Source organism: Helianthus annuus, chromosome 9 (assembly GCF_002127325.2).
Source record: "Helianthus annuus cultivar XRQ/B chromosome 9, HanXRQr2.0-SUNRISE, whole genome shotgun sequence".
NCBI classification, from domain to species: Eukaryota; Viridiplantae; Streptophyta; class Magnoliopsida; order Asterales; family Asteraceae; genus Helianthus; species Helianthus annuus.
This window is the reverse complement of record NC_035441.2, coordinates 188,602,262-188,672,845: the sequence shown is the minus strand read 5'-3', so window position 1 is coordinate 188,672,845 and position 70,584 is coordinate 188,602,262. Positions and strand designations below refer to the sequence as shown.

Sequence of the window (70,584 nt, the reverse complement as noted above, 5' to 3'; positions counted from 1 at the left end):
TAAAATTAGTGAGAATCTTACTGAATTAAAAAAAATAGTAAAAGTTAAAGAGAATTTATCAAAAAAAATCCATTAGAATAAAATTCTCGATACGTCACTGCTTTTCATGATCTTATATAGTGTAACTCAGCCTAAACTACACAAAGATAACGTCGTTGAATGATTTCTATGTTAGAAATACGTTATCTTAAAATATGATTTCTGCCAAGGTTACCCTACTACCTTGATCACAAGAATATAATCAGTGGCAGACCCAGTAATATTTTCATGGGAATGCGGAAAATTTTTAAAGATTTTAGACCATAGGTATATAAAAAAAATTGTTGCATATGGGGTCAGTTCGGGTCGGGTCATGTAAAAAAAAGTACGTCAAGCTAAAATTTATATAATCATCAAAAACACGTCAAACGTCGTTATAAACATATTTAAAATGTTGCCGTGCGGGTTTTCATTTTTTGAAATCTTTCCAAAACATCATCTAGAGCTACTTTTCAATTTATAGATCTATCCAAACATATAAATCGATTTATAAGTTCATAAAACAATATTAAAGTAGTAAACATATGAATCGCTTCATAAGTTATGGCTCCATAATTTTCATTTTTCTTTTCAAGACCTACTAATTGTCGATTACTTATGTCTTTTAAGTTATAACAACTAAAAACTCATCTAATCAACAAAATCACCCTATTAAAGTCTAGAACAACCAAAAAACATCAAAATACATAAAATTTCAAACATTATATAATGTACATCAACGATAAGATTTGTTTACTACGTACCATTGTTTGGGGATATAATCTTTTATCATGACATTACGAAAAACTTATTATTGGTTATTACACCTCATGATGTAACACCCCAAAAATGTTTAATGTGAAAATAAGTAAAAATAAATAAAGAACTTAACGTAGTTAATGAAACATGGCAAAATGGTAGTTAAGTTATGAAAAAGCTCAAATTTAAACACACTTTCAAAGTGGTAGGGTTCAATGTGTAAAATTGTGAAATAAATAAGAAATAAAAAATGAATTGTGGGTGAAGTGTGGGTGTGCGACGCTGGGAACGATCAGGAAGGGTAAACCCCTTTTTCTTCTCTAGTTCCTCAAATCTCTAACAAATTGAAGGTGTTTCTGGGCATAAATCGAATGCATGTGACCAAATTTTCAACCATCTAAGGGTTTCCTACATAGGGTAAGTCAGATTATGCGATTTGATGCACTTTCATGAACTAGGGTTTAATCAATTCGTGAAAATTGTAGAAATCGAGCCTGTGTATGAATTAGAAACATCATTAGAGGATGTTTTATGCTTGGAATTCTTTTGTAATGATGGTTTGAAGGAAAACCCATTTGTTCTAATAGTATGATGGTTTTGAAGTTAAATAAATTGAGTAGTTTTGATTGATGAATGTTTATGTATTAGGATATTGATGAATTGTTATGATTGTAGAATGACTAAGATATGTGAATTTAGTTGATTAAAAGAGTTGTGAATTTTGCTAGTGAAATCGTGCATGGGATACATGTACATAAGGCTTAAAATGTTGTTGCACACCATGTGTTCGTTAAAATGCCTCAATGAAGAACTATGTGATTTTGAATGTATTGAAAGTATTGAATTTGCATAGGGAAAATGTAGTATTTGATACATTGCAAAATATGAAATGGAATGTAATTGATGCGTGAATGTGATTATTATGTAGTGAATGAAATAATCTAAATAAGAATGCAATATGTGTAGTAGTGAAAGAAGAAGGAGCTAATTCCGGTTCGCAACAAAAGGCTCAAGAACGAGGTAAGTTCGATTTACTTACAAGTTTATGTAATGTTAATAGTTGTTCAATTATCATTACAAATCCATGTTTATTGCTAGTCTTAAAACCCATTAGTTTCTAGTTGAATTTATAGAAGGTATGTTATTATGCATACTAACTCCTATTAGTAAATTATTGTTCATGCCAAAACCATATTTGATATTTGTGTTAGTTCAATAGCAAATGGTTAAATCCGTTTGAATGATTTACATGAACCGTAGAATTGTAAATGAATATATGTTATGACCGGTTCTTTATGGGATAACCGGGTAATGAGAAAGTAAGCCTAAAAGGAAAAGAATTCGTTCGTTGTAAACGAACCGAAGGAAAGTTTGATGATGAATGATATTATCTGTTATTAACGGATAATTTACGAATGAAAGGAATTTAACTCGATCCGTTATTCACGGGTTAGAGTATATGTAAATGTTATGTAAGAATGAAAGTGTCCGTCCCAGCGGGACAAGTATGGCTTGATATATTTCAAGTTTTGAAGTTGTATGCTTTGACCCGTTTCATGGGGTGAGATAATGCGTGTATAAGATGAATGCATGAATGAGATTAAAGTTGTAATATTAGTTTAGAAGTGATGTAGCTAACGAGTTTTAAACTTGATGTTTGATGTAGGTAAATCCTTGACTTCATAGCTTGGCGACTCGGAACGAACACACTCGATATCACGCCCATCTAGCGCTTCCGAAGATGTCACATTAGTATGGTCTTAGTTTTGGTCATATGTATTTTAACATATGTAATCTTTTTGGTGTCCTTGTGAATTGGGTAAAAAATTGGTTAGTAAGTAGCTATTGTATTAAAACAACTTAAACATGTTGGTTTTGCTTTAGTTTATGAAAATGGGTCTTTTAAGTTAAGTGTCTTATTGTTAAGCAGGAAATTGTCTATGTTACGAATGGGTCATGCCCAATTTTTGTAAAAATTCATATGTTTTTATAGTCTTTTTAAAAAGGGCAAGGATTAGGGCGTTATACATGACCCCACTTGAAAATATTGTCGTCGACCACTAATTATTATGTTAACATTGTCACTCTACAATGTTGATTGCATGTACAAAATGTCACCAACGAACATTACATTAGGAATGATTTTTCTCTTTGTCGTTAAATGCCTAAGAGGTCTGTTAGAAAGCACACAAAATTAATAGAAAACATGGAGAACGTTAGTTAATGTTGGATGTTTTAAGATGACAAGATCAATCTTGATCATACTTGGTTAATAATATACGGATTAACTATGTATGTTTTAAGCGCCTGAACAAGTAATTGATCATCTTGAAAGATTACGTCGGTAATTCCTTTGGGGCATAACACCGGAAAGAGGTAAAATGACTTTGGTTGCGTGGGATAATGTTATGACGCCAAAAGAATTAGGAGGTGTGGGTGTAGGGTCACTAAATGATGCGAATTTAGCAATGCTTGCTAAGTGGTGGTGGAGGTTCAAGACGGATCCAGGTAGTTTATGGCGGAAGGTTGTTTGGAGGATACATAATAGTGAAAGATCGTGGAATCCGATACCTGTAAAGATGACAATAGCCGGGCCGTGGAAACAAATATTTAAAGTAGCAAAGGATATGGTAAAACATGGTGTAGTTTTTTCGGACTGTTTTCGGGCCATTCCCGGAGTGGGAGACTCGATTTCGTTTTGGAAAGATAAATGGCTAGGAGGTGAGGCGCTGAATAGTCGCTTCCTAGGACTGTTCGAGTTGGAAAGAGTCAAAAACGTAGCGGTTACGGATCGTGTAAAGGTGCTAAACGGAGCGGTGGTCATCAATTTTTCATGGGTACGACAACTAATGTCAACAGCGGAGGTGAATGAGGTACAAAGTCTTACTAATGAACTGTTTGCGGCTGCTAAGGGATACGGTATTGATCAGTGGAGATGGGAACTTGACGTAACGGGTATGTTTTCGGTTAAAAGTCTTAAGGTTACTCTTCAAAATGCAAAATTTTCAAACTTGGGGAATAACTTTGTTTGGAACAACTGGATTCCAATAAAAATAATTTTTTTTGGCATGGAGAATATCACTGGATAGATTACCAACGCTCGTTGCGTTGGCACATAGAAATGTTCATTTCGGCCAGATTGGATGCAGAATATGTGATCAGCACGAGGAGGATGCGGACCATTTGTTTGTCAGTTGCGAGGTTGCACAGTGTGTTTGGAATTCTGTATCTCACTGGTGCAAAATTTCAAGCATTTATGCCTTTAGTGCGAAGGATTTGTTGGAGTGGCATAAACATGTTCGGGGAAATGCAAAGTGGAGGAAGCTAGTATATGCTATTATGCAAGTATCGCTATGGGTTATTTGGCGAAGTAGAAACGAGTTGGCTTTTAATGCTAAACAAATAAACCGGGAGCAAATGGTGAATGAAATCAAACATTTAAGCTTCTTATGGGTCGGTAGTCCGTCGTCGTTAAAAGAAATATCATGGGAGGAGTGGTGTAATTTTGATGTATTGAGTAAGTGTCTGTAGGTTGTTTGTGTTAAATTGGTGTATGTAATTGGGGTGGGCTAACCAATTGTTGGCCCTTTGATAAATGAATAAATTTTGTTGGCCGTTAAAAAAAAAAAAAAAAGATATGTATGTGACTGATGATTGGTCTCATGTTATAAACTATTGTTTTGTTGATGGATGATTTGCACTTGTCAATGGTGGTGGTGTTGTACTTCGTCACCCTATAGCTTTGAGAGATTCTTCACATTCTAGGTAATCAAATGCTATATTTGTTAGATAATTCAATGAAAATTGATATATGCATTTCGCCCCCTAATTATTACCTAGAGTGCCTATAGTTTAAAGTAATGTGTGGTTCGTCTGACACTCTGACCCTCAAAGAAAAGCAGATTTAAAGAAACTAGAAACAAACACTATACTTGCTGTTAGTGGTGCACAAAAAACCCGAACCCGGACCTAGACCCGAAAAAAACCCGGAACCGGGTATTATAAAACCCGGGTTTTTTTATACCCAAACCCGAACCCGACCCTACCCGTAGGGTAGGGACCGGGTATGCATATTTGATCTAAAACCCGAACCCGGAACCGGTTTTTTTATACCCGGTTTATACCCGAAACCCGGTTTTATAAATACCCGAACCCGGAACCGGGTTTTATAAATACCCGGAACCGGTTTTAAAAAAAACCCGATTTTGATGTAATCTTGTTTAATTATGTATGCATTAAGACTTCTAGTTCTTATAATTTAACAAAATTATGTATGCACTTTGATGTAATCTTGTTTAATTATTAGGTTTCTAATGATATTTGTCACCGCTACTTAATTATTTAGTATATTTTATTACAAGTGGAAACAAATATGCCAATATATGTTGGCCCTTCTATTTTCTTTGTTTGTTTAATATCATTATTAGTTTTTGTATTTAATAAATTGTGCCTCTGTTTATAAAGTTCAAGAATAACCACATGAAGAACTATAAATTGTGCCTCTATTTATAAATTGTGCCTCTGTTTATCAATAGATTTGATGTCTATATGTGAGAGTTATGTTTGATACATTTTATAAGCATAGTTTCGGTCGGGTTTTTTTAATACCCGGTGCGGGTTTTTTCCCAACCCGATGCATACCCGAACCCTACCCGATTAATACCCGAACCGGACCCGAACCCGGAAACAGGGTATTATAATACCCGGGTTTTATAAAACCCGACCCGAACCCTACCCGAACCCGAGTATATAGGGTATACATTTTTGGTAGAAAACCCGGACCCAGACCCGACCCGGTTTTTAAAAAAACCCGATTTTGTAAAACCTGATCCTACCTGAACCCGATCCTACCTGAAACCCGGTTTTTAAAAAACCCCGATTTGTGCACCACTACTTGCTGTGTATGCCTTATCAAAATATGTTTGCAACTTGATATTTACATCTTGTGAACTCATAGTAATCACATCTCGTCTTTTTTTTCTTCTTTCTCCCGAGTTCTTCCTTTTTCCACAAAAATAAATTCCTTACACCTGATGATTGCGTGCGTAATGATTTTTTGTCGGTTAACCAAAACAAGGTTTAAGGCACTTGTAGAGCATATTAGGTAGCGTTCGTTTCATGGAATGGAATGGAATTAGGAAGTTTTTCTTTGTAAAATTGATCTTGGTTGGGGGAGGGAGAAATTTGAAATCCCATAAATTTCTTTAATCAATGAAATTTGTGACTATTTCAACATTCCATTCCATTCCTTCATTAGAGTGAAGGATTTCTAAGGAATGTTGAAATAGTCACAAATTTCATTGATTAAGGATTTCAAATTCCTCCCTCCCCCAACCAAGATCAATTTTACAAAGAAAAACTTCCTAATTCCATTCCATTCCATTTCAAGAAACGAACGCTACCTTAGTGATACATAAGCTCTGATGATAATGTGATAGTATATGCAATCAGATGCCAAAACACATCAAGAAAATTGAGATCATCAGATGCCAAAACATGTTTAGATTTGAAGTTCATAATCAAGTACCAAAAACAGAAAAAAGACTTTCAGTCTGCCATACATAAACCATAAACAGTATCTCAAAAGTCAAAAGATGAAAACCCATTTGGAATCAACATTCAACAACGCTAACAAAATCTTGAAATCATCGTTTAATTGAAAATCGCCAACAAGAACTCATCTCCTTCATCGGTGAAACTTAACGATACTGTAACAATAAAAACCATCCAAATAAAAAGAATTAGTCCAAACAAATAAAAACTGGAATGCAAATAACTAAAATAATCAAACACAAAACAAAACCTTGATGAAACCAATCTCCTTTGCATTGCTGTGAAAGCACTGCCTGCAGCACATAAGCCCATACTTCCTGATCAGCCCATGTGAGTTACCACATACCCGGCTGCCACAGCAAAATCCCAAGTCAAAACTCAAAATCAAATCATATAAAACTATTTCCCTAAAGGTAATAGATGGATCCATTTATAACATCTATTGGCACATAACAATACAGATTGTTAGCAGCAAAATCAAACACATATCAATGTAAAAATATTAGTTCTGTACGAATTTGTTTCAAACCTTAATCAAACTCATAGAAATAATTCCAGAAAAAAAAAAAAAAACTAATGCCAAATATCAAACAAACAAACCATATCGAATCCTATACATTTTGTACATTTCTATATAGCTTTATACCGAGATAAATTTGGCAATCGAGCATACAACTTCAACAGTTCAACCCTATCTCGTACTAATAAAAACTTTACATAGGTTGTGCTAACAGCTGTTGCTTAATTGCAATCAGATCTACGAGGGTTTAAAGTAGTATTAGACCACGTACAGTACAGGTTTATAAATCCAAACAACGCAAAAAATCATAAGCATATACTAACAGTTGTGCAAGCTGATATATGAACAAAATATGCGATATAAAACAGAATACACAAAGCGAATAAAAGAGTGAATTGAAAAAGGATGTGTCAACTAACCAGGTACGAGAACCAGGGCCGTAGGTTTTGGGGTGGGAGTTCCAGATGTTTGAGTGACCCATTCTTCGCTGCGTATGGAGGCGATGAGCTCTGAAACTCGATAAAATCAAAACCCTAGATTTTGCACGGTGAGAGTACCTAATGCCCTTAAGGAGTGAGTTTTATATTCTTTTTAGCCCAACCGAAGGCCCGTTTATTATACAACACTTCAATGCTAAATAGGCCCACAGCCCTATCTAAATAGTTGGATCCATACAAAAGTCCGTAAGTTAGACCCGATCCAAGAAGCATAGGACTTTCTAGTGGTGCACAAATCGGGTTTTTTGAAAAATTGGGTATGATCGGGTTCTACAAAATCGGGTTTTGAGAATACCTGGGTCGGGTCTGGGTCCGGGTTTTATACCAAAAATGTATACCCTATATACCCGGGTTCGGGTTGGGTTTTCTAAAACCCAGGTATTATAATACCCGATTTTCGGGTTCAGGTATGCATCTGGTATGCATCGAGTTGGGAAAAAACCCACACCGGGTATTGAAAAACCTGACCGGGTACACAACACATCAGTGGGCCTAACCTCACTTTGTTATCGGCCCAAACTCCAAATTAATGTATCAGTAAAGTAAATAAGCATTTGTTTGGTCAATGGAGATGTTATCTCATCACGGATTGTAAGGCATGTGCAGGCCCCTTTTGTCGCTATTTCTAATTAGTGAACCATTTCGGGTATTTATAAAACCTGGTTCCGGGTATTTCAAAAAACCGGTTTCGGGTTATCAAAAAACCGGGTTTTGGGTAGAAAACATGTATTAAAAAACCCGGTTCCAGGTTCGGGTTTTATATCAGACATGTATACCCGATCCCTACCCTATGGGCAGGGTCTGGTTCGGGTATAAAAAACTCGGGTTTTTTTTCGGGTCCGGTTCCGGGTTCGGGTTTTTTGTGCACCACTAGGACTTTCGTTTTACACTTTACAAACTTCTTTCTTCATTTTTAGGTCACGAAACACATGTCTAAGTACAAAAAATGATTGTAAAAATCCCAACTAGGCGTCAGTCGATCACAATTGATCCTGATTAATTTCGATTAATCAATAGTCCCCACTCCACCGACCGACTAGCGACTGACGATTACTACAACCATGGAAAAATGAATGTGAACTTTTACTAAGGCTAGGATACTATTCCATCAAATTACCAAATATGTCGATTAATGCAAACAAACTGGTATGTTTTTACTATTCACAAATATCCAATTTTGATATACCAAATTAATGGAATGTGGAATGTCATCGGCCTAGACCTTGTGGTCTTGGATCACGTACAATATATTGGCAATGAGTCATATCGTGCTTGCAACATTATTTTCCTCTAAAGCTCACGCTACAAGGAGAGTCGAGCACTCAGTTATTGATTCACACACGTCTCCTTTCGAAAGTAGGCCTCTGAAAGTTGTGCAGCCCGAACCTCTTCTCTATTACAATGTTTGGGCTAGGAGCCCCGTGAATTATTATACGTGTTCTAATGCCTTACCAAAGGAGTCGATTATAGTGTTCTATAATGGTAGCTTCGGTTTTCGCTAAAAGCAACATCTCTATCTCCATGGGTAGAGGTAAGGTGTGCCTATATCCCACCCTTCCCAGACTTTACCAATAGTTTCGCTATTTGTGGGATTTACTAGGCATGGTTGTTGTTATAATGGTAGCTTTGGAGATAGTAATATGACTCTCGAGCCGTAACTTCGAAGATGGTTGTGAGGTGGACATGGATTGTCGGAGCCGTCTTTGGTGAACTTGTTGGCAAATGTATTTCTAAAAGGTGGTTAAATATGTTTCTGAGTTCAATTGTGATGTTACCCGCTTACCCCTTGATCTAAGTGAAAGTATGTGTAACTGTAAATCTTATATAAGCCGTGATTTAAAAATCTAGAAAGTAAAAGATTGCCTTTTGTTATAACAAACTATAACTTTGTTCATGTAAAAAAGCCCTAGATAGGTTGATTTAAGTCTATACGCAGCGTAGGTAAACACCAAGCCTATAATAAAATGTGGTCAAATATAGATAAGGGAAACACGGTGTAGGAAACATCAAACATGGATGATCACAGGCAAAGTCTTGGAGCGTGTATGCCAAAATCACACCAACTCCAAGGTATATCTTACCATCCGTTCATATTTACCAAAAAGGGCAGAAAACCAAATAAGTCGGTCTTATTTTCTTTCTAACATAACTTCATCAAACACCCATTCACTCTTCGTTTTTACGATTTATCAACGTTTCTTGATTGATTCTTCCGGTCACCCATCCACCATCCTTTTCTCAGGTAGGTTCCTTCTTTCTTTCTTTCCCAACTGGGGTTTTAGGGTTTTTGTTTTCTAGATAGATAACAATTATCATGATCATGCTTATTGTATTCTCGTTTCATGAATTTCAATCTATCCATCTACTTTCTTTGATACATGGTTATTCATATGCTTGATTGTCGAGTAATACTTCCCAAAATAATACTTTATGTAAAGGGGGTTCATTCATTACTTATCAACTTAAAAAAATAATTACTTGTTAGTGACATTAAGACATCCGTTTCTTGTAGTGAAAGTCATCTCATTTCTTTGTTTACAATATTAGTTTATGCAAATTTATAAATAAATATGAGATTAACTATCTTCCAAGAAAATGATTGAAGGCTTATTTATACTCAGGGGCTTTTTACTTTTTAGTTTAGAGAATTATATATATTTTTTTTGTATTTCTGCAACAGATATTGTGTTTGTAATATCATGGCAACAGCAACTATGGCGACCGCAGCGGGTGCTGCTGCTCTGTTGTATTATACTTTAAATAAGAAACTGCAAACAGATGTTACAGCTGCAGATGGTGAAGAAAACGATAATCTTGTGCAAAATCATGGTCCTTTGGGAGTTGAACGAGTTTCGAGTAGGTTAATTCAGGCTCCCGCGACATGGTTGGAAACTATATCAACGTTGTCGGAGACTCTTCGCTTTACGTATTCAGAAACTTTGGGGAAGTGGCCTATTGGAGACTTGGCTTTTGGAATTAGTTATTTGTTAAAACGGCAGGTTAGTTAAACCATTTGACCTTCGCTCCTTTTTCATACAGACTGGTTGTTCAGCACGTTCTTTATCTATAATGTTTATATCATGCTCTGCAGGGGAATTTGCATGTTAGTAGTGTGTTTGGGAGTAAAGAGAGCCTGCAGCTTGCGGGACCCGAAATAGTTTCTGAGCTTAGGTATCTGTTGGACTTGCTGACTCTTTGCTGGCATTTTTCTAAAAAGACGTTTCCTGTATTTTTAGAAGAAACCGGTTTTTCAACTGAAGACGTTCTTATTCAGGAACCTAAAGCTGGAGTAAGTTGTTTCTGCATATACCAAAACACGTGTTTTCCGTTTGTAAATTTCTTTACTACTCTTTTTTTAGTGGTTATACTTCTTCTTTACATTATTTCGAAAAGTTTAAAACAAAGTTAATGGATTTAATCACACCGGTAAAACTGTATCATCATCATACTCAGTAAATCCCACCAATAGCAAAGCTAAGGTAGGGTCTGAGGAGGGTAGATGTAGACAGCACCTCTACCCCGTAGGAATAGAGAGGCTGCTTCCAGTGAGGCCCCCGGCTCGACCGGTAAAACCATTGGCGAAGCTTGAAAATTTTTGCGGGGGGGTCGAAAACGTATATACCCAAAAATTTCTATAGAATCGGGGGGTCGAAAACATATATACCAAAATTTTTTCATACGAAAACTACATACATAACACTACTGGCCGAAAAGTTCGGGGGGTCGGGCGCCCCTCCCGGCCCCTTCAAAGCATCGCCCCTGGAAAACTGTATATATATCTAATTTGAAACAACCAACTTGCAAAGTTTTAGCGCTTTAGTCCCTTAACCTTTTTTTGCGGTGGTTATTTCCCTTGAACTTCTTAATTGCAGATTGTATTATGAACAAATTTGAAATTTTAGTGAAGTGAATCTGTTTCTTGTTGCAGATATTGAAACCAGCTTTTACAATATTAGTGAACCACAAGACAAAAACCTTTCTTTTATTGATTCGTGGAACCCATAGCATAAAGGACACTCTAACTGCTGCAACTGGAGCAGTTGTACCATTTCACCATACGGTTGTTCATGAGGGTGGAGTTAGTGATGTAATTCTAGGTTATGCTCACTGTGGAATGGTTGCAGCTGCCCGATGGATTGCCAAGCTGGCAACTCCAGTTCTTCTAAAAGCATTGCAAAATCATCCTGATTATAAGCTACAGGTATCGACTATCGAGCATAACCTGATTTTGCTACTTTTCCATTATTTTTCTGATGTACACCACATATTTAGTTAAGAAGAATTAATATCTGATGCAGATAGTTGGACACTCTTTGGGTGGTGGAACTGCTGCGCTTTTAACTTATGTGTTGCGGGAGCAGAAAGAATTATCTTCAACTACTTGTGTTACATTTGCTCCAGGTTTATAATTGTTTATTGTCTCCATATTTTGAACTGTTATTTTCTTCGTTTTGATCGTTTATCATTCAGTTGTTATTCTTTATCTTCCTGTAAATAAACTGTTGGAGGTGATTTGTTCACAATAATTATTTTGACTTTTTACGGCGTTAGGGTAAAATAGTCAAAATAAATATGGTTATGCACAAAAAATAAAAATACGTGGACAAATCACCTTCTATAAACCACATATATGATATACCCTAATTATTCATGTTTGTTAGTCGTTAAGTGTTAATATAATGCAACTCTTAATATGATTAGGCGCTTGTATGACTTGGGAGTTGGCGGATTCTGGCAATGAGTTTATTACATCTGTTATAAACGGAGCTGATTTGGTCCCTACATTTTCAGCTGCTTCAGTGGATGATTTACGTGCAGAGGTGAATTAGGCCATTTTGCTTACTGAAAATGTAGATTTGATCTTTTACTAGCAGATGTCAATTGTCTGGGGTGTTCTATTCCAAACAAGTTCAAGTTATAAAATAAATAACTGTACAGGGAAAAGGTTAAAAATTGCTCAAAGGTTACTTTTTTGTGCATCAAAGCCCTGGAGCGCTTTAGATTATTATTTTTATAATGTAATTGGCAAATGCTACCCGTTTGACACATTAATGTATATATACATTTTAATCGTATTTAAAGTATTCATTATATAAGGGAAACAACAAAAAAAGTGTACTTATTTTGATCCAAATTATTTCGATCTGTTAACAGAACCCCCATCTTTCCAAATTTGCTACTCGATTTTATGTAACTTAAAAAGTTTTACTTGTTTGTATAGGTTACAGCATCAGCTTGGCTAAATGATCTCAGGACTCAGATTGAACACACGAGGATTCTTAAAACTGTTTATCGGTCTGCAACAGCTTTGGGTTCTCGACTTCCATCAATTGCTAGTGCTAAAGCAAAAGTTGCTGGTGCTGGTCAAATACTTCGTCCGGTTTCTAGTGGCACTCAGGTAAACCCTCATGTCCCATTTCTAGTGGTCCATTTGGTGCCAGTTCGGATTGGTTGAACCCGAAACACCTTTTTAAAAGACAACCTTTTCATATATCACACCTCTTGTAGACATCTGAAAAGTTGGTAAAGTGACAGCTGTATATGACGGTGATTATAGGTTGTGATGAGGAGAGCCCAAAGCATGGCTCAAGCTGCGTGGACTCGCCCATCTATCGACATAGCATCATGGTCATGCATGGGACCCCGCCGCCGACCCGTGGTTGCAAGTTCGAATTCTCCAGAATCATCATCATCTTCCAACAATGCAACCGAAAGTATCTCAACAGCTCTTGAATTCCCTGTATCTACTTCATCAGATGAAGCTACAACCGCATGGCATTCTGACGAGGCCAATGCTGACGTGGCAAGCACTCATGAAGACAGAATGACCGAATTTGAATTATGGGAACAACTTGAACACGAACTGTATGACCAAAGTGAAGGCCAGGAGGAAGCTGACGTGGCAAAGGAAATGAGGGAAGAAGAGGAAGCAGCTATTGCCGAGGGTGGGAAAAACCCCACACCGGAAACGAAAGAGGCACACAGGTTTTTTCCAGCTGGTAAGATTATGCATATTGTCACAATCCCTCAAGTTGCGGAGAGAGGAACCGATGACGAGGCGTCTTCAAGTGAAAGTGATGATGATGAGCGGGATCGTGTGGTGGAAGACAAAGTAGGATTGTTTTTAACACCGCGATCGTTATACAGTAAAATCAGATTATCACGTAGTATGATTACCGATCATTTCATGCCAGTTTATAGAAGACAGATTGAGAAACTGATTAGGGAACTCGAGAAAGATGATACATCGTTAAAGACAGGAGAAATTGAAGTTGTGTTGTAGCAATATCATCATGACCTCGAGAATGTTCTGTTTATAAGGGATTCAACGTTTTGTTGCTTTCAGCATTTATGTAGTATTTTTAGTTTTATTTGATAGTTCTTTATAATTTAGCAAAATATGAGCAGAAAATAAAAACAAAGGAAGTAGAAGTTTGCTAGCTCTTGAATCATCTCTGTAGTTGGCTTCACCTTCCTAAAACATGTTTTGGGTATATTAACCCCTCACATCTTGATCTTGTTATATATCCAGCATGTTAGGCCATGGGGTATGGGGTTTGGGTTGGCTGAAAACGTCCAAGCCACTACCCCGGGGGCTTGGGTTGGGGCGTGGCCCCATTGGCGTGGGTTTGAAGCCGGGCGTGGGGCGGGCTAGTAGGGCTAGTAAGGTGACATGGCGGGCTCTCAATGGCTAAACCAAACTCATGTCCCCAACCCAAGCCCCACCATACCCCATGGGTGTGGGTTTGAGTGGTGGGGGGCTCCCATTCCACGTGTCAACAAATGCCCCAACCCAAACCTCACCATACCCCATGGTTTTAGTCAGTGTTGCAAAAGTCGGATTCCTCGGCCGAGTACTCGGTGAGTACTCGGTCCTCGGACCTCCACCTTGGCGACTTCCTCCTAGGCGGTCTCAACTAGTCGGCCTCGGGAGTACTCGGTCCTAGTCGGCGCCTAGTCGGCCTAGTCGGAGCCTAGTCGGCCTAGTCGGAGCCTAGTCGGCCTAGTCGGTCTAGGCGGTCAACGTGGTTTATTGACTTTTAATCGGTCAAACTCGGTCAAAATCGGCCTACTCGGCCTTGTACTCGGACTACTCGGCCTTGTACTCGGACTACTCGGCCTTGTACTCAGACTAGTTGGACTTGTATTCAGAATATTTGAACTTTAAACATGTTTCATTTTAAATTATACCCAGTTGACATGAATTATGCTTATTTTAACACATAAATAATATATAACAAACAATTTATTTTATATTTACCATGTCCGCGTACTCCCCGAGTACTCTCCGAGTACTCCGATTACTCCCAACTCCCCAGTCGGCCGACTAGGGACCGCCTAGCGACTTTTACAACACTGGTTTTAGTATAGATAAATAGCCTTAACGTTGATAGTTTAGATCAACACACCCCCATTTCTTTTATTAAAGAAAACTGATATAAGAACCTAAGACACAATGATAATGATTACACTGAATAATCATTTAGATGGACTTCTATTTGTAATGATAAAATTAAATAATCAATTATTTATTAAATGTTTGACATGTTATGATTATTTAAAATATTTAAGAAATAACAAGAGTAAGATATGATTGGTTTAGTTTTAGATAAGTTACTTGATTGTTTGACCCAAACTAATTGTATATTTATAACAATCATATTAAATCTCATCTATCAAACCACTTAAAAGTAATGAGCTATGAGTCTCATCACCAAACACCTTTCACAGAGAAATGATTAAGAGCAAAGATTATAAACCTAAGGAAATTGAAATTAAAGAAAAAATATGATGAAACTATAAAACGGTTATAACACGTGTAGGATGTGTTTCAATTTTAAGCAAAGTACCACGGAAACTACATAATATGGTTTCACATGAAGTTTGGTAAATATATTAAGAGTTAGAAAAGAGAACGATGTATGCAACCACATAACCGCTTATATATCATAGTTAAAACAAAATGTACAACAATTTTTACGCTTCTTGCAATTTTCTACTTAAAATTAGTTAAAAACAACCTCAATTTTAATTTTAAACCTACCAAAGAAATATTTCATAGTGTTACAGTGACGTAAAATCAATACGAGACAAAAAAGTTAGGTTTACTAAAAATTAGGGCTGTAAACGAACCGGATGAATATGAACAGGAAATTTCGTTCGATTAGTTAAATGAACGAACATGAACAAAGGTCTCGTTCGTTCGATTGTGTTCGTGAACGTTCAGTAAGGTGTTCGTGAACATCGTTGATTTTTGTTCGTTTATGTTCGTATGTTTGTGTTTTAATTGAAGATCTTTGTACTTTCTTATATTTTATTTGTACTTTTCATATTATTAAACTTTTATTTATTTTATTACCCTAACAATTAAACTATGAAACCCACTTTCACCTTGTTATGCATCATTTCCCTTTCATTTCTCAGTATTTACATTGGCGAATACGATCGACTTCCGTTCCACAATAAGGGATTCAAGTTCGAGTGCTACTCTCTGGGCCATCTATCTTTATCCTTCGTCGCGTTCGCCAAATTTATTTGTGTTCGTAAACCGTTCGCGAACACGCTCATTTCCTTAATGAACGAACACGAACATAAAATCTCGTTTGGTAAGTGTTCATGAACCGTTCATGAACACATTTATTTCCTTAACGAACAAACACGAACAAAGGCTTGTTCGTGTTCGTTCTGTTCGTTTACAGCCCTACTAAAAATAGGAGTAAATTACAAAAATCGTCCTTTATGTATGTCACTTATTACAAACTATGTCTTTTGTCTTCAATAATTACAGAAAACGTACTCGATGTTTGCAAAACCTTGCAAATTATGTCCTTTAGCCCTAACTCAGTTAATTTTTGTGGTTAAATCTGACCAAATGGAACCCACATGAGAGTAAAATGACCAAAATACCCTCATGTGGGGTCCATTAGGTCAGATTTAACCACAAAAAACTAACTGAGTTATGGCTAAAGAACATAACTTGTAAGGGTTTGCAAACATCGAATACGTTTTCTGTAATTATTGAAGATAAAGGACACAGTGGCGAAGCTTGAAAAAAAAGTTTGGGGGGTCGGAAGGTAACGGACCTAAAAAAAATCTCTATCTCGTAGTTTAGAGGTGTATGTTCGGGTCAGACGTCGGTGATTCGATCCGGGTCGGGTCGGGTCAAACATTAATATCAAATAAAAAACGTTCTCAAACATTAAAAAAATTATCATTTTATTCTTTCCCATAGCATAATCTAATAACAAAACAAGTTAACAAATCACCCTAAATTTCAAACTCTAATTTCTATCTAAATCAAATCACAATAAGATTAAACAAATAAAATTAGACATAGTTACTGAAAGATTCAACAAGTTTAGGGCAAAAATCCGAATCAATTCCACCCCTAATTTCAACCTAAATCACATAAATTGCAGCCCTAAATTAAACCTAAAGATAAAAAACACACACCTTTAACCTTTTGAAGATTGAAGAAGTCGAACAAGAGTACAAGACCATAACAACGAGCAGCGTTTTGGCTTTTGTTAAGCTGAAGTCGAACAGTTCTAGAACCTGCGTTTTCCCCCCTTCTGCAGTTCTGGCTTGTGGCTTCTGTTCTTCTAGTCGATGTCCCAAAGTAAACGAATTTGGGTTTTTTTTTATAAGGTGGCATTTTAAGTTGAGCTATATAATCATTTGATTTGGGTTATATAATATACATTCTAGTATTCTACCAAATATAATGATTTGGGCTAAGTAAATATTTTATTTGGACTATATAAATAAAAAAATTAAAACCGGGGGTCGAAAACGTATACACCTAATTTTTTTTTATTAAACCGGGGGGTCGAAAACGTATATACCTACAAAATCCTATACGAAACGTACATATATAACACTACTGGCCGAAAAGTTCGGGGGGTCGGGCGCCCCTCCCCGCCCCTTAAATCCTTCGCCCCTGGGCTAAGTAAATATTTTATTTGGGCTATATAAATAAAAAAATTAAAACCGGGGGTCGAAAACGTATACACCTAATTTTTTTTTATAAAACCGGGGGGTCGAAAACGTATATACCTACAAAATCCTATACAAAACGTACATATATAACACTACTGACCGAAAAGTTCGGGGGGTCGGGCGCCCCTCCCCGCCCCTTAAATCCTTCGCCCCTGAAAGGACACAATTTTGAAATAACTGACTTACATAAAGGACGATTTTTGTAATTTACTCGAATAGAAGGGCTAAAGTCGCAACTCGTAACGCAACCACATACGCTGAAGAAACCACCATATATTTCTTCTCTCTTCCTCAGTTCCTGAATATCATCTCTTGGAGTTCTTGACTTTTTGTTCTTAAAATTCTCACACATCAAAACAGAATCTACGTTAAATCTGAACCACAATGGCGCTTGATTCAGCAATCGAACTCGTTTCACAACGGAGTACTTCCACCTCCGCCAATAACTCTTACATCTTCACCGGCAAACGCAGCGAAATCGATCAGTATTTGCAAGCCGTTGACATTATTCAACACTCGATCGCTTCCGGATCTGCACACGACCACAATACGGCGAAATCCGCGATTCAGATCGCCATGCCTGTGCTTGTCAACGAGATGCACAACCTACTCAACATCAACAACAACAAGTCAACTCACAATCCAGATTCCACCACTTACTCCAGTACAATGTCAGATACCGGTTCCAACAGTTACATAGATGATTATGAATATCGTAGCACATTCAGTGTAACAGTTATTAATGATATTCAAAGTATCCTTAAAAGGATGAATGCTGCAGGATATATGGAAGATTGTAAGAAGGCGTACGTTAGCAATAGGAAACGTTGCATTGATGACAGTTATCAGAAGCTTGATGTTCAGAAATTGAGCAGCAATGATGCTCGCACGATGGAGTGGCACACGCTGGAGTTGGTGATTAAAGTTTGGATGAAATCGGCTAAGATCTGTTTTAGGAAAATCTTACCGTATGAGAAACATTTGTGCGAAATAATATTCGGTGATGATATGGATGATGACTGTTTTATCGAGATGTCCAGTGGTTGCGCGATTGAGTTGCTCGAAATTGCCACGAGTTTAAGCTGTGTTAGGATAGCATCTGATAGGCTTTTTAGGATTTTAGAGCTATACAAGACATTTACGGATCTTCTACCGGAGATGAATAAGATGTTTAATGCACAATCATCTGAATCATTTAGAACAAAAGCGGGTCAGATGGTTCCTAAACTTGCTGGTGTTGCTTGTATGATCGTTGAGAAATTCGAGAAGGATCTGTTTTCTGCTGATCTGTCTCAACATGCTCCTGTTGATAAGATTCATAGTTTGTGCAGATATGTTATGGACTACGTGTACAAACTCGGTCAAAACAAGCAAACGCTAATGGAATTGTCTCTATCTAAGCCACCACTGACACCGAGTGTTGAAATGAACTTCACGGTTGTGGAACCACAACTGCAAAGCAAGTTGCCGTTTCATGTGATGTGGATCATAATGTGCTTGGTGTACAAATTGGAGGATGAAGCAAAAGGATATAAATATGATTCTGATACTAACTTTTATCTGATGAACAACTTGTTTTACGTTGTCAAGAAGATCGACGGAAGGCTAGAAGTCAAGGAAATGATAGGAGACGACTGCTTTGAGAAGGTGTCCTCAAAGTTTGATCAAGCGAAAGCCAAGTATTTGAGATTGACTTTGGGAAAAGTCTTGAGCATTATTGAGGATAATACATCATTGCAAAAGAGATTAAAAGGTTTTAATACAGAGTTCAAGAAGCTCCAAATCAATCTGGAAAAATTAAGAGTGCCAGATTTTCAACTTCTAAAGGACATCCGTGTATCAATGGAGGAAACGTTGGTTCCAGCATATTCTTCATTTCTTGAACAATTACGCGTGTCACCCTGTTCAATGGTTGATGTCAAGTTTTCTGTTGAAGAACTTAAAATTGCTATCCTAGGTTTCTTTCCTAGTACCTGAAACACATTCGATTTTGCTTATAATTAAGATGAAGATATGCGTGTTTAAAGTTGGAGCATTCCCTTAACATCTGTCATGATCAATGTTTCTATTTCATTTATGCCTCTAGTTAGTATTTCTGTCACTTTGGTCGAACTATATGATTCGGTTACTGGATAACCTATAAATAGAGACTCATTTGTAACATAAAAGATAACTTTTAGCACATGATAATTAAAAAAAAAATCTCATTTGAAATACAAACATGTAAAAGTGTTTCAAAACACAATAAACAAACAAGCAGTTTTAATCAGCAATCACAAACGACTTCTAAACAAGACCGAGAATTTACTGAATCCGGACATTTGAGATGTGTGAAACCATATCCATGCTCACTCCTGTTTCCTTTTGGTACCTTTGCTTCAAGAAGGGACACTTACGGATGCGCAGTTTCTTGATCGGTAAGCCTAAAAGCTTTTGTGGTAATGACTGTAACTTGTCACATTGTGAAAGATTCAGGTAACGAATGCACGGCATGATCTTACTATCTTTCATCATATCGATATTCCATTCTTCCCATCTTTCCATATGTGAGAATTTGAGTTTCTCCAACTTTGGGAATGCAGTTGTAGAAGATAACGATGATGACACTCCAAGAAACTCAGAGCCCACATGCGTAATAGCCTTAAAGCCTTCAATATGAAGTACTTTGAGCAACGGCAGTTTACCCAAAGGCGGCAAATTGATGCAATTAGCCCATTCGTGTAACCGAACCTTCTTTAACTTGGTTAGATCAGCCATCCAATTGGGAAACCCTTGACCGCCATACTTATCTATTCGTAAAACTTCCAAAGTTGGATTCAGTCCGAGACCATCGATCACACTCGACGCGAATAGGCAATTTATATTCAGATCAGAAACATGTTCCTTCTTTTCAAGTTCAGCTTCCTTAGCCTCACTTACATCTGTCTGATTCAATCCCTCAATTTCAAGACGACCCCGAAGATGATTCAAATTTTTAAGATCACCAAGACTACACGCTTCATCATCGTTGCCTATAAGAAACCTACTCAATGTCCGGAGAGAGGTTAAATTTGCAACCGCTTTTGGTAATGAAACTAGACTTCTAGTTTCATCAATCTCTAGATGTCTTAACTTTTCAAGCTTACCTATGCTTTGAGGTAGTTTTGTTAGATGATAACACGCAATTAGTTTCAAAGTTTGCAGATTTGGCAAATTGCAAAGTGTTTCGGGTAACTCGTAAAACGGGTTATGTGATAAGTTAAGGTAACACAAGTTTTTCAACTTGTCTACATCATTTGGAATCACCAACAACATATTACGACTCATATCCAACGTTTTTAGATACTTGAAGTTATTGAAAAACTCGGGTGGGAGTGTAACACAATCTTGAGTAACAACAATCTGCGGGCAGTCATGGAACGACTGAATCGAAAACGTGTACAATTTTTTTGACTGCTTAGGAGGACTGGGAAATGTGGTGTCGTCCTCGAGTGTGACCGTTAAATGACGGTTTTCTCTTACTTTGTTAGGCATCTCCGTGACCATTAAGCATTCGTTTTCCATTAGATAACTTGCAACATCATGAACCATGTCATGCATTTTAACACTTAGAACAGCTCTACTATCTTTGTCTCTTTCGGGGTCTTGAAAGAGGGACCGTGTAACCAAACTATTCAAGTGCCTCCTACCCGTTATTTCCATATCAACAGTTCCATCGTAAAGATAGCCTTGGGCCATCCAGATTTGAATCAAGTTAACAGCGTCTATCTTTGTACCTTTCGGGAAATTAGCACAATAACAAAAACATCTTTTCACTGCTGGTGACAAGTCGTAGTAGCTCAACATCAAAGGGTTAGAAACACGGTCTTCTAGCTCCAGCTGCCAAATCTTGTCGTTCAAAACATGTTCCCATTCCTCTTTGGTGTCTTTTAAAACCATAAAACTCCCTACAGTCTCTGAAGCTAGAGGCAGACCCCTGCATTTATCCGACACTTTCTTCCCAACATCCTCTAAATTTTCACAAAACTCGTCGCTTTTCCCTGCGAATGCGAACCTTTTGAAAATGGTCCAAGAGTCTTCATCAGATAAGACTCCTAAAGGGTGCATAAAAGTGTCCATAATCCCATTGATCTTCCTTCCAACTTCTTCATTTCGGCTTGTGATTAAAATCTTGCTACCAGGTGCACCTTCATTAAGGGCTAAAAGCAGTGGCTTCCAGCTAACGACATCCACTTCCCATACATCGTCTAACACCAAAATAAACTTCTTTTGATTGACCAAACCACCAATACGGTCAATCGCCGTTCAAAATTCGCTACTATCCGGTGAGCCGTATCTTTCCACAATGGCTTTAGCAACCCTTGTTACATCAGAATTAGCTGCTCCAACAGGAACCCACATCTTGATTTCAAAACCTTTTTGTACCTCAACACTGTTGAAGATCAACTGGGCAAGTGTTGTTTTGCCAATGCCACCCATTCCCCAAATAAAAACGATTGGTGGGCCATCCTCAGTTGCTAACTTGCTCAAAAGATCATCTCTTTCACGATCCCGACCGTAAATCATTGATGGGTCAGCGTAGGAACTGGCAAGATTTTCAGATTGAAGCTCAATAAGAGCATCATTTTGGTTATACGGAACTGAAACAAACTGAAATGTGTTTTTTCTTGTATCAATGGAAGCTAATGTTTGATTTATGTTTCTAATTTGGATAGCTACTTTTCTAAGAGGGGTCATTCGATTAGAGCAAAAGCAAGGGAAAACAAAGGCTAAATACATCTTATTGCGTAGATTAGACCTTGTTGTGTTGCCGTTGACTTCGTCAACGGCTGTGTTCCAGTTGGTCAACGCGTCGTCAATATCGTAGGATGTAAGTTTAAGATCTTTGAGCCAGGCTTTGATGTTTTCGTTCTCAATCTGTTTCTTTTCTGCATCATGGAGTATGGCTTGGATGGATTTGAGTGTCTTGACGAGTTCATTCATGTCAGAATCCACGTTTACAACTTGATTGAACTCATCTTTAACGTGTTGTATCAGAACTGAAGTTACTCTGTTCATGAGTATTTTCACAAACTCTTCCGCCATTAATGGTTATTATCAAGCTCTGAGTTTGAGTGGAGCAGGATTGGAAATGGCACTACAAGGAGGAGGAAAAGATGATCAAGAAGACTATTGATGAATTTGACTTGGTCAATGTACTCGTTTTCTTTTTTTCTTTTTTTTTTTTTATTATTTTAGAGTAAATTGTCAAAATTGTCTTCGAGGGTTGGACATTTTTGCGATTTTCATCTAAAACAACTTTTGTGTACAATATAGTCCTTGAGGTTTGGACATTTTTGTCATTTTCATCCAAATACCTAATTTGCTTTATTTTTTGTATCAAACATTTGGAAAAAAAAATGGAAAAAAAAAATCTCAAATCTCAAAGACGATTTTGACAAAAAAAGTTCGACGTTTGGATGAAAATGACAAAATATCCCAAAAGTGAAGGACTAAATGGTACCAAAAAGTAGGGCTCTTCACGAGCCGAGCCGAACCGAGCGGACCTTTGCTTTTGTGCTTGGCTCGTTTACAAACCGAACCGAGCGGAGGGACTCATTTAAAACCGAGCCTCAAATCAAGCGAGCGTTTTTAGAGCCGTAAATATTCCGAGCGAGCGTCGAACGAAGCTCGAGCAATTTGGACAACCGCGTCGCCCGTTTAAATTTGCTGAGAGAAATAGTAACAATGTTTGGTCTCAAGTTTTTATGTCTTTAAAAACATGCGCATTTCATAGTATAATATTTTTCTGATGAATAACAATAATGTTGCCAACGAGGCGATGATCATATTGCATAAACAATTACGTTGAGAGCATGAGACGATCGACCTAGGGTAGCGACATGAAACATTAAGGCGATGAGCAGCCTTTCATTTATCGGTTTAGGGTTTAACTTTTAGATTTGATATTAATTTTTTTATTGGCGTGGTTGGGTTAGTACGTCTAGATATAGTTGTAAATTTGTATATAGTGGATCAAAATCTAATATAATGGTATATATAAAACTATAAGTTTAATTTATATTTAAGTATATATGTATGTGTAATGTATGTGTATATATATGTGAGTATATACATGTTTATATATGTATGTGTATGTGTATATGTATATGTATATATATATATATATACTAACTAAAAATAATAATTTGAGCCGAACCGAGCCGAGCGGACCTTTGCTCATGCTTGGCTCATTTACAAACCGAACCGAACCGAGCGGAGCTGCTCATTTACAACCGAGCGTCAAATCGAACGAGCAATTTCCGAACGAGCGTCGAGCGAGTGATGAGCGTCGAGCGAGTGATGAGCGGCAAGCGATTTGAACGGCCCCACCAAAAAGTTGTTTTGTATAAAAATGACAAACATATCCAAACCTCAGGAACGATTTTGCCAATTTACTCTTTTTTTAATTTATGAAATCTTGTTGGTACAGGCGTGTGATTTATCAAAGAATTAAGAGTTAAATGTCATTTTAGTCTTTGTGGTTTTTACCATTTTGCCAGTTTAGTCCAATTGTTTCATTTTTTGACTGTGTGTCCAAAAAGGTTTCATTGTTGTCATTTTAGTCCATTGGGTTAACTTCATCAATTTTTTCTGTTAACGAGCAGGGCAATTCGGTCATTTTATATGTAATTTTATGAATTAGAAGGGCAATTCGGGCATATAAAATGTCCGAATTTTCCTTCTCGTTAATAGAAATAATGGATGAAGTTAACCCAATGAACAAAAATAGCAACGGTGAAACATATTTGGACCCACCGGTTAAATATAAAACCTTTGAACTAAAATGGCAAAATGGCTCAAACCACATAGACTAAAATGACATTTAACTCAAGAATTAATAACATTTTTTGTCCTAGTGATTTATTAAAAATAATTATTACAGTCTATTAATTTAAAAATTCCCAAACAATATCATACTCTCATTTTTGTTTTTGATATAACTATTATGCGTCGTCAAATTGCCCTCGGTGGCTATCACATACATATGGAATTCATATCTTTCTCAAGGTTGAAGAACTCGCTAGTCGGCTGGTGAGGTGGGGACTAGCGACTACTCGGGATTAACCGGATCGGGTTTTATATGTAATTTTCAGTTTTATGTATACATATACATATTTACCCCCCCCCCCTTCGCAACCCCCGACCCCACCCTGGGAGCTGGCGTCGCGAACACGAGCTGGTGGTATCGTTGTTTATTAATTTGGCAGCGGAATTAACACATCAGGATCGTAGTTAGGAAATAACTTCAAAGTTTTCAAAACACCAACTTTTTATATTAAACAAATGAGGTAAAAACCCATATTTCATTTATAATATCTCTATAGGGAAAAACCCTAGTTTGCTGAAAATATAACTTCTTCTTTTATTCAGGTAATTCATAGCCACTTTATTTAAGTCTTCAGTGCTCCATAGGTGGCTTCTAGTAGCTTCACAAAAGTTACCTGAAACACGTTTTAAAACATTTTATCAGCAAGAAATACTGACGAGTACATTCCATTTTATAAAAAGACACATTGTTATACTTTACAGCATCAAGAGTTTTTATGTTTGTTTATATCTACCAATTTCTCAAACAGTATTGCTACTGGGGCAACATTTCCCCCGTGCTTGTAGTCATGCTAATATTGACTAACTCTTTGTCCAATATTAACGAGTGTCAAGTAATGTATACAAAACCCCACATACCGATAGTAATTGTAGAATACAAAAACTTAATCACTGTAATTATAACTGATAAACATTTAGGGTTTTGTAAAGCATTTTAAATATAAATGTATCACAAAAATGTGATAAAAAGGAGAATGACTCACATTGTAAACTTAGGTTTTTCTACGGGCTTCCTGGTGATATTTTTTTATAATTTTATTGAGTTCCTATTAAAAATATACAATGCATGCGCGTTAGTATAATAACCCAAATTCAACTTATCAATACGTCACGGGACAAAACCCCAACTTAGTTTACAAAGCATAGGCCTAAACAGGTAGCGCTTTGGCATCAGTTTCTGGGTTCCAAATCAAACGGACAGGGTATCGAATTAGTGATCGGGGGTTAAAATACTTGCAACGGGGCAGAGCTTCGTGATTTAGGGGGTATTTTAGCTATTATTTTTGGATTATAGAGACTGAGAGAGAAAAGAAACTTGAACGAATTGAAATGTCGAATGTCCGCTTAATATATAGATGAAATCGGACTCTCTTGCGCCCCGCGACCGGCCCTGGGCCAACCTATCGCGCCCTGCAAGGGCACCCTAGCTACGGCTAGGGTTGCTGAGTCAGCAGGTAGGTCTAACACGTGGCACAAGTAGTGTCCGGCAAGAAAGGGCCTGTCGCGCCCTGCGACACACCCGGTGTAGATCCCGTCGCGGCCCGCAACCGAGTAAAAATTAATATTTTATTTGTTTTTTTTATAAAAATAAGGTTATACGAGTCCGGTTTCGACTCGATGATGTGGGAATCGCGATCACTAAAGCATGTTAAGTAGGTTGATTTTTCTTGACTACCCCCAATAAATCACAAGAGCGGTTCTATTTACATGTTATTAACATGTAATGACATCTTAAAGTTCGATGCCTATTCTGAAAATGAAAATTGTTTACGTCTCCTATTCCATATGATCAATCTAGCACTTCAAGGCAATTAACGTAACTCAGATGGTGAAAAAAGACTATAGGAAACACTTTTGGGGATGTTGTCGAAATAGTGTTGTGGGGAGCAATATAGTATACTGTATGCTGACCATCATACATGTGTTGGGTATATGCCCAACCTGGGCCAATTACGCCTATAGTGAGGGGGGAGGGCGGTGTAACATATGCTATGATGAAACATGGTTTTGAGTGTTTTAACTTTTAAGTGTTTTGGAGTATTGGTGATTGGGTTAATTACAAATGTATGCGCTCACTTAGCATTAGCTAATGATGTTTAATCGATGCTTTTTTGGGTGAGCCGCCACATCGAAAGGGATAGAAACGATCTGAGCCTTTTTACGTATGTCACACCCTGTATTTCCCGGTGGGCCCGGACTTGGGGTATGTGACGAGACTGATATCAAGATACACATATAGCACAACGGAAGTCTTGGGATTTAAAATACTATTACAAATTACAATGTTCGAATGTTCAAAATAATTATACAAACGAAAGTATTAAAAAAATCCGCGGTGGACCGAAAATAACAAAATGAATACATAAACAGACTACTAGGCTTCAATGCAAGGAGTTGCAAGTTCCTATTAAGCATTTACCGGGCAACTTCCAGCCTATTTTGTAACCTTGCAACCTGCACTTAGTCTTTTGAAGATACGTCTGTTTTCACTGGTAAATACAAATAACCGACACATTTTGAAAATATTTCAAAATTGTTTTAAGGGCACTAGGCACATGTATTTTCATAAATAACTTAGGAAAATATATAAAATATCTTGTATACAAATTTACATGCTTGTCAATACATATGTGGCCCGGTACTAAACAACGATAACATGATTAACCGATGTCACACCCCAACCGATGGCGGAATCATCGGGGCACGGCACTGGGCGAAACAGATTGTCCAGAAGTTTCCACAACAACTATTATTACAAAGGCAGTTAAGTGATACGTCCCAAACCGTATCCCAAATAAATAAACAAGTTATCATAGAATACAACTAAACAAATAGTACTGTTTTGACAACTCAGATTCAATTTATTACAAACCAAATGTTTAAAAACACTGCCCAGAGTTATTAAGACTCATCTGGACAAGATCTACAGACAGCTAATGCCATAGATGCTTGATCAGACAACTCCAACGGCTCCATGGCAATTGTTTATCTGCTTCTAGAGACCCCTAGGTAGGCTACGACCTACAACTGCTAGATGGGCTCTAAAGCTTTATTATTGCCTCGCTTTCCTAGCAAGCTAACACCTTAAACACCTGTCACATACGTTAAAATAAAGTCAATACATATAATGTAAAGGTGAGCACACAAGTTTGGTAATAGCATATAGAGTTCGAATAGTTTACGCATAACCAGGCATGTACACAGAGGAAAACGATGCATGTTAATTATCGACATGGGACCATCGGTACCAACGACTGCGGATTGACTGTCCGAGACAGTTCGCAATACATGAATACCACTGTAATCCATGCAAGTAATTGTCCTTAACAACCCCCGTGTGAACGGGTGCTGAGTCCAAACTATAGTACTATGTTGCTAAGGCAGGTAGATAGCACTCCACGTGTAAACATAATAAACAGCAATCATTTAGTCAAATAGCACATGCAAGTCGGTTAGCGTTCAAATAGTTTGTGTTTGAATGTGATTTGATAAGTAACGTATGTAACACCCAAAAGTGCTAAAGCAGAAAGGGATCGAGTGTACTCACAGTGATTTGGTTATGGATTGAAGGGAGCGCTGAGAGTAGGTTAGCCTAAATAGTTCGATAGCATAACGATGAGTAATGCGGAAATGCAAAACAAGTGATATTGGATCGATTGGTCCGGTCGATCGGACAACAGGTTCAATCGGACGGGCCGTTCGTTCGGTTTGAAAGTCCGTTTGAACAGTCCAGTTCGATCGGCCGGTAGGCTCGATCGGCTGGTCCTTTCGAGTGGATTGTTTCTTCCTTTAGGAAAGGATGTGTTTGTGTATGATGGTTTGAACTTTTGAAGTTTTTGCAGCATTATCAGGACACATTGAAGTATCCTTACCTTTCAAGTCGGTCGATCGAACGGTCCGTTCGATCGGTTAGCCCAACCGATCGGTTAGTCATTCAATATAGTCCCTTGGCAAGGTGTCACTCGATCGGGTGGCATGCTCGATCGGGTGGCACTCTAATGCTCTGAAAAATGGTTAAGTGTTGAAGCATAGTATCTCATAATCCGAAGAGTAATGTTACCAATCGAGTGGTAGGTTCGATCGAACATCACCTCGTCAATACCATACTTCATAAAATTGAGTAGATGTGGGTCCATGTATTAGCCGATCGGCTGGCCCGGCCGATCGGCTGGGCAGTCCGTTCGGTTGGGCTGTTCGTTCGAACAGCCTAACCGTTCGGCCAGCATTCCTGACCTGGTTGGCCTATCGTCTATTACTTGGCTGTTTTGGCTACCTTGGTGTGATTTAGAGGTATTTTGACAACGAGTTAAACCATAGGACTTAGGTTCTTACTTGTTTTACTGGTCCGGGCAGGAATCACCCAAGTCCGGCCAGTAAACTGTTCGGAACGACAGTTTAACGTTTAGCCCGGAATCGGTGAATCTCGTGGTTAGGATCCGGACCTTGAACCATGTGCTATTTAGAATGATTTGTGAGCTGGTTCAAGCTTCGTTTCTACCAGTTTTTGTGTGTTGAGTGTGGAAGAGTTGAAAGATAGTTGGAAAATCCGTCTTTCAATCTTTTCCACCGTGAAATGTTAAGATCTTTGATAGGTTTTAGTTTGTTTATGTGGAAATCGACTAGATCTAAGCTAATCATGGTTGAATGATGCCAGAACATGATGTTCTTGAAGAACACCATGATGACATCACCCAAGAACACCTAGATCTTGGTGATTTTACGGTTAGAATCCAAGTTTTGAAAGATAGAAAGGTGTAGAATCACTAAATGAACAAGATCGTACAAGATTTAGAGTGGAAACTTACCGAATCGAAGAGAAATCTGAGAAAAGATGAAGAATAGGAGCTGGTCGGTCAGAGCTTTCCAAAAGTGGTAAAGATGACAATGACAACCCTATTTATAGGCTTCCAAAAGAGGAAAGGTGTAACCGATCGGCCAGGTTGCACTGATCGAATGGGCTGGCCGATCGAACAGGACTGTTCGATCGGTTGGCCTGTTCGATCAGGTTGACCTGTTCGATTGGCACAACTCTTTGAGCGTTTCGCGACGATTTTTGATATTTCGATTTCGATGAACGATGATTTGAGTATGATAGCGTTCCTAATCAAATTACTTTTAATCCCAATCCCTATATCTAACATATAAGCATCCTTACATCATAATTCAATTCCGATTTTCGATTGAGTTTGATTACCTTTCGAGTTTCGGTTTGATTCGATTGATTCACCACACATAACAACATAAAGTAATCATGCACAAGTAACACGTAAGGCACACACACACGTATAAAGCACCAAAGTTCGCATAATTCGAGGTTCGAGTTAGGTGATTGATTCGATTAGCTTGATTATTGATTGATTAACTTTATTGCATTGTTACTTCCTACCATTCAAAGTCGATTAACAATTCGCATTCGATTAACATTCGATTCATTTTGATCATACAACACTTACTCCACATAATACAAAAGTTAAAATAGATTAATTCCAATAACAGCCAACATTTGACTTTGACTTTGACATTTTGGAAAACACGAGGTGTTACAACCGACAAGACACTTTAACCAATAAAGGGTATCCCCAATATGGGTAGAAAAATATTTTATAATAGCATTAGCATATGTCGGGTGTATGCCTACACCCCGTGCTTAAGTAGTGGTCATTTGCAATTAAATGAGCCAAGGATATCCAAGACATGGTCACATTAACCCCCAATGTTTAAGTTATCAAGCAAAATAAATTAAAGACAAAATTGCAGAAAACAACCTTTATGTTTACCCCAAACTGCACTTTATACCTTTCACTATGAAATCGGCAAAAACCAAACTTTATGTTAATGTTTTGCTACGGTTCAACCTTTAACACAAACGATGTTTGTTTTCCTTGTTAAACCCTCCTCACATGCATGTGAGGGTATTATTGTCATTTCATTTTTGTCTTTTTATTACTAAATTAAATTATAATTAATGTAGCCCCACCATCTCCATCATCTTGCCTGCAACATCAATATTTCATCATCTTCTTCTCTGCATCCGTACATCGAAAAAATAATTAAAACCCAAATTGAGATCGAAAAAATAAATATGAAATGGGCTACCTTTTGGTTAATTTCAATATTGGTGTGATGATGATGTTTTTATCATTGTAGAATTGTTCTTGTTGATTCACTGTTGATGACTCTGTTTTTTCAAACAATCAAAACACCACCGATCACCGTTTTATTCGTCACCAGTAACCATCTCCGGTCATCTATCTCTCTCTCTCATTCTTCCGACTCTCTCTACATCCCTCTAACTAGCCATTTCTCTCTCTAAGTGTGTAGTGTGTGGGTTGTTTTTAGGAAGAAGAAAATAGATACATGGGTATTAGTAACAGGTGTGGTGTGTGTGAGAGATGTGACTAGGGGTGTTGTCAGTTTGTGAGTGAATATTTAAAAAAACAAAAAATTATTAAAAATATAACTAAAATGATCAAAAAGCCCTCACATGCAAAGCATGTGAGGTAATTTAACCAGAAAAATAAACGTCGTTTGTGTTAAAGGTTGAACCTGTAGCAAAACATGAACATAAAGGTTGGTTTTTACCGATTTCATAGTGAAAGGTATAAAGTGCAGTTTGGGGCAGACATAAAGGCTGTTTTCTGCAATTTTGTCTAAATTAAAACGGGTTATGAGGATTTTCTAGTCACAATCTGACATATGATCCCATACCCGACCAAGCGGTAATAATTTACCGTATCCCAAGCCCGTATAGGGAAAATAGGTTAAGAGTATTAACCAGGCTTAATATCTTATAGTCAAGATATAATAATAAGCACAGCCGATATAACAAATAATTTAGCACGGTTGCAATCTACTGGACACCCTAGTTTAGAATGAATTGTATAATAACCAATTAGAATGTTAACGGGTCCTATTCAAGTCATAGACTTTGGACCGGTTAACTATATATAAAGAAAACGGTACGGTACGCTAGATTAAGCGGTGACCGGATAGAATGTAGTTTAAACCCATTCAAGTACTAAGACTTGTATAATATGGGTAAACATATTTACATTATGGAATTTAAAGGAAATTGAAGAGAATTGACCTGATTCGGTTAACTTTCGTAAACTAGTTACATAAGCTAACCGTGTGCGCATAGGCGGTATCGGGTGATCGGATGAGTCATAAACAAGTTCAATCCACCAAAATATGTTAATTATATTACCACATCAGCAGGTTATGCATTTTATATGCTCATCATAGTTTAAAATTAAGTTATGCACAAAAAGGCATTTTTGTCAAAATATGGCATAATATGTGAACTCGTGTAAAAACTCAACAACTGATTATGACCAAGTAGTATAGCCACAGAGGGTTATCCTACATATAATTATGATCATAATGCAACTTAGAATCAGTAGCTATGTTTGCTAATTCGGGTTAGAATAAAAACTCAAAGTAGAAGTCAAACTGCTTGACTTTCGGTTGCGAACCGACATATAAACTGGAAATGACGGGCTGAACATGCTTAGACATGTTCTAATATTCGTTATCAACTGATTTAGTGCCAAAAAAGTGTGTTAAAACGTTTACAAGTTCATTTTATAAGTTTTCCGAAAATCTGCCTTTTGACTTTTTATTCAACATGACTTTGACCTGTCCTTTGACCAATTTAACGTGATTTCCAGGAGGTGCCCTTTTAAGGGATTAACAGCTACCTTATTACGATCACGTAGCTATGTTTAATACGAACAATGGCTGGACAATAATGGTCTTAACCGAAAGTCAAAGCAAAAGTCAATTTGCTTGACTTTCGGCTAAATATTAGCCTATAAAACTAAATCAACAGAATAGGAACACTTAATGGTGATCCTAGAGAGTGTTTAAACTCAGAGGAAGCTCCCTTTTTGATAAGGAACCTATAAGTAGCAGATAGAGGAGAAAATGAGAAGTGAACAAAGTAAAAGGTTGATCAAAGGTCCTATTTATACTTGGAGATGAAGTTTAAGATTGATCTAGGTGTTAGGACATGTCCTAAGATGTCTCCAGGTGTCCTTTGAGGTGGCAAGAGCTGCACAAGAGCTCAGGTTCGCGAGCAAGGTGTCACAAGGGCAGACTTCCTTGGCTCCCAAACAAAACTACCAGCTAATCATTTTGATTGTTTTTTATATATTTTAATTATTCAGGGACAATTTAGTAATTTTATAAAGACTTAACTACAAAATTTAACAAAGTTTAGTGTTAAGGACCACCCGAGTTTAAAATTTACAACCATTATAATCAAGTGTGTAATTAGTAAACCACTAAAACTAAATCTGCAATTTTCACAAACCACAAAGACCAACTTGACATTTAACTCAAAAAGAATAATATAAACTAGGAAAGATGTTGATAGATCTCTAAACGTGCAACGTTGATTGGATGTGATCATGTAGCCCCAAAAGGTGAGTGAATCATTGGATCAACAACAATAATGACTTTATGTAAAGATCAAGAAAATTGGGGATTAGGTCGGATTAGATCCGGTCCAGAATAGAAACCCACCCGGTCCACATTCTAAAGTCGTCGTCTGCTTTCGTCCATAAAAGAAAACGCAATCAATCAGAAACATCGGAGAATCCCGCAGGTGAACTAAATGAGGAGAGAGAATCAAAACCCACCGTGTGCACTGTCAAATCTCATCTCACACACTCTCTCTCTATACATACACACTTTCTTGCTAATGATTTCAGGATCTCTGCTTAATCTCACCCTTTTTCCGTGTTTCTGCATATAACGTTTTTTACTTTTCAGGTAATTGATTTCTTCCATGAATTTTCATGCTTCTTTATGTCTTTGTTCCACCAATTTCATGAATTTAGCGTTTATCTGTAATTTTGTATTCTGGGTGTTCGATCTTTCTCGCAATTTGGCATCGGTTCATGACATTGTTGCGTTTAATTGGGGTTTTCACCAGTCCAATTGGTTTTGATGATTTAATTCATTCGTTAATAATATGGAAAAAAAGACTGGGGAATTTTTTTCTTTTTGGTTCGGTTTCTTGTTTTTTTGAATATTTTCTTGTTATATTACCAAAATTATGATTTTTATGTTATATTACCAATTTGGGGCAATTCAGTTTTATTTTATCCACAAAGCAAGCGAATCATAAATAGATAGATTAGGTTATCTAATTTCAAAATAAATTGAACTATTGCTAGGACCCATAAAGATAATTCATACAGAAACTTTTTTGTGGCAGTTAAAAAAGTGTTCTCCTACTCATGTTGTTTGATTTTTACAGCCTTATTAATCTCGGGTGGATTTGATTTTCACAAGGAAGATACAATGGAAGGGGATATATTTGCGTCGATCGGGAACGGATCGCAGTTAGGAGTTGATGGGAAAGTGCTACAAACATTTCAAAAGAGCTTTGTACAAGTCCAAAACATTTTGGACCAAAACAGGCTGCTGATTACCGAGATCAACCAGAATCAAGAATCTAAATTACCCGTTAACCTAACAAGAAACGTCGGTCTGATTAGAGAGCTCAACAACAATGTTAAAAGGGTGGTTGATCTTTACGGTGATCTTTCAAACTCGTTTAGCAAGTCGATGGATGCAGAATCAGAGTCGTGTGGCACAACTCGATCTGATGGCAAAAAGAGAGGGAGATCTGGCTAAAAGCAAGTATGCAAATGGTTTGTGTAAGTCTTCTTCGGTTATGATGATTCATCCCATTTCATAATTGGCATTGTAAGCTACTAAACATAATAACCATGTTCTAAATTTTGTTTCATGTACCTTGTGAGCTATTTTACATAATTCAAGCATGTTTTCGTTTCTTTTATGTAACTTTCAGTTTCATGGATCCCTACAAAATCTCGACGTTCATAAGAAATGGCGGCTTGGAGTATGAATAATAACCCATGCAATTTTAGTTTATGTACTAATACTTGATATAGGATGAAAGAATGTTATATTCATCGCAACTTTTATATCCGACCAGAACATGTTGCCTTGAATTGATATTGAGATCAAATGAATCTTTTTGTTTAATTAAGAATTTGATACTTGGTGTTTTGGACACTGAATTTGGCCATACATATGAGGACTTAAAATCAGCAAAAAAGTAAGTCACCTGAGCTGTAATATTGATAATTTTGTTTGTATAGAAGATGCTCTTGTGGGGGAAAGGTGGATTAGAAAGTAGCTTTTGGTAATGATGATCCCCTGTTAAATCATTGAACTCTTTTAGATGAACCATTATGTTTGTACCAAGTGGTCGGCTCTCCCACAGTACTGTTCCAACTATTGGATATGCATTTGTCTCTCTTAAATTATGATTACACATCATTAACACTTTTAACTTTTCTTTTACAATGTTTTTATCTTAGTTTAGTTTGCTTGTTATATGTGACATGCTAGAAGGTTTTAATTTATATAGTTGTCACTTGCTAATTTTTACCGATTTGACATCTAACATGACCTTTGCTATCGTATTTTTTTAAACAATAATAGTTTCAGTAATAATACATATGACAGATTACCAGTTTACCCCCCCCCGGAGGCCTCTCTCTCTAATCGACAATACTCTCATGTTACCATTTACCACATTGCACTCATCAATCCAACATTCTTACGACCAATGACGAAGGCAAAATTCTTGGTGTGTGCCTTTGGGTTTGTAATCAGTAATAATAAAACACTTAACATTCAGAGGTTTTGTGGGTTGATGAGAATTGACGAATTTTTGTGGGTTTTATTTCTAAGGCTACACGGTATGGTAATGGTCCTCCCTTGGAGGATGGTCCGCCACGTAGGATGGGCATGAGGATGAGGCAAAGAGGATGGAGGTATGGAAATGGGGGGATGAACCTAAAATATATATGTATATATTGTATGTTTAGGTGTGTGAGAGAGGGGGGAGTAATTTTTGTCTTCTTGTGAGCGTCCCCAACGCCCAGAAGAGGACGCCAAGGACGAAGCCGGGGGGGGGGAGGGGGATGGTGTTGGACCGGCGCCGAACCGAGGACAGAGGGGGACAACCCCCCATACCGTCTAGCCTAAGCTGTGAAAAAAAGTTGGAACTAAAAAGAAACTTCAAAGACCAGATAATCATCAATTCCTTGTTTTAAAATGCAACAGTTATGTGTAAGTTTAGGTTCAGTAGTATGTTGCATTTGCAAAAATCAAGGTTTAAAAAAACGGAAACGAGTTTCGAGGCGTTTTCCCTTCGCCTCACGAGGCGTAAGCCTCGAGGCAAACCGAGGCGTAAGCCCGAGGCGGAGTTAAAAAATAAATATAAATATTATATATCTTATAAAAACAGTAATAGTAACTAAATTCATCATCAAATTCATCAAAATAATCAAACACACACATAAAAAAGTCATAAACTGCTTGAAATTGACACAAAAACTCAAAAACATAAAAAACAAATATCAAAAACCCCTGAGGCGCACCTGAGGCGCAGCCTTTTTAGCGCCTCAGCCCCTCTGAGGCGCACATACAGTATAAACTCCCTGAGGCGCGCCTCAGAATCGTTTTTTGGCCGTTTCGCCTTGAGGCGCGCCTCGAGGCGCACGCCTCAGCCGTTTTTTAAAACCATGGCAAAAATTCTCAACAAATAAATAAAAATATTAAAATATGAAAGTTAGTATCAAGATTGATCATTGAAGGGAAAATAGATCTGATGCACTTATTGTACCTTTTCTTTCATCATGCAGACAATTTTGGTTTTTAAGCTTTGCATAGCATTGTCTATTCATGGTTTGTCTCTGTCACTGTCCCCATTCGTCAGAAGTAGGAGTGGCAAAATGGGTGGGTTGGGTAGGTTTGGGTAATGGGTTAGGATGGGCATGGGTTAGAATGGGTTTGGGTTAGAATGGGTTTAGTAAGAAATGGGTTAGAATGGGTTTAGGTCAAGATAGGTTTTTTGTCAAGATGTATTTGGGCATGATAAAAAATTCAAAGAAATCCAAAAAGACATAAAAAATAAAAAAAATAATAAAAAATTTAAAAAATTCTAAAAAATAAAAATAAAATTTAAAAAATAAAAAAATAATAAAAAATCAAAAAAAATTGTAAAAAATCAAAAAAATTCTAAAAAATCGAAAAAATTCTAAAAAAAATCAAAAAATTCTAAAAAATAAAAATATTCCAAAAAATCAAAAAATAATAAAAAAATCCAAAAAATTCCAAAAAATCCAAAAAAATGTAAAAAATCCAAAAAATTCTAAAAAATTCTAAAAAATCGAAAAAATTCTAAAAAAATCAAAAAATTCTAAAAAATAAAAAAATTCCAAAAAATAATAAAAAAATCCAAAAAATTCTAAAAAAAATCCTAAAATCATAAAAAATTATAAAAAATCAAAAAAAAAATTAAAAAATATCCAAAAATTCAAAAATATCAAAAAAAAATTAAAAAATAAAAAAAATCTCTAAAAAATAAAAAAATTTCTTAGAATTTTTTTAATCATTTTTTTGATTTTTTAGAATTTTTTGGATTTTTATTATTTTTTTATTTTTTTTAGAATTTTTTTATTTTTTGTATTTTTTTGAATTTTATTATTTTTTTTATTTTTTAGAATTTTTTGGATTTTTTTTATTAATTTTTTATTTTTAGAATTTTTTGGATTTTTTATTATTTTTTTGATTTTTTGTGATTTTTTTATTATTTTTTTGATTTTTTAGAATTTTTTGGATTTTTTTTATTTTTTTTATTTTTTTCGAATTTTTTGGATTTTTATTATTATTTTTTATTATTTTTTTGATTTTTTAGAATTTTTTGGATTTTTTATTATTTTTTGATTTTTTAGAATTTTTTTCTTATTTTTTTATTTTTTTATTATTTTTTGGATTTTTAAGAATTTTTTGGATTATTATTATTATTTTTTATTTTTTAGAATTTTTTTTTATTTTTCTGATTTTTTGGAAAATTTTTATTATTTTTAAATTTTTTATTATTTTTAAAATTTTTATTATTTGTGAAGCCAACATGTACGAACACTCGAATAGGATGAAAAATCTGTCTGTGATGCTCTTTTTGAGTTATCTATGTACCCTGCGTAATACCCATCATAACCCACAAATTATTTTAAATAGATATCATATGACCCATCCTGACCCATCCTTAGTTTTTTTTTAACCCATCCTAACCCATTCTCATTTTTAAAATGACCCAAAATAACCCAAAAAACCCAAATGGATTTTATTTGCCAGGCCTAATCAGAAGTTCAAAATAATGGTGTCCAATTGAATTTACAGTCATGATAATACATCTATGATTGTTTTCGTTATTCAACTTTTATGAGAATAACTCAAGTAGCAGATTCTACTATTGGAAGGGATTGTACACATGTCACATGGACTAGAACCTTTAAGAATTAATAGGTGTGTAGTGGTATGGACATAGAAGAGGTTTTAGGTTTGAGTCTTTTTTCCACCGGTTTCTACCATAATCTCTTGAAGACCAACTGCCCAAAACAGGGGCAGACCCAAGTGAGGGGTTGGGTGGGTGGGGCGCCCCCCCCTTACATAATTTTATTAGTGTGTTTTATAGGCTAAAATCTCAAACACACCCCTTGAAATTTTGGTTGAACCCCTTGTTCGCACCCACATATCATAATTCCTGACCAGGTCAAAGAAAAGTCATTTTGTCGGTTCCATTGGAGACGTTTACTCGTTTCATTTTCTAAATTCTTTCATATTTTACATATTAAAACCGTTTAAATTTTTTTTTTCCTTTATATTGTTTTGTTAAAATATCCCCCTTGTGAAATAATAGTTGGTTTTAATATGTTGTTTGTGCACATTTATTAGCATGGTCATAAATTTAAAATTTTGTAAAACCATGCAAACTGTTATTTTTGTTACATTGAAAAATTGTAGTATTTCTTCTCACTTGTTTTGTTACATTTAAAAAGTGTAGTATTTCTTCTCACTCATAATTGCTTGATCATTGATGTTTGGTTAAATATGCACAAATGGGCCTGAGCCCAAAACCGGACACAGGACCAGTTCGTTAGTTGTTTACATTTAGGCCTCAAGCCTTATTAAGAACGAGCCCCGACCCGACCCGACCTGACCCGGGATCATTATCATTTTTCTATGGATTTTATTGGATTCAGTTACGGACCATAAGTTGTGAATCAGGGATCGAAAACCTTTTCAATCGAAAACCTGACCCGGGATCATTATCATTTTTCTATGAAGTTCAGACAATCCGATTGCTTCTCGTAAAGGTAACTTCACTATCATCAAAATCAGTTACTCCAACAACAGATTTTAGTTTCATTCTGTTCATAAACCACGATTGATTAGGGTTTGCAATGATATTTGTTGTTAATTCGCCTTTGAATAACAGTTGTTGTGCATTTGAGAGCTACTGGTGATGCTCCGATTCTCAAACAAGCAAAATTCAAGGTACTCTTCACTCTAAACCAAATTGATTGGAGATCTTCTTATGTTAACTCGTACCTGTTGTATATTTTTGAAAACCCTAGGTTATCGTCATAAGCTCACTTGTGTATGTTATTAGAGTTAAGAATGCTGATATGGATTGTATACATTCATCTGATCACATAATCGGCTTTTACCTTTTGCTTATATGCAATATTTTGCTGAATTTAAACCTAATCGCGGCGGGATATCGGTAATTTTAGTATCATTCTGAATTTAGATATATAACCATTTAACACTAACAATTCAGTATACTCTCCTACCACAAAGCAAGCGAATCATAAATAGATAGATTAGGTTATCTAATTTCAAAATAAATTGAACTATTGCTAAGACCCATAAAGATAATTCATACAGAAACTTTTTTGTGGCAGTTAAAAAGAGTGTTCTCCTACTCATGTTGTTTGATTTTTACAGCCTTATTAATCTCGGGTGGATTTGATTTTCACAAGGAAAATACAATGGAAGGGGATATATTTGCGTCAATCGGGAACGGATCGCAGTTAGGAGTTGATGGGAAAGTGCTACAAACATTTCAAAAGAGCTTTGTACAAGTCCAAAACATTTTGGACCAAAACAGGCTGCTGATTACCGAGATCAACCAGAATCAAGAATCTAAATTACCCGTTAACCTAACAAGAAACGTCGGTCTGATTAGAGAGCTCAACAACAATGTTAAAAGGGTGGTTGATCTTTACGGTGATCTTTCAAACTCGTTTAGCAAGTCGATGGATGCAGAATCAGAGTCGTGTGGCACTACTCGATCTGATGGCAAAAAGAGAGGGAGATCTGGCTAAAAGCAAGTATGCAAATGGTTTGTGTAAGTCTTCGGTTATGATGATTCATCCCATTTCATAATTGGCATTGTAAGCTACTAAACATAATAACCATGTTCTAAATTTTGTTTCATGTACCTTGTGAGCTATTTTACATAATTCAAGCATGTTTTCGTTTCTTTTATGTAACTTTCAGTTTCATGGATCCCTACAAAATCTCGACGTTCATAAGAAATGGCGGCTTGGAGTATGAATAATAACCCATGCAATTTTAGTTTATGTACTAATACTTGATATAGGATGTAAGAATGTTATATTCATCGCAACTTTTATATCCGACCAGAACATGTTGCCTTGAATTGATATTGAGATCAAATGAAGCTTTTTGTTTAATTAAGAATTTGATAATTGGTGTTTTGGACACTGAATTTGGCCATACATAATTACATATGAGGACTTAAAATCAGCTTGTATAGAAGATGCTCTTGTGGGGGAAAGGTGGATTAGAAAGTAGCTTTTGGTAATGATGATCCCCTGTTAAATCATTGAACTCTTTTAGATGAACCATTATGTTTGTACCAAGTGGTCGGCTCTCCCACAGTACTGTTCCAACTATTGGATATGCATTTGTCTCTCTTAAATTATGATTACACATCATTAACACTTTTAACTTTTCTTTTACACTGTTTTTATCTTGGTTTTTTTTTTTTTTTGAACGGCCAACAAAACTTCATGGCTAACCTACGGTTAGCACTATATTACAGTCACCAATACAAACAAACAAGACATGCAAAAATACAGTAAATTTAAACCCCCATACATGACAAACTAAACATACTCCACAACTCCCAAGTCAACTGATGCACCTTGGCTCTGTTTCGAAGCCATAAAAACCCCAGTACTTTTATCTCCTCCAAGACCCCATCCACCCGCTGATGATGTTTTTATCTTAGTTTAGTTTGCTTGTTACATGTGACATGCTAGAAGGTTTTTAATTTATATAGTTGTCGCTAATTTCTACCGATTTGACATCTAACATGACCTTTGCTATCGTATTTTTTTTTTTAATAATAATAGTTTCAGTAATAAGACATATAAAAAAGTACCCCTCCCCCTCGCACACTCCCCCCCCCCCTGCGAGAATACTCGCATGTAACCATTTACCACATTGCACTCGTCGATCAAACACTCTTACGACCAGTGACGAAGGCAAAAGTTTTGGTGTGTGCCTTTGGGTTTGTAATCAGTAAAAACAAAACACTAACATTCAGAGGTTTCAGATTTGGGTGTGGGTTCATGAGAGTTGAGGATTCTATGTGGGTTTTATTTCTAAGTTGTGAAAAACAAGTTAGAACTGAAAAGAAACTTCAAAGACCAGATAATCAACAATTCTTTGTTTTAAATGTGACAGTTTTGGCCAATAATCTCTAGATCAAGTGGTGAAGTGCTTGCATTTCTATTGAGAGATGCAAGTTCGACTCCCACTTGGTGCAGAGTGAGGCACTAGTGGGCAATGATAGGAGACACAGGGAAACCTGGGTTAGATCCTTGAGCCAAACAGGTTTTACCGGTAATTTCACTGCCGTGCCTACGGGCGAGTGGGTTACCGGGTTTTCCCCGGAATTGGTGGTGGACTCGGGTTACTCTCGGAGTACTCCGTTTGTCCAGTGGGTGCCCTGAGAGTGCTCGAGATTGAGTTTGTTGGTCGTTCAAAAAAAAAATGTGACAGTTATGTGTAAGCTTAGTTCACTAGTATGTTGCATTTGCAAAATCCTCAACAAATAAATAAAAATATGAAAGTTAGTATCAAGATTGATCATTGTACCTTTCCTTTCATCATGCAGACAATTTTGGTTTTTAAGCTTTGCATAGCACTGTCTATTCATGGGTTGTCTCTGTCAGGGTCCCCATTCGTCAGAAGTTCAAAATAATGGTGTCCAATTGAATTTACAGTCATGATAATACATCTATGATTGTTTTAGTTATTCAACTTTTATGAGAATAACTCAAGTAGCAGATTCTACTATTGGAAGGGATTGTACACATGTCACATGGACTAGAACCTTTAAGAATTAAGAGGTGTGTAGTGGCATAGACATAATTCCTCTCTAGGAGAGGTTTTAGGTTTGAGTCTTTTTTCCACTGGTTTTCTACCATAATCTCTTGAAGCCCAACTGCCCAAAACAGGGCCGGACCCAAGTGAGGGGTTGGGAGGGTGGGCGCCCCCCTTACATAAATTTTTTAGTGTGTTTTATAGGCTAAAATCCTAATCGCACCCCTTGATATTTTGGTTGAACCCCTTGTTCGCACCCCATATCATAATTCCTAACCAGGCCAATGAAAAGTCATTTTGTCGGTTCCATTGGAGACGTTTACTCGTTTCATTTTCTAAATTCTTTCATAGTGTTAAATGCCATTTTAGTCCCTGTGGTTTGGGTCATTTTGCCAGTTTAGTCCAAAGGTTTCATTTTTCGTCTGTGGGTCTAAAATGGTTTCACCGTTCCCATTTTAGTCAACTGGGTTAACTTCATCCATTTTTTCTGTTAAAGAGAAGGACAATTCGGTTATTTTATATGTAATTACGTTAACTAGAAGGGCAATTCGGCTATATAAAATGACCAAATTAACCTTCTCATTAACAGAAAAAATGGATGAAGTTAACTCAGTGGACTAAAACGGCAACGGTGAAACCTTTTTGGACCCACAGGCGAAAAATGAAACCTTTGAACTAAACAGACAAAATGACCAAAACCACAGGGACTAAAATGACATTTAACCCTTCTTTCATATTTTACATATTAAAACCCGTTTAATTTTTTTTTCTTTTATATTGTTTTGTTAAAATATCCTCCTGTGAAATAATAGTTGGTTTTAATATGTTGTTTGTGCACATTTATTAGCATGGTCATAAATTTAAAATGTTGTAAAACCATAGAAAAACGAGCGTGGTGATGGTATACCCTGAAGGTTCCCTTTGGCATGCAAACTGTTATTTTTGTTACATTTAAAAATTGTAGTATTTCTTCTCACTTGTTTTGTTACATTTAAAAAGTGTAGTATTTCTTCTCTCTCATAATTGCTTGATCATTGATGTTTGGTTAAATATGCACAAATGGGCCTGAGCCCAAAACCGGACAGGACAAGTTCTTAGTTGTTTACCTTTAGGCCTCAAGCCTTATTAAGACGGAGCCCCGACCCGACCCGGGACCATTATCATTTTTCTATGGATTTTATTGGATTCAGTTACGGACCATAAGTTGTGAATCAGGGATCGAAAACCGTTTCAATGGCTTCAGACAATCCGATTGCTTCTCGTAAAGGTAACTTCACTATCATCAAAATCAGTTACTCCAACAACAGATTTTAGTTTCATTCTGTTCATAAACTACGATTGATTAGGGTTTGCAATGATATTTGTTGTTAATTGGCCTTTGAATAACAGTTGTTGTGCATTTGAGAGCTACTGGTGATGCTCCGATTCTCAAACAAGCAAAATTCAAGGTACTCTTCACTCTTAACCAAATTGACTGGAGATCTTCTTATGATAACTCGTACCTGTTGTAGATTTTTGAAAACCCTAGGTGATCGTCATAAGCTCACTTGTGTATGTTATTAGAGTTAAGAATACTGATATGGATTGTATACATTCATCTGATCACATAATCGGCTTTTACCTTTTGCTTATATGCAATATTTTGCTGAATTTAAACGTAATCGCGGCGGGATATCGGTAATTTTAGTATCATTCTGAATTTAGATATATAACCATTTAACACTAACAATTCAGTATACTCTCCTACCATTAACAAATTAACCTTTTGCAACTTGCAAAACACCAACAATTGTAGCAAGTAGGAACTGGTTAAGACTTAAAACACTAACAATAACAATTAAGACTTAAAACACTAACAGCAGCAATAAGAAGAAAGCCGAATGCTAGAACTAAGGAGAAAGGTACTAATGTCGGGAAAATCAGTGATATATTGGTCAATAGCGCCTAAAATATTCTGACCGATATTTATTTTGCACTGATATCTCACCAGGGGACCGATAACCGATATATCAGTGATGTATCGGCGATATTAACTACATAGATTTAAGGGTAAATTACTTTTTGAGTCCCTGTGTTTTAGTGGTTTTAACCACTTGAGTCCAAAATCAAAAAGTTTAACGCTCTGAGTCCCTAATCATTTATTTTATAACGTTTTGAGTCCAATTTTGTTTATTTTATAACGATTTGAGTCCAAAAAATTGGAATCAAAAGGTTAAAATTTGGACTCAAAAGGACTCAAATGGTTAAAGAAAATGCTTATAGGGACTCAGGTCGTTAAACTTTTTGACACTAAAACATAGGGACTCAAAAAGTAATTTACCCTAGATTTAAACTCCACAAAAAGATATCAATAGTTAAAAATATTCAAGTACTTATTGTTTTGGTTGCTAAATGATAATTTGTGCAATACTTCAATTATGCTATCTTCTTTGTTGTACTATTTATTTAATGTACCAGCCCTTGCGAATTATAATCAAGCTGCAAACACATTGTTCACGTTGTTGTTGATTATGTAAATGATTTCTTATATTTTCAGATTGCTGGAACCGATAAATTTTCTAAGGTGATTGATTTTCTTCGTCGCCAACTTCACAAGGAGACTCTGGTAACTAGTTTTTATGGCATCTACTTCAGAGTGCAACAATCTTTGATTACATCAGTTAATGATATGCCCTTTTTATCCCTTTACAGTTTGTTTATGTGAACAGTGCCTTCTCCCCAAGTCCAGACCAACTAGTGAATGACCTGTACGATGTAAGTTTCTATGTATTTGTTAACTTTCCCGGGAAAATAAGTGGGTTGGGTACTGAATGTGACCTGAACTCTGAATAAGATAACTCATACGCTACTCTTTCATGTAACTGTACATACTTTGGTGCTGCAGAACTTTGGAATTGATGGGAAATTGGTGGTTAACTATGCATGCTCTATGGCTTGGGGCTAATTTGGAGAATGTAGCAAAACTTGTACAGCTGCAAAAAACTTGTTATACGGGAATTTCATTTGGTAAATATGATTAATCTTTTTAGATTGTATCCAAAATTGGTTTGACCATTGCATTTTACTAGCTCTTTAGCTGTGGGTCGCTTTGACTTAGATGGTTATTTCTTCCTAATGGGGTAAATTTATCATTCAGAAGGGTTTTCTGATACTTTTTCAGGCCTTGTTGTTACGTTTTATAGTTTTCCTAAGCTCGTGCTGATACCTCTTATTATATTTCAATAGCTCATACTTTTTTGTTATATCTCATTTGGATCTGACCGATGGGCAGACTTGCATCTTGTGATTGTAACCGGGTGAGAGTGGCTAAATATTAGATGAGTTGCATAATATGCATATCCTTTATCAGGCAAACTGTTACATATCACATGGAGAGAAACCTACGATCAAACTAAACCAATTTGGCTAACTTATAAGTTTCTTTTATTTCGCCATATGAGTAACCTAGGAATTCGCAGCTAGGCGTGTAGTCGCAGATATAGGCATATAGCGCATTTCTAGGATTCCCATTGCTGAAGTAGATGTTGGAGTTGAACCTGAGGAACCACTCCAAACGCCTTATTGCTTTCTATGTACCTTTTGACCCAGTCCAAGATTGAGGGGTTAAAAAAAAGCCATCCACATTGAAGTTGACCTACGAGCACTCAACACGAGCTCCATCTATGGTTGGGACATCCTCTTCTTTCAGGTTGTTGCTGATTAATTCTACACGCCACCCCTCCACCCTCGCCCTTTCTAAGGGGGGTAGGGGCGCCCATCACTCACCACTCACTCATCACTCACAACATCCAATCAATTTCCGCCATGTCATCGAGCATTATTCTTATTCCATCACTAGTGATGGATTTTAGTGGAAATGCCTATCACTCACCACACAAACATCTACCATTAAAAACAACTCACCTAAGTTGGTGCCATCATCTGTTAAAATAATTATAGTCTTTGTTCTTGGTTTTGTTAAAGCTATCAGTTCCTACATTCAACATCCTACCCTAACGATGCACTTTAAAGATCCAATAGGATCCACACATCGCGTTTTTGTACATTGGTGAATAAAGTACATATTAGGTATTTTGGTTTATAGTAATGCCAACAAGAATGTGGCATTGAAAGGCTAGGTTTCCGATTACATGTTACCCTCGAGATGATCATGTTGAATACTTGAGTTGAGCTATTATTCGATCATTTCCAATGTGGTATTCAATATTCTTCAGATACCTTTACCTATAATACTTGGTACATGGTTAACCGTGTCATATATTTTTGTACATAGAAATAATTCTTCCACAAATCATTGAACACTCAAATATGAACCTTCTCAGGAAGTAGTTGGCTAGTTGGTAAAAGTTTCTTTACTGAGTGAATCAGTAAATGTTTTTGGTATAAATTTGGCATAGGGATTCATTTATGTTACCTGTCAAACGATCATAGTTATCATAGAGGTAAAAAAAAGTTATTTATGGAGGTTTCAAGTTGGTTACATGTGGAGTATAGTATGTAATATGCAAGTTAGGGCCTTAAGGGCGAACAATGAACTGAACCGAATTATATACGGTGTTGACCACAATCAGGTTTCAGGTTAGCCTATTAGCGACTTAGTGTGGGTTAAGAATGATTTATTAAGGTTATTAGTGTGTGTGTTCTATGTTTTGGCCTGCTCGTGGTTTGCATTTTTACTACGGGTCTGCCTATACTTAATGCCTTTGTGGTGATTCAGTACGAACTGTTACCGAACACATGGTCCAATCAGACGTGTAGCAAGTCTAGGAGGGTGCAGCAGTCCATAACCAGACTTGAACCAGGAACCAAAAACTGGAATTGTTGAAACCTAGAACCGGACCGTATAGTAGCAGAATGATGTTGGTTTAATACCGAATCAGAATCGGACTATGAAGTATGAACCATATTCAAAATTTGGGCCTGATTCCTTTGCTTAAATGAATTTATTTTATCAAAAAAATGGAAATCCATTTATCAAAATGGAATCTTTTCATAGCATGATAGAGAAGGTGACAATACGTCTCATCTGATGAATATCCTTTTCATGGGGTTAAGTTTGTCATGCACATGTATTGTTTTCATTTTAGATGTTATGTATTAACTTCATTTGAATGTTATTATGTTATCCTTTTTGAAGTTGTTTTGGAATTGAAGTGGAGAAAGTTTGTTTTTAGTGACATTTGTGTACGTATGCATTGATGATTTTAAGCAAAAGTGGTTGTAACAATTTCAAATAGATGAAAGCATTAATAGTCCTTGTCCAGACTGACGATAACACAGTGTTTATATTTATTGAGAGGAACAAAATCAGTCATTTATATTTCAATATGCAAGAAAATGACAGAAATGCAATGTATATTTTTTTTTGTTTAGGTTTATATCTTACACGTGTATAAGCTATTACTCATACATGAAGAGATTACATGAAGAGAAGCATACGTAATTGTATGTAAAAGGTACAAAATGTAAATAATTGTGAACCGTTAATCAAAAAATTGAGTGATTTGGTTTGTTGTTTGTATTTTTTTTTTCCTTTTCTTGTCATAATTTTTGATAAATCAAAAAACCCCTTTTATATCATTTATCTACATCTCCACGGACCCTATGTAAGGGAGATCTACTCCGCGACCAGCGGATCTACTCGTCTTTGGCTGGGCTGGGGGGAAACATGCTTGTGTAGACCTCACGGGGGTTTCCCCTTTGGTTGGTTTAAGGGAAAACGGGTTTGTAGCTGAACTAGCAGCAAGAAAGGCAGAATCAAAGAAAGTGGATAAGCACGCTAAAGCTTGCGCAGAGAACCAACATGTCTTTATCCTTTTTGCCTTTGATACTTTTGGCTCCCTAGCGCCAAAAGTCATCAACTTCTTGACGAGGGTTCAACGGGTTATCCACAACAATTGTTCGACCCCAGGGGGGCAGGGTTTGTGTTCGGGAGGTTGGGGTTTGCAATTCAGAAAGGATTGGCGGCGCAGCTTGTTGCCCGTTTACCTTCTGTTTTGATGTAACTTAACAAGTTTTCTGGACTTTATTTATATATCTTTTCAAGAAAAAGTTTAAATCTTAAAAAAAAAATCTCCACATATGCGTTTAAAAAAAACTAATTTTAAGTAAACAATTAAGTACCGTATAATTACCAGATAGAAGAAATAAAAAGACAACCCTCATGAAGGTAAATGTATTAAATCTATACGATTTTTTTTTATATCCAAGATTCTCAAATATAATTAACTAGTCTTAAGGCGCCACTTCGCGGGGCATGAGGCATAAAATCATGCTAAGTAGCAAGCAAATGATAACAAAAGTTAAGGAAAAAACTTATAAAACCTGAATTTCTAACAAAAATGACTCACGTGACGTAATACGTAGTAGACGAAGTTGAATTTATCTCGACATGTATTAAAATTCGAGGGGTAAAAAAAACCTGAGGGGTCAAATGTGACCATTAGACAGTGTGCTAAGTAGCAATCAAACGGCGACCAAATCTGAGAAAAAAAAATTAAACAAAAACTAATAAAAAATTAAACACAATTAACTTTTGTGGTAAATTATTAGAAATCAAAGTTTTGTTACTAAAATGGAAAACCCCAAAAGTTTACTATTAAAAAAATCACAAAAGACAAAAAAAAGTCAATATTCATCACCATATTATAAATTTTATATATAAAGAATCTTAGAGCAACCATTAAATTTATTATTATTTATATTTGTTCTACCAAAAAAAACCTATTTACAAAGACAATAACTGTTTGGCCATGTCTTTATTTTTGTTAATAATAAATCTAAATAGATAACTTATAATACTTAATCTTCCAAATATAAACAATAAATCTACTTCTTTGGAGAATGGCGACTATTTCCCTAAAGTATAAAGGAAATGTTACTCAAGTGACAAAATAAATACTACCCCCATATACTTCATCTGGATTTAAAAACTTGATCACACCATTTGGTGATCAGTTTTGACCACCAAACAGGCACCTTCTATCATTATCCTTGATCTAAACACACCATTGGTGGTCTTCTTGAAAACATAATTACATTACAAAAGAACTTATACTGTTCTGCCTCACAATAGTCTTATATTTAGTTATTATCCTCATTATTGTAGTATCATATATTGGTATTCTATAAATTAAAAAATGTGGGGAGAGGGGGAGTATAATTTGCCTTACCTAGTGGATATAGATGTATCAAGATAACATATGTTTGTGGATGATAGACATTAAGTAGACAGTTCTTGTCTCAGTGTCCCTCTACAAAGGATTGTACTTTTGAAGCATCTACCTTCCAACTTTATTCAGCACATTTTTAAATTAAACACAAAAAAATACCACTTTTAATTGGCATATTCTTAACTTGAATATTTGAACTACAATTTGATGTTCAAGTTAGAATGCATTTATTAAGTCAACCATTTGCTTTGACCGACTGTAGAGTTGAAATAATACAGCCTAAGGTAGATAGATACTTAAATAAAGAGCAGTGGGATTGGATAGTAGTAATAGTATTATTCAGATTCAGACATATGAAAGTGGGGGGATGCAATGTTACAATTTTCTTGATAATGACAAGTGAATTTCAGACACTTTTACCCCCCATGCCCCAACATCTAATTCTCCTGTTTGTTGCCCTACCACTCTAACCTAAAAATGCACTTGCATGCTTCTGTTAACAATGACATTAAACAAAACATTCTTGAAAACAAAACCTAGTTATTACATCCATTGATCCACTGATTATTATTATTAGTTACTACCAGTAAGGTCTTGGTTTGGATTGGAAAAGGTCTTGGGTGGACAAAGGGGCCTTTGGGTGGTCAACTTCACCCCAGTTTGGGTCATGGTTAGGGTTAAGCAGTGTGGCTTTTGGTGGTGAAAAGAAGTGGTGGAATGGTTGTTTACTGGTGGTTTCATTAACTTTTGTGGTAGTGGATTTGGTGGGTTCATGTTCTTCTGATGGCTTTATGAAATCAGTACCCATCACAAAACAGTGCTGCCCTTGCTCCTTCTTCTGCTCATCTTTCAGGTTTTGAAAACTGAAATGAGAGTAGTTTTGTTGACCAGATTGTGTAGTGGCGGTGTAAGGATCATTTAGTTGAAAGTAAGCTGCTGCTGCTGCTGATGATCTCTCATCCTCTCCTAAATCCTTCATTCCTTGCATCTGCCTGTTAAATGCTAATTAACAACATCATGTCTGCAATTAATTAAACATAAAACAAACACATAATCAAACAAGAAAGAAAGAAAAACCTGTAATCTTTAAGGGTTTGGTGAGAATAAGATGAAGAATCCATAAAAGTTGAGAAAGGAGGAGGGTAAGCATCGATTGATTTGGAGATTGCTGATGAAGAAGAAACATTATTAACACTTGTGGCAGCAGATGAAGATGAAGAAGAAGAAGAAGAGAATTCCACAGGCTTTCTTGAACGGTTTCTACCTCTGTGCATGTGTCTCTCGCAGTATTTTGAATCGGGGTAAGCTTCTTTAGAGCACCTCCATTTTTTTCCATCTGTTCTTCTGCATCTTCCTGGTTCTAAATCTATCTTTCTGCCACCATACCCACCAATCTGATACAACTGATTGTATGGAAAGCTTGATCCAGCTTCCCATATTCCTACTACAATAACCATATATATATATAATCATTGAAACAGTAAATAAGAAGCAGATTAGATTAGATGATGTATGTATGTATGTATGTACTTACAGGAGGAGGTGTGTTGGTTAGATAGTGATGAAGCTGAGGTGTTATACAAACTTCTTCTGACAGACAAGATGAGATCAGTTGGAACTGGAACACCTGAAACCATATACTTGTAGATTAAAGCTTGCTGTTCCAGTTCTTCCCATTGTGATGCTGTGAACACATTTGGATTTTGGTTACTGCTTGTAGTACTCATCATCATCATCTTGGTCTCGGTCTCTCTCTTTTGAAAATTTTATGTCAAGGGGAGATCATGGGTTCCTATGTTTATAGGGTAGGGAATGAATCTAGTGAACTCTCTCTCTCACACACACAACACACAGAGAAGGGGAGAGAGAGAGAGAGGTCTCAAATGAGTCCACTGCAGTGAACTGGCTAAATTTGTTGTGTTGCTGAGGGGTGTGCAGTGCAGGGCAGTGCACTACACAAACAATACTACTATTCAGGCCTGTCATTGTTTGCTTGCCTTACGTTTCTATATTTCTGCCACCTTTACGGAAATCCATATAACACATGTACAAACACAATATATACACATATATTATATGGTGTTGAATTTATCATACATACATACACCGACTCAAGAGTTATTGATTCTTCTTTACTATCTACTAGCTAGGCCTAGGATAATAACTACATACGACAACTTTATGTTTACAGACCAAGAAAAAGCTTCCACATTTATCATTTAATTAGTTACGTACACTACTAGCTACCCCATTATATGACTATTTTTCTTTTCTAATTTACATGCACCCTTCTTATGAGCCTAGGGCCCGGATGTATACTGTCAAGATATAAATATATGTGTGCAGCGTATGATACGCTTACAAATAATTAAGTGGGTGTGTTTTATCTACATAAACATAATTAAGCCATTTTAATTACTTTAGTATTATGTCAAAACTACTCAAAATACTAGAGAAAATTGCACGACACACATAGCTTTAAGGTAAAGTTTGGTCTTATTAGGCTATGCGTTATACACTTCCCTGGTCCCTAAACATAACATTATCATTTCCTCACATCCACCATTCAACATATGTTATACCCATCTCTCATCCCTAAGTCCCTAACCCCTTTTTCCCATATTTTAAAAAGAAAATTAAATAAATAGGGAGAGAAGAGAGATCTAGTGTTGCGGATTGAAATCATTGCAAAGTAGAAACTAAGGGGAGACTCCGGAAAATCAAAGGATAGGGTGAGGAGGATACCTTGGAAAGAATTGTTGTGCCAAAACAAAACAACTGATCAATATCAGTTCTACACAAGAAATAAAGATTTGAATTGAAAATTGCAAAAATGCTTCACAAGAAACAAAACGACCCGGTGGCTGAGTGTTCCACACTCCCTCCACATCACCTCCCCACTCCCCTTCCGTGGAGTATACCGGATAGCCTTGTGGGTGGGTATATCCCTTTAAACACATACTCTCAAACCAAACATGCATCATCTAAGATTTTCATTTTCATACCCTCAAACACAACTTAGGCTTTTCTTTTAAAACGGTAACTACTCACTCACTTGCATAGTTGTTAATGGCGAATAACGACAAATAGCGATAAGGTACCAATATGCTACACAGTGAATATCGATATATGTATAGTATATCAAAATACCCTTATATATGCTATTTTACATGTATATTCAACAAAAACCTGAAATCCAACTATTTTTATAGCTATATTTGCTATTTAAAAAAATAATAAATAAATAAGGTGTCGCTATTCTCGCTATCCATCGCTACAATCCTAATAGCGACACTATACCTATACGCTAAATAGCGCGCCATAGCGATCACTACGATCGCTATTGACAACTATGCTCACTTGCTTTAGTTGGATTTGAAGGTGCAACCTCTTGAATCTTGATTGATAAACTAAATTTCTTTTTGAACGTAGTGGCTGAACTTAAATATTTTTAAAAGAACCAAATAGAGATAATATTTTTAAATACATTTGTTTCACGTTAAAAAAAGAACCAAATAGAGATAATATTTTTAAAAGCTAATGGGATAATGAAAGTTCGGCCCATGTTTGTACGCTAATTACTCAACTCGCTCACTTGCTTTTTATGATTGGCTTTCATGACACTGTATATAAGTTGACAAAAATGGCACCTTTTGTATCCCCACTCCATTATTCTTGTACATGTATATTAGTGGTCAAGGTTTCAGGGATGATTTGGTTAAGGGACCCCAACATTAAGGGAAAATTACATGCATGTAATTTAGCTATACATGGTTTGTTAATCTTTTAGCTCCTTTCTTATTATTATTATTATTATATCATTTTGACCATTTTCATTTGAAAACACACTTGTGGGTGAGTAAATGAAAAGGCCTGTATTTTGTATTGTATCCATCTATTTTTGTAAACAAAGGAGGAGAAATCATTTTCCCAATAAACAATTATATATAGGGAGGATGGATTCCTGTTGTTGCTAGCCCCATTGTGAAAAGAAAAGAAAAGCAAGAGTAAGACTGAGCAGGTGTGTTTGTGCATATGCTAGGAGTTTTCAGGGGACTGTTCAAACCCTGCCTGCACCAGATCACATGCAAACCCAATATGCTCAGAAACTTTCTACTCAGGAGAAAGCTAGACTCTACTGACTGTGTATATATTATAATAAACATATTCAAAAGGGGAAATCTCCAAAATGGCCTTGACCCGGTCAACTTTTCCAAACTAGCCAATCTAGACGTCTTGTGGAGACGCCTCCACAACCCGTAACGTCTTAAGAATTCACCAATTAAATGGCTCCACGTTTCCGACAACCTGGTGACATCTCTTAAATGGCTTGGGTCTTAGCCGAGACGTCTGAAGGTGGCTTGAGACGTTACCCACGGCTTCCACCATGCTGATCCTCCACCGTCCGATCAACATATCTTGCTCCATTCACTCCCCCCAAGCTCGAATTCGAAGGCGGTGGAGACGGAATCTCCTCCGTCCCCACCGCCACCACCACCTGCTCCTTCCGTCCTCCATCAACACTCCGCCGCCTCCGTTGCTCCTCAGTCTGTGTTGCTGCATCGGCCGCAAAATTCGCAGCCAGTTCTCTGCTTGATTCGCATTTCACAACCATGTATTCTTGTGGATTATCAAACGAGCTCCATGATTGATTCCGTCTTCTAATAATAGCCACCGGTGCAGCGCTGGCGCTATCGTCTCCGGTGTGGTTTGTTTCATCCGGTGGTTGAGCTTGAAGAAGCTCTGATCCTTTGAGGACGTAATCATGACCGTTTGTTACGTCGATTAAGTCGTCTTCTGATAGATCATGCCATACGTATCCGTTTTTGTAGCTCCTGATCATGAAATTTGGTATTTAAATTGTGAATTAACAAAAAGTAAGTCGATTTGAAATAAGTTTTTTGATGTTGTGTACCGTGAGAAGCCAGCTCAAGGTGGAAGCCGTGGGTAACGTCTCAAGCCACCTTCACACGTCTCGGCTAAGACCCCAAGCCATTTAAGAGACGTCACCAGGTTGTCGGAAACGTGGAGCCATTTAATTGGTGAATTCTTAAGACGTTACGGGTGTGTGGAGACGTCTCCACAAGACGTCTGGATTGGCTAGTTTGGAAAAGTTGTCAAGGCCATTTTGGAGATTTCCCCTATTCAAAATGTATGCATGTTTTATTTATTTTACACTCTTAAACTAATAATCTTACTTGATAGTTACGTACTTGTTTGTCATGTACATACAACTTGAAATCTTTTAGCACTTGTGTCTTCTAAATATGCTTTTCTGTTTATGATGGGTAGAATGAGGCAGGAGGTTGGTTGGTAGTGATGGTGTTTATGAATCCCTATTTGGCAGTTTCTTTCTTGGGGAGATTTAAAACTCGTAAACACTGACTGGTCCCTAAAAGCTCTTACCTGTAGTTTTGACTGCCAAAGATACCTTCTCCCTCAGGTCAAATCAATATAAATCATGCTCAGTGTCAGGCCACCACACCATAAATAAAGAAAAAAGAGAACACCACCACACCACATCATCTCTCTTCCTATCCCATCCATCCTTGCTTACTTTACTTTCATAAAACTTACTAAACACTGAAATTAAGAAGATGTATGACACTTATTGTGGGCAAGGGTTTGGTGATTGGATTATGAAAAGGATACATGGATCAAGTTGCAGGAAAATTACAAAAATAGTCTTTCTTGATCAAGAGTTTCTTAAATAAACACTAAATTTTAGCTACCCGAGAAGCCTTATCCTCCAAAAGCTCGGGCTAAGGGTATACGTGGCACTCTCGGGGAGGGGGATCGGTGACCCAATTCACCGCTCGGGAACACCGCCGCCATCGGTGCGGGGAGGGGGTGCAGGGAGGGGGATCGTGGAGGTTTCACCGAAGAAGGAGAGAGGAGATGGTGGGGTCACCCTCATTTTCAACCAATCAATTATTTTCTTTTTTTTTAATAAAAAACAAGTCACCTAAGAGGGGAGTGCCGCCATCAAATTGGGGTGTGAGGGGAGTTTAAGAGAGGAGTTGACGTGGCATAACTTGATTGGGTGTGCGTAAGAGAGGGGACTCCCCTAAGAGGGGAGTGCCCCTCTCACCCTAACTCAGCAAAATTTAAGCCTACAAAGGGCAGGATAAGCCTTAGCCGGTGGCAAAATATATAGGCTAAATCCTAACTGTTTAGGCCAACAAAAGTGAGGGCTGACTACTTTTGTAAACGCTAAATTTCCATGTTTATTTTAAAAAAATTTGGTTAACTAAGACTATTTTGGTAATTTTCCACTTTTTTTAAGTTACATATAAACATGCTACTGATTTTGGTATTTTTGAGTAACTTATATCTAGAGAACGTTCTACAACTACACACATCATTCACCTTTCTTTTCTACGTTGAAAATTAATCCTAATTAATTTGAATGTGAAAGAATCAAGGGGCTAAACCGAAAGCAAGTTGAAAGATAGGTTATTTTCAATTAGTTTATTTTGTAGCAGTCATATGCCACCGATTAGAGCTTAATAAAAACATGCGTAGTTAGCTGTCACGTCAGAAAAAACACTTATTTTTCAAAAACATGCCTACTCAACAAAGAAATCTAAAAACATTACCACATCATCACTCGGTTTTTAAAGTTATCTCTCAATCTATATCATATATAATTACAAGGACTAGGGTTGTTTTTGTGGAAAAACGATTCTAAAAAACAGGGCACAAAAGCAAGAGCCACGACAATCAAAAATGAATGATGTAGGAAAATGGGGGGAAACAATGCTTAAAAACACATTATTGTGGATGCCCTTAGAGTTTTAGTATAAACTAGAAAAGTAACCTGCCGCGATGCGGCCGGGCTAGAGTTATATCTATGTTAAGCTAGCTGTCATTGAGTTATATCCATTAGGTTAGATACATCAGCTGGAACCAAGATTTTGTAAATTTGTTATGGTTGCTACTTAGATTACTAACACTAAGTGCGTTAGTTACATAAGTTGCACAAAATATATTTACGTTGACAATGTTGCTTACTGCACTACGGACTGCAGGTCCGTCTTTTTTCCTACTTGGCAGCTGTACAAAAGGTGTTTGACGCCCATATCGTTCCCCGCATCCCTTCTTTGAAGTATTGCTAGCATCTGGGATGATAAAAAAAGATTATTGACAAAAAGGCGACAAAAGACAAAAATAACATAATTTACTCTACTTATCTATTGCCTAGCTAGTTTAAACAGTTGGAAATAATTCTACTCTTGTTGGGTTTCAAACCAAGGGACAACTGATTGTGTAAGCATAGATGTGCAACATTTATGAAATAATTAAAATGAATGTAATATGAAAAATGAACCCAAATAAAAAAATCTAAAGGACTATTGGTAGGGTTATTGATCTAACACATCACTATAAAGGCATACGCGTTTCATCAATTCATCTTCTTCCATGTCGCGATGCAGCGGGGTGTAAACAGGGAACAAACTAACAGCATGCGCGAATTGCCACGAAACCAAAATATTACATGACAAAAGATTCTTCCTAGACGATTGCCGCAACCCTAACCATGAAGTAAAGTCACCATCGCATAGCTAATAATTAAGGAATTCAATGAGGTAAAGTTTCCATTGCATAGCTAATGATCTAGGTGCAGATTCTCCAAATATATCATCCTCGTTTGATCTCTCACTCTGTAATATTCATTGAAAAATAATTAGTACACATAGCGAGCCAACTTAAATCTAAATTACAAAATAAAAATGCACCTTTGCGGTACCCTCTCATAGACCGCCGGTAGCAGATGTCCTCTGAACATCAGAATAACCATTTTGTGAGCGATATTCTTAATGTTCTCAATGCAGTAATGGAGAACGTTGCCAGCCTGCCATTAAAAGACAAAAACCAGCAGACTAATAATTTAAAACCCTCCCTCTTTTGTAATAGAACCACCAAAATCTAATATTTGTGTCATATACACTCGCATATATATGACTTGTAGGCATGTCCAGCCAAACATGAAGACCTTCAAACTCAAAGCTTTCTAAACTGGTTCAGTAAAAATATAATAATATAGTTTTACTAATTAAATTAAGCATTGATCATTTAGGAAGTTCAAAACAAATTAAGCATAAAACCTATTTGATCCAGTGACCCGTTACCTAACCTAGCCGACCCACCCATTTAATACAATCCCATGCATAAAACCTACGTGTTTTCATTCATATGTGGTTAATAATAAACTAACTTCTTACAAAACTCAAAAATGGGAAAAGAAGCTCTTCTTGGGAAGCACAACATAAATAACGCACTTTGACAAACTCATTGTGACACCAATCCATTTTGACATATTATATTTAGTTTTAAGGTAATATACTCCACAATTCATATCCTATGCCACAATCAAAGGCCCAAAACAATTAAAATGGCTCTGATACAATGCACATGTAACTTTCTGAACACTACAAACACATCAATGAGTATAAAAAAAGGGGTAGATGCACGGTACCCCTGACCGCGGAAGTGATCTCACTTCCCAAGTTAGCGACCGACAAATACCCTGCCAACCCGAGGGGAACGAAAAGCCTGGGGTTACCAGGTTTCGAACCCGCGACCTCAAGGGCCCTCGGGCCGATTTTAAATGGGTGTCGGTGGCCACTGAGCCGAGACCTAGTGGTTATCAATGAGTATAAGATCAGTCTATATGTTTGAAAACCATTCTGTAAATGTAACATTCCAAACAAACATTACAAAACATAAACAAACTTTCTAAAGTCTCAAAAAAAGGTTGACCATTAAGTAAATCCACCCAATTCACTTTATACATAATATAAATCTTTGAGTTGTGTATTTAAAAAAATAACTAATAATCTTATATAAGTGAGGCTGAATGTGTATAACTGACCTCGACCTTGATTCTACACCATTCAAAACAGCTCTTTATAGAGACATGGAGTACAATCTAGTTTTCTTAAATCAAGCAAGATACATCAGGCAAATTTTATAAACATAATGATCTTATTTAGTGTTAGTATGTCAATCTCATAGCCAGAAGATCATTCAACCTATCATCTTTTCGTGTTCAAAATTACTTAAAATATGTAAACTATAAAAAGAAATTGGTTTTTTAGCTATCAAAGTGGGGCGAACAAAGAACAGTAACCTAATCTCCACGTAAAGAGACAAAGACCAAATTAACTAACCGTAGAATGTCATACCATGCCCTGTTGATTCATAAGATGCCATGCATTTGGAGGAACAAAATACTGCATCCCCTCACTAATACCAAAACTATAATGACCACAAAATACTGCACCCCCTCACTAATAGCAACTACACTACATCCCCTCACTAATACCAACAAAATAATCTAATTTGGTATGGAAACACACGTAATCACAAATCAAATAATAACTATAATAGATAATAATATCGATTACACATAAAGTCATAAATTGAGACCAGTGAGGGAAACAATAACTTACTGAGGTGACGGCCTGACCGCAGCCGGTGCTGGCATCCCAAACGACGCCGTTCCTTGGCATCATGGAGGCGATGAAATCAAACAATTGTTTGTTGTGGATAACTTGGTCGAGTCTTCCAGTATTGCTTTTCTTGTTCAAGGAACAGATCCCTATGCAGTAAATCTCGGTGATATATCGGTTATATTGGTCCCCTAGTAAAATATTGGTCTCAAATATCGGTCAAAATATCGGTACCGATATTATCGATGATATTGACCGATATAACCGATATATCACCGATATTTGACCGATATAACCAATATATCACTGATATTTGCCCGCTATAATCGATATATCACCAATATATCACTGAATTATTAGTGTTAAATTGCTATATATATAAATTTTGCATTGTATTAAAATCACCGATATCCCACCGATATCTCACCGGGATAACCTATATCTCAAATATCGGTCCACAGCCGATATCCGATATTTTACCGCATTAACTTCATAGACAGATCCACCATTCTTCTATGGCATGTTACTTGAATTCAACGTTAAACATACAACTACACTAATATATTCCATAATTCTAATTCGAACACAACAATAAAAAGCTTCATCAAGAACACCAAAAAGCTTAAAAATAGAAACAGAAACCATGTTTTTTCATCAACGGGAGATGACGATCAAGTAAAGTAAATATAAATACAAGGATTTCTGTTTGGTCTACAACGAATCTTTTGAAGTTTATTAGTTTTTTTTTTATCATAACTCAAAAGTATTTCTCAATATTGAAGAAATAATCTTCAAGATTATTGGAGCCCTCTATAATAATCAAGTAATCAGAACCAGAACACATGTAATCTGAGGATAGAAGTGGACCAAAACAGGGTGGCCGGCTGTAGGTCGTGGCAGGATCGAGGATGGAGGCGGAATGTGTCTGATGAATGCTCTGTGGCTTCTCGTATTTCACTTTAACCCTAACAACACATGCCGACCGGAACCCTAAGCTACCCAACCACTACCGTCACTGTCGGCCTTCCAACGATTGCAACCAGCAACCGCTCCAGCTCTTTCTATCTCTAATACCGACCGTTCTTTCTCTCTCTCAAATTTTCGTTCTCTGTTGAGACGCGTACTTGAGGCAGAAAGGATGTAAGTCGAATGGCCGGTTGGAGGCAATGGACACGCACCTTCACCATCACACTTCTCTCTCTAACTCTGTCTCTCTCTATGTCACACCCCGATTTCCACGTGTCTCACCGGTGGGCCCGGTGGGGGATTACCGTGACGATGTTGGCAACAATATAGTCAAACCACACAATTATATAAATGCACAGCGGAAGCTTTAAAGATAATATATACTTCAACCTCTGGTTGTAATATCAAATGTATTACAGAAGTCGAATGTATCCACAGCGGATCAAAATAAATAAATATTGTTCATTCAGATACGGCATCGAGTTTGCGAGACTATTCGTGATGCTTAGGAAGCTTATACCAGCCAATTTCGTATAGTATCTGCACTTAATCTTTTTGGGGAAAATACGTCAGTTTACACTGGTAAATACATTCAACTGACACATTTGAAAATGTTTATTAAAATTGATTTGAATGCACAAGGCACAAACTCTTTTATAACTTGGGAAAATTACTAAAATCTTGTGAACGTTTTACATGTTCTTTCATGCGTTCAGTAGCCCGGGTCGTGCCGGGTTAAAGATTTATAGACACACCACATTGCGTAAAACCGTAGTATAAAAACCAACGGCTACGTCTTTTAATTTAATGTCGACAATATATACCGGGTGTACGCCTACACCGGGATGTCGATGGTCGTGGCCATTTCGTAAAATGATGCCAAGGATATCCGGGACAACGGTCATTAAACCCCCCAAAGGCTTTTAAGAAACAAAACTGTTTAGATGAGCCGATCATATTATTTAATTAACCACCTAAGCGATGGAAAAATATAATGCTCAATCAAGCGGTATTAATATACCGTAACCCAAGCCCATATAGGGGAAATAAGTTAAAGTATTTACCTTTGCAAGTATTATTCCTTAGTTCGATTAAATCACCGATAGCTTTTACTGGGCTCCTAATCTGGAACGAAGGTTTTAATTAACCTCTTGGAATCCTAACGGGTCTTTATATTGGCCGTAGCCTAGACCGGTTGGTTCCGGAATATAATTATGGTTTAATCGCGCGAAAAGGCGAAAACCGAGAATGGAGTGTGATTTTGATGCTCGGCTTGTTGGCCATGTTCATTTGAACAAGACATTGTAGAAAAGATACGCATGGCATAAATAACAGCAGTAACCATGGAAATAATGTTTAGTCTTTGTGGATTAAGTATGGATAAATAAGTTAAGAAGGGTGAATCTAGCTGTAATAATAAGTTCTTGAATGATTATAGTATGCGTATGGTAATGTATCGACCCCTTTTATGAGCTTAGAGGTAATCGGGAGTAATGATAGTAATGGAATGTTTAACATGGCTCATAGTGATCAAAATGAAAGGTAGCGTATGGTGTATGAGTAGTATGAAATAAATCGATTTATTTCGATTAGCAAATATATGAATGAAAGATGCTTAGATAGGAAGTTAGAAACAAACCACAGACTAAGGTTTATACAGTTAATAATTGTATACAATTGGAATAAACTCGATGAAAGAAACGTTAGTGATGATATGTGTTAAGAGCTAGTATTATGAAGTAAAAGACAAAGTAAAAGACACTAATAAGAGCTCTGGAGCAGAGTCTAACATAAGTATAATTATGAAAGCAATTTACGTAATATGAGGGCATAGGAACGATGTGTTCAATTACGTTCATGCATGAATAACACCTTGTCAAGATCCCGAAAGCGTTTAGGTGGTAGTAAGTATTGTGAATGAACAACCTGAAAGGGGTAAGAGTAAAATTGGTCTAGTTTGAATGAGAAAGGTTTCGGGGACGAAACCTTCTTTAAGGGGGGTAGACTTGTAACATCCCAAAACCCGAATGTTTATAATTGTCATGTGTTCTTATATGACTTAGCATGAAATAAACGACTAGGTTATTTAACCTAGTTAAGTAACGCTCCAAAAACTCGAATTACTAAATTTGCTAATGAGACCCCATGTTTAATAATATAGAATGTAGTAACTAGGTTATTATACCTAGTCAAAAGTTTAGCAAAGCAAACAAGTGAACAAACTTGAGGGACCATATATGAACAAGGGGGAAAGTTATGTTTTATTAAATAAAATCACAACACACAACACACATACATCGTGTGTGTGTGCGTGGAATGCTCTGGAGAAGAACAAAGGGGTGCAAACCCTAGTTCTTAAAGAAGTCCAAATTGAAGGTTGAATCCAAGCTCAAAATCATGAATAAACACGAATTAATGCTCACCATCACAAGAGGATCAAAAGGTATGTCTCAAAAACTAAGATTGGTGATCTTGTACGAAATGGGTTAGGTCTTAATCCATGAATTGGGATGAAATTAAGCATGAACATATGTTAGAATTATCATTGGAATGTGAATTATGCAAGATTTGATGTTAATTGAGATTTGGAGATGAAACCCACTTGGGTTAGTAGAAATGGCGACATGGGTATGTCACCCATGTCCAATCTTTGTTTAATTCTTGATATGATATGTTGCATGTGACCAAATTGTTAGTTATATTGAATATGGTATGAGATTGAATTGTTATTGGTAGTTTGGATGATTGAAAACAAGAATTAGAAAGAAAAGAATGAAGGTTACTTGTACATCATGTTTAGAAACTTGTACGCACGCCAAGTGTTTGATGAAATGTCTAGGTGAAGTTAGGATGTGAGATTGTATGAAATGGCTTGACATATATGAATGAAACATGATAATGATGTAATTAGTAGTATACTAACTTGAGGAATGTGCCTTAGATGGAACTCATACAAGAATTCGGGTTGAATGTATGTGTTGGTCAAGACTATGCATTAGAAGCTTGTACATTGTGCTTGAACGGGCGATGCTCCCCATGTGTTTTTATTAATCACTTAATTTCAATCAAGAAGTGAATGTGTACTAAATATATAATATATGACCATGCTAGTAAAGGATGATGTTATGAATTACGTTAGGTTGTCTAACTGAACAATGTGGTTGACGATTTATGTTGTATGCGTGTTAGTGAAAGTCAATGTAGATAAGAGCTGGAAAATGTGTATTAATATGAATAAGCATGAGTACTAACATTATTATGGCATGACGACATGAAAGGATAGGAACCACACTAGCATGGACCAAGCATGAAAGGCTAACGGGTCGAAATGGGGCAAGGAAGCGGTTACGAACATGGATGCACGAGGTAAGTGATTTCCGTAATCACTTCGTAGTACAAGTAAGTAATAAAGTGTTGTAATGAATTAAATATGATGTTTGAGGTCAAATATGTGTTAAAGTCTTTCGTCGTAAATGATGGGTTTAAGGTTGACCAAAATGCCCATGATGGGTATTTTGGGGTAAACGAACTTAAAAGTGGTTTAGAAGCAAGCTATTCGATTAGAGTAATGTTTTGGACAGGTATGGAAGTGGGGATGATGGTTTGGTCAGTCGTAGACCAATTAATGCGCGAATACCCTTAACGGGTCAAATAGTTAGATAATAGTTAAGTCGAATGTATGTAAGTTAAGGATTTCCGTAATCCGGAGGTAAGATTTTATGTTCATATGATAGAATGTGAATTTACAAGCATGTAGGAAGAAACGGGAGGTCAAACGGGTAAACGGTTCAAAAGTTACGTGCGTTTTAGTGCGTACGGACGACGAAACGAACCTGCAGAAAACTGCAAAAACTAGAGGGCGTCGCCGACGGGTAGGGGGCCCAAAGGTGGGATCCTAAAGAATATGTAGTAATATGGTACCCAAAGGTGGGATCCTAAAGAATATGTAGTAATATGGTACCCAAAGGTGGGATCCTAAAGAATATGTAGTAATATGGTACCCAAAGGTGGGATCCTAAAGAATATGTAGTAATATGGTACCCAAAGGTGGGATCCTAAAGAATATGTAGTAATATGGTACCCAAAGGTGGGATCCTAAAGAATATGTAGTAATATGGTACCCAAAGGTGGGATCCTAAAGAATATGTAGTAATATGGTACCCAAAGGTGGGATCCTAAAGAATATGTAGTAATATGGTACCCAAAGGTGGGATCCTAAAGAATATGTAGTAATATGGTACCCAAAGGTGGGATCCTAAAGAATATGTAGTAATATGGTACCCAAAGGTGGGATCCTAAAGAATATGTAGTAATATGGTACCCAAAGGTGGGATCCTAAAGAATATGTAGTAATATGGTACCCAAAGGTGGGATCCTAAAGAATATGTAGTAATATGGTACCCAAAGGTGGGATCCTAAAGAATATGTAGTAATATGGTACCCAAAGGTGGGATCCTAAAGAATATGTAGTAATATGGTACCCAAAGGTGGGATCCTAAATTAAGAATTTCCTTAAGTAGATACGTATGAAGGTATGTATGTATGTATGTGTGAATATAAGTGGTATGTATGAATGAATGTATGTATGTATGTATGTAGGTGTGTATGTAAGTAGTATGTGTATGTGTATATATATATCCAAGTGAGTATGTACGAAAGTGTGTGCACGTATGTAGGGTTGTGAGAAGGCATGTAATAGGTATGTATGTAGACATGTATGCATGTATGTATGTAGGTATGCACGTATGTAGGAACGTACGTATGAATGTAGGTACGTGGGTTTGTAAGTAGTTATGTGTGAACGGATGCACATATGTAAGTATGTATGAAAGTATATACGCATGTATTCAATGAAATTGAGTATTGACGATAACAATAATGTGCCTTGTGAACGAAGTGTAACGCAGGTAAAATGAGAAAGTCTCACCACGGAATGTACGATCAGATGGAAAGCTGGGATGTAAAGAATTAACGGAACAAAAGTAAACGTGAATAAATCTTGTATGTTTATAATGCGTACTAATGTTATGAATTTAATGTGGTGAGCGCAGGTAGTACGAGTCATGAGGATCATCAAGGAACAGAGATCGAGGATCGAGTCACTAGTGAGATTGTACGGGAACGTTGATGTATATAATGTAGTAAACATAAGCTATGCTTTACTTAGTAAATAAGTTGATTGATGGATTTATGTGAAAGAGTTATGTTAAAGTTAATTTTTAAATAAGTTAAGGTGTTTATAATGAAAGAAAGTTTATGGCTTGAACTTCCGCTGCGACTTTTAGTCAAATACGTATTAGGGTCTTACAAGTTGGTATCAGAGCCCTGGTTTGAGGGAATCAAGTACGAGAAGGTAGGTACTTGAACTCAAACCTATGTGCTCTTGTGATAAGGAACCTGTACAATCCATGACTCGATCAAGATCCAAAGGTAGAAATGGAATGAAAACGTGTATGTATGTATTCATATGAAGAAGCTAACGGTTTGCTATGTGCAAGGTAAGCTTAAAAGTTTGGAGAGGATGATCCGTGAATGCAGTCTAAGGTGGATGCTAAGGCAGGCAAGGATGCGAATGGACAGACGGACCCCAAGTACACAATGTTGACATGTATGGGTACCGTTGTTAAAAGAAAAAGGAAAAAGTCTCCTTGGGAGGGTAAGTACTAAACGGAAGACAACGATATTGTCTTGGTAAAATTGTAAAAATGTAGCACGAACTGAGACCCACTAATGCGGACATAAGGCGATGATTACCTGAAGGCACGGAATTAGTATGTGAATTGCGCACCTGGCCAGTACGCAAGAAGCATATGACGTTCGTGAGACCGTTGTAATTATCGCAGGTATATCTGTAGAATTGGGTAGCAGGTGGGCGTGCGGGTGAAGTGGGTAGTAAAGCTCTCGGGAAATTGAGAGTACTATGTAGGAATGAAATGCAGAAAATGATATGTTTGAATCTGTGAGACGGATTCAGCACATGTAATGAATGAAAGATGTGAATGGGTAATGTAAATGAAATGTTTGAATCCGCGAAAAGGATTCAAAGCACGAAAGGAAGAAAATGTATGAATAGTATGTTTGGAACCGCTAGACGGATTCAAAACATGAAAGCAATGAAAGGCATGAATGTGACAATTGAGTTCGCGGGACGGATTTAAAATATAAAAAGGGATGAAATTAATCCACATCACAATGTGTCGACAGTTTGACCATGGTTGTGTCAAACGAGTCATACGGGTAAATGTAAAGTAATAAACAAAAGAATGATCGTAATGGGCATGCAAACCTAAATTTTAAAGCGAAAGAAAGAAGTTCGAACAAGTTATGTGTTAAATATGTTAGTAATGGACTCTTAGGAGTCATAATGAATGACGGGCTACGACCCGGACAATGATTTAAATACGAACAGGTAAGTTTTGTTAAGAATACCGAAATGATGTAATGAATGTCTATGCAAGTAAGCATGAATGGAAAGAAGTACGAAGAGTACCTCAATACATCTATGGTAAGTAAGAAATGACAGCCTGACCTGGAAAGGGTCAAACTGCAAAGGTTGATGAAATGAGGAACCAGAATAAAAGAATTGCATGTAAGGAATGAAATGCGGAATGTGTTAAAGTTTGTACGTAGGACGTTGAAAAAGGAAATATAGGTGAGTAATCACCTAGTATAATGAATGCTTGAATGAAATGTGCTAACCGCAAAAATTGTAGATTATAATGTTAGGAACTCTTGATGTGATGAAACCAAACGAATTGGTGGAAGGATGTGCACGGGCGAAAGCGCATTACGCGGATGAATGAAATCTAGCCTGGTATGACTAGTACTCGTGAAGAATGCGGATCGATCTGGGTTGCAGATCGTCGATGGATGATATGAGATGAGGTCAGTAAAAAGTTTAACTTATGTTAGATAAGTATGAATTGGTTAATTGGGTACGACCTACGAAATGAATGATGGAATGGGTATGAATGTTATGATATGGAAAGTTTAATTTTAACAATTGACATAAGAAGAATGTATGTCAATAAGGAGTGAATTTCAAATGTTTGTAATGATCTTCGGGTGGTATTGAACTTAAATGATAGTAACTATGGAAATTCTGATAGAATATAAAAGACGGCAAATGTTATTAAGAAATGCTAATTTTGATGCTCGGCTTGTTGGCCATGTTCATTTGAACAAGACATTGTAGAAAAGATACGCATGGCATAAATAACAGCAGTAACCATGGAAATAATGTTTAGTCTTTGTGGATTAAGTATGGATAAATAAGTTAAGAAGGGTGAATCTAGCTGTAATAATAAGTTCTTGAATGATTATAGTATGCGTATGGTAATGTATCGACCCCTTTTATGAGCTTAGAGGTAATCGGGAGTAATGATAGTAATGGAATGTTTAACATGGCTCATAGTGATCAAAATGAAAGGTAGCGTATGGTGTATGAGTAGTATGAAATAAATCGATTTATTTCGATTAGCAAATATATGAATGAAAGATGCTTAGATAGGAAGTTAGAAACAAACCACAGACTAAGGTTTATACAGTTAATAATTGTATACAATTGGAATAAACTCGATGAAAGAAACGTTAGTGATGATATGTGTTAAGAGCTAGTATTATGAAGTAAAAGACAAAGTAAAAGACACTAATAAGAGCTCTGGAGCAGAGTCTAACATAAGTATAATTATGAAAGCAATTTACGTAATATGAGGGCATAGGAACGATGTGTTCAATTACGTTCATGCATGAATAACACCTTGTCAAGATCCCGAAAGCGTTTAGGTGGTAGTAAGTATTGTGAATGAACAACCTGAAAGGGGTAAGAGTAAAATTGGTCTAGTTTGAATGAGAAAGGTTTCGGGGACGAAACCTTCTTTAAGGGGGGTAGACTTGTAACATCCCAAAACCCGAATGTTTATAATTGCCATGTGTTCTTATATGACTTAGCATGAAATAAACGACTAGGTTATTTAACCTAGTTAAGTAACGCTCCAAAAACTCGAATTACTAAATTTGCTAATGAGACCCCATGTTTAATAATATAGAATGTAGTAACTAGGTTATTATACCTAGTCAAAAGTTTAGCAAAGCAAACAAGTGAACAAACTTGAGGGACCATATATGAACAAGGGGGAAAGTTATGTTTTATTAAATAAAATCACAACACACAACACACATACATCGTGTGTGTGTGCGTGGAATGCTCTGGAGAAGAACAAAGGGGTGCAAACCCTAGTTCTTAAAGAAGTCCAAATTGAAGGTTGAATCCAAGCTCAAAATCATGAATAAACACGAATTAATGCTCACCATCACAAGAGGATCAAAAGGTATGTCTCAAAAACTAAGATTGGTGATCTTGTACGAAATGGGTTAGGTCTTAATCCATGAATTGGGATGAAATTAAGCATGAACATATGTTAGAATTATCATTGGAATGTGAATTATGCAAGATTTGATGTTAATTGAGATTTGGAGATGAAACCCACTTGGGTTAGTAGAAATGGCGACATGGGTATGTCACCCATGTCCAATCTTTGTTTAATTCTTGATATGATATGTTGCATGTGACCAAATTGTTAGTTATATTGAATATGGTATGAGATTGAATTGTTATTGGTAGTTTGGATGATTGAAAACAAGAATTAGAAAGAAAAGAATGAAGGTTACTTGTACATCATGTTTAGAAACTTGTACGCACGCCAAGTGTTTGATGAAATGTCTAGGTGAAGTTAGGATGTGAGATTGTATGAAATGGCTTGACATATATGAATGAAACATGATAATGATGTAATTAGTAGTATACTAACTTGAGGAATGTGCCTTAGATGGAACTCATACAAGAATTCGGGTTGAATGTATGTGTTGGTCAAGACTATGCATTAGAAGCTTGTACATTGTGCTTGAACGGGCGATGCTCCCCATGTGTTTTTATTAATCACTTAATTTCAATCAAGAAGTGAATGTGTACTAAATATATAATATATGACCATGCTAGTAAAGGATGATGTTATGAATTACGTTAGGTTGTCTAACTGAACAATGTGGTTGACGATTTATGTTGTATGCGTGTTAGTGAAAGTCAATGTAGATAAGAGCTGGAAAATGTGTATTAATATGAATAAGCATGAGTACTAACATTATTATGGCATGACGACATGAAAGGATAGGAACCACACTAGCATGGACCAAGCATGAAAGGCTAACGGGTCGAAATGGGGCAAGGAAGCGGTTACGAACATGGATGCACGAGGTAAGTGATTTCCGTAATCACTTCGTAGTACAAGTAAGTAATAAAGTGTTGTAATGAATTAAATATGATGTTTGAGGTCAAATATGTGTTAAAGTCTTTCGTCGTAAATGATGGGTTTAAGGTTGACCAAAATGCCCATGATGGGTATTTTGGGGTAAACGAACTTAAAAGTGGTTTAGAAGCAAGCTATTCGATTAGAGTAATGTTTTGGACAGGTATGGAAGTGGGGATGATGGTTTGGTCAGTCGTAGACCAATTAATGCGCGAATACCCTTAACGGGTCAAATAGTTAGATAATAGTTAAGTCGAATGTATGTAAGTTAAGGATTTCCGTAATCCGGAGGTAAGATTTTATGTTCATATGATAGAATGTGAATTTACAAGCATGTAGGAAGAAACGGGAGGTCAAACGGGTAAACGGTTCAAAAGTTACGTGCGTTTTAGTGCGTACGGACGACGAAACGAACCTGCAGAAAACTGCAAAAACTAGAGGGCGTCGCCGACGGGTAGGGGGCCCAAAGGTGGGATCCTAAAGAATATGTAGTAATATGGTACCCAAAGGTGGGATCCTAAAGAATATGTAGTAATATGGTACCCAAAGGTGGGATCCTAAAGAATATGTAGTAATATGGTACCCAAAGGTGGGATCCTAAAGAATATGTAGTAATATGGTACCCAAAGGTGGGATCCTAAAGAATATGTAGTAATATGGTACCCAAAGGTGGGATCCTAAAGAATATGTAGTAATATGGTACCCAAAGGTGGGATCCTAAAGAATATGTAGTAATATGGTACCCAAAGGTGGGATCCTAAAGAATATGTAGTAATATGGTACCCAAAGGTGGGATCCTAAAGAATATGTAGTAATATGGTACCCAAAGGTGGGATCCTAAAGAATATGTAGTAATATGGTACCCAAAGGTGGGATCCTAAAGAATATGTAGTAATATGGTACCCAAAGGTGGGATCCTAAAGAATATGTAGTAATATGGTACCCAAAGGTGGGATCCTAAAGAATATGTAGTAATATGGTACCCAAAGGTGGGATCCTAAAGAATATGTAGTAATATGGTACCCAAAGGTGGGATCCTAAAGAATATGTAGGGATCCTAAAGAATATGTAGTAATATGGTACCCAAAGGTGGGATCCTAAATTAAGAATTTCCTTAAGTAGATACGTATGAAGGTATGTATGTATGTATGTGTGAATATAAGTGGTATGTATGAATGAATGTATGTATGTATGTATGTAGGTGTGTATGTAAGTAGTATGTGTATGTGTATATATATATCCAAGTGAGTATGTACGAAAGTGTGTGCACGTATGTAGGGTTGTGAGAAGGCATGTAATAGGTATGTATGTAGACATGTATGCATGTATGTATGTAGGTATGCACGTATGTAGGAACGTACGTATGAATGTAGGTACGTGGGTTTGTAAGTAGTTATGTGTGAACGGATGCACATATGTAAGTATGTATGAAAGTATATACGCATGTATTCAATGAAATTGAGTATTGACGATAACAATAATGTGCCTTGTGAACGAAGTGTAACGCAGGTAAAATGAGAAGTCTCACCACGGAATGTACGATCAGATGGAAAGCTGGGATGTAAAGAATTAACGGAACAAAAGTAAACGTGAATAAATCTTGTATGTTTATAATGCGTACTAATGTTATGAATTTAATGTGGTGAGCGCAGGTAGTACGAGTCATGAGGATCATCAAGGAACAGAGATCGAGGATCGAGTCACTAGTGAGATTGTACGGGAACGTTGATGTATATAATGTAGTAAACATAAGCTATGCTTTACTTAGTAAATAAGTTGATTGATGGATTTATGTGAAAGAGTTATGTTAAAGTTAATTTTTAAATAAGTTAAGGTGTTTATAATGAAAGAAAGTTTATGGCTTGAACTTCCGCTGCGACTTTTAGTCAAATACGTATTAGGGTCTTACACGCCTCAACTTAAGCCAAAAACTCACGCGGGCCGCGAGAGGTTATATTTTCAGAACTTTTAAATCTTTTGCAATGATGACAGAATCGGGTAATTAATAACGAAATCTTTCGTAATGATTTACCTGACCTTTCGGGTTTGAAGGGGTAACTTTGCGGTTTGGCCCTCGGTTAATTACAACTAGGGACCTCGTGTTATTTACCCGCGTTGTTAAGTCCCCGGTTAGTTTATTAATTATCCAGAAAGCCTTAACTTTCATTATTGACGCTTTTAACCCTTCTCCTACGAATTCGATCGTAACTTTCTCGTTTCATAACGAAACTTCGCGAA

The 70,584-nt window shown here is 36.6% G+C and overlaps 8 protein-coding genes and 2 long non-coding RNA genes across 14 annotated transcripts; 6 read left to right on the top strand and 4 right to left on the bottom strand.

The window, feature by feature from the left end:
- Positions 1 to 1,027: 1,027 nt before the first annotated feature.
- On the top strand, positions 1,028 to 2,688 carry LOC110880284. Its single transcript, XR_002559329.2, has 3 exons — positions 1,028 to 1,194; positions 1,744 to 1,797; positions 2,444 to 2,688. It is a non-coding gene; the product is annotated as an uncharacterized LOC110880284 (long non-coding RNA).
- A 3,562-nt stretch (positions 2,689 to 6,250) lies between these two features.
- LOC110880283 (40S ribosomal protein S29) lies at positions 6,251 to 7,427 on the bottom strand. The gene is made up of 3 exons (XM_022128864.2): positions 7,270 to 7,427; positions 6,581 to 6,680; positions 6,251 to 6,485 (listed from the first exon to the last, which is right to left on the bottom strand). Exons 1-3 carry the CDS (start codon positions 7,329 to 7,331, stop codon positions 6,477 to 6,479), a joined length of 171 nt encoding a protein of 56 aa, XP_021984556.1. The 5' UTR covers positions 7,332 to 7,427; the 3' UTR covers positions 6,251 to 6,476.
- A 1,909-nt stretch (positions 7,428 to 9,336) lies between these two features.
- LOC110880282 lies at positions 9,337 to 13,746 on the top strand. Its single transcript, XM_022128863.2, has 8 exons — positions 9,337 to 9,589; positions 10,028 to 10,346; positions 10,439 to 10,636; positions 11,276 to 11,548; positions 11,646 to 11,748; positions 12,049 to 12,167; positions 12,569 to 12,745; positions 12,905 to 13,746. The coding sequence occupies exons 2-8, from the start codon at positions 10,047 to 10,049 to the stop codon at positions 13,628 to 13,630; spliced, it is 1,896 nt and encodes a 631-aa protein (XP_021984555.1). The 5' UTR covers positions 9,337 to 9,589; positions 10,028 to 10,046; the 3' UTR covers positions 13,631 to 13,746.
- Positions 13,747 to 17,730: 3,984 nt separating this feature from the next.
- LOC110880281 (exocyst complex component EXO70B1) lies at positions 17,731 to 19,323 on the top strand. Its single transcript, XM_022128862.2, has one exon. The coding sequence runs from the start codon at positions 17,731 to 17,733 to the stop codon at positions 19,321 to 19,323; it is 1,593 nt and encodes a 530-aa protein (XP_021984554.1).
- Positions 19,324 to 19,650: 327 nt separating this feature from the next.
- Positions 19,651 to 21,444, bottom strand: LOC110880280 (putative disease resistance protein RGA4). The gene has a single exon (XM_022128861.2). The coding sequence runs from the start codon at positions 21,442 to 21,444 to the stop codon at positions 19,651 to 19,653; it is 1,794 nt and encodes a 597-aa protein (XP_021984553.1).
- A 12,032-nt stretch (positions 21,445 to 33,476) lies between these two features.
- On the top strand, positions 33,477 to 34,101 carry LOC110880279 (protein ELF4-LIKE 4). Its single transcript, XM_022128860.2, has 2 exons — positions 33,477 to 33,863; positions 34,019 to 34,101. Exon 1 carries the CDS (start codon positions 33,505 to 33,507, stop codon positions 33,838 to 33,840), a length of 336 nt encoding a protein of 111 aa, XP_021984552.1. The 5' UTR covers positions 33,477 to 33,504; the 3' UTR covers positions 33,841 to 33,863; positions 34,019 to 34,101.
- A 4,140-nt stretch (positions 34,102 to 38,241) lies between these two features.
- On the top strand, positions 38,242 to 39,674 carry LOC110880277 (protein ELF4-LIKE 4-like). 4 transcript variants are annotated; one of them, XR_004868307.1, is made up of 4 exons: positions 38,242 to 38,402; positions 38,525 to 38,583; positions 39,037 to 39,485; positions 39,592 to 39,674. XR_004868307.1 is itself a non-coding variant. In XM_035978058.1 (4 exons), the coding sequence occupies exon 3, from the start codon at positions 39,081 to 39,083 to the stop codon at positions 39,414 to 39,416; it is 336 nt and encodes a 111-aa protein (XP_035833951.1). In that variant the 5' UTR covers positions 38,242 to 38,402; positions 38,525 to 38,583; positions 39,037 to 39,080; the 3' UTR covers positions 39,417 to 39,439; positions 39,592 to 39,674. The 4 variants fall into 4 exon arrangements, 3 of the variants coding, with proteins under 3 accessions (XP_035833951.1, XP_021984550.1, XP_035833950.1); XM_035978058.1 differs by having other exon boundaries at positions 39,037 to 39,439; XM_022128858.2 differs by lacking the exon at positions 39,592 to 39,674 and having other exon boundaries at positions 39,072 to 39,584.
- A 2,887-nt stretch (positions 39,675 to 42,561) lies between these two features.
- LOC110880276 (ubiquitin-like protein ATG12) lies at positions 42,562 to 44,659 on the top strand. Its single transcript, XM_022128857.2, has 5 exons — positions 42,562 to 42,715; positions 42,838 to 42,896; positions 43,985 to 44,053; positions 44,140 to 44,202; positions 44,333 to 44,659. The coding sequence occupies exons 1-5, from the start codon at positions 42,682 to 42,684 to the stop codon at positions 44,390 to 44,392; spliced, it is 285 nt and encodes a 94-aa protein (XP_021984549.1). The 5' UTR covers positions 42,562 to 42,681; the 3' UTR covers positions 44,393 to 44,659.
- Positions 44,660 to 48,933: 4,274 nt separating this feature from the next.
- LOC110880275 (growth-regulating factor 6) lies at positions 48,934 to 50,593 on the bottom strand. 2 transcript variants are annotated; one of them, XM_022128856.2, is made up of 4 exons: positions 50,155 to 50,593; positions 49,885 to 50,064; positions 49,698 to 49,788; positions 48,934 to 49,612 (listed from the first exon to the last, which is right to left on the bottom strand). In XM_022128856.2, the coding sequence occupies exons 1-4, from the start codon at positions 50,354 to 50,356 to the stop codon at positions 49,201 to 49,203; spliced, it is 885 nt and encodes a 294-aa protein (XP_021984548.1). In that variant the 5' UTR covers positions 50,357 to 50,593; the 3' UTR covers positions 48,934 to 49,200. The 2 variants fall into 2 exon arrangements, with proteins under 2 accessions (XP_021984548.1, XP_021984547.1); XM_022128855.2 differs by having other exon boundaries at positions 49,698 to 50,064; positions 50,155 to 50,586.
- A 5,623-nt stretch (positions 50,594 to 56,216) lies between these two features.
- On the bottom strand, positions 56,217 to 59,288 carry LOC110880274. Its single transcript, XR_002559323.2, has 3 exons — positions 58,076 to 59,288; positions 56,360 to 56,475; positions 56,217 to 56,284 (listed from the first exon to the last, which is right to left on the bottom strand). It is a non-coding gene; the product is annotated as an uncharacterized LOC110880274 (long non-coding RNA).
- Positions 59,289 to 70,584: the final 11,296 nt, after the last annotated feature.

What these genes read in the sequence shown, in the direction of transcription:
- LOC110880276 (XM_022128857.2), top strand. Translation starts at nt 42,682, where the DNA reads ATGGCTTCAGACAATCCGATTGCTTCTCGTAAAG. An exon ending in TCCGATTGCTTCTCGTAAAG is followed by an intron (nt 42,716 to 42,837) that starts GTAACTTCACTA and finishes TTTGAATAACAG; the next exon opens with TTGTTGTGCATTTGAGAGCT. An exon ending in AACTTCACAAGGAGACTCTG is followed by an intron (nt 44,054 to 44,139) that starts GTAACTAGTTTT and finishes ATCCCTTTACAG; the next exon opens with TTTGTTTATGTGAACAGTGC.
- LOC110880279 (XM_022128860.2), top strand. Translation starts at nt 33,505, where the DNA reads ATGGAAGGGGATATATTTGCGTCGATCGGGAACGGATCGCAGTTAGGA.
- LOC110880277 (XM_035978058.1), top strand. Translation starts at nt 39,081, where the DNA reads ATGGAAGGGGATATATTTGCGTCAATCGGGAACGGATCGCAGTTAGGA.
- LOC110880275 (XM_022128855.2), bottom strand. Translation starts at nt 50,356, where the DNA reads ATGATGATGATGAGTACTACAAGCAGTAACCAAAATCCAAATGTGTTC. An exon ending in TAACCAACACACCTCCTCCT is followed by an intron (nt 50,065 to 50,154) that starts GTAAGTACATAC and finishes TGGTTATTGTAG; the next exon opens with TAGGAATATGGGAAGCTGGA. An exon ending in CAAACCCTTAAAGATTACAG is followed by an intron (nt 49,613 to 49,697) that starts GTTTTTCTTTCT and finishes AGCATTTAACAG; the next exon opens with GCAGATGCAAGGAATGAAGG.
- LOC110880280 (XM_022128861.2), bottom strand. Translation starts at nt 21,444, where the DNA reads ATGGACACTTTTATGCACCCTTTAGGAGTCTTATCTGATGAAGACTCT.
- LOC110880282 (XM_022128863.2), top strand. Translation starts at nt 10,047, where the DNA reads ATGGCAACAGCAACTATGGCGACCGCAGCGGGTGCTGCTGCTCTGTTG. An exon ending in TTCAGGAACCTAAAGCTGGA is followed by an intron (nt 10,637 to 11,275) that starts GTAAGTTGTTTC and finishes TTCTTGTTGCAG; the next exon opens with ATATTGAAACCAGCTTTTAC. An exon ending in CGGTTTCTAGTGGCACTCAG is followed by an intron (nt 12,746 to 12,904) that starts GTAAACCCTCAT and finishes CGGTGATTATAG; the next exon opens with GTTGTGATGAGGAGAGCCCA.
- LOC110880283 (XM_022128864.2), bottom strand. Translation starts at nt 7,331, where the DNA reads ATGGGTCACTCAAACATCTGGAACTCCCACCCCAAAACCTACGGCCCT. An exon ending in GGCCCTGGTTCTCGTACCTG is followed by an intron (nt 6,681 to 7,269) that starts GTTAGTTGACAC and finishes TTGCTGTGGCAG; the next exon opens with CCGGGTATGTGGTAACTCAC.
- LOC110880281 (XM_022128862.2), top strand. Translation starts at nt 17,731, where the DNA reads ATGGCGCTTGATTCAGCAATCGAACTCGTTTCACAACGGAGTACTTCC.